At 47.7% G+C, this 72,089-nt stretch overlaps 1 long non-coding RNA gene across 3 annotated transcripts; it reads right to left on the reverse strand.

Annotated features, from left to right (window-relative positions):
* Positions 1 to 21,590: 21,590 nt before the first annotated feature.
* LOC144116040 (uncharacterized) lies at positions 21,591 to 43,101 on the reverse strand. 3 transcript variants are annotated; one of them, XR_013311690.1, is made up of 5 exons: positions 42,756 to 43,101; positions 41,611 to 41,734; positions 28,191 to 28,347; positions 26,753 to 26,910; positions 21,591 to 21,778 (listed from the first exon to the last, which is right to left on the reverse strand). It is a non-coding gene; the product is annotated as an uncharacterized LOC144116040 (long non-coding RNA). The 3 variants fall into 3 exon arrangements; XR_013311691.1 differs by lacking the exon at positions 41,611 to 41,734; XR_013311689.1 differs by lacking the exons at positions 41,611 to 41,734; positions 42,756 to 43,101 and having other exon boundaries at positions 28,191 to 28,663.
* Between the last annotated feature and the right edge of the window lie 28,988 nt (positions 43,102 to 72,089).

Consider the following 72,089-nt stretch of genomic DNA (forward strand, 5'->3'; position numbering starts at 1 on the left):
AGCTCGCAAGGGCTATGCACCGGCATATTACTCCAAGTGTAGCCGACTGCGCGAGCCATCATTTTAACGTGTTTATTTCAAGTACAGCACAAGATTAGCACGCCGTAACACGCTCGCTAGGGCCATGCACCGGCATATTTCGGCAGGTTTACCCCCCTGCGCGAGACATCCTTTATCGTGTTTATTTCAAGTATAATACACAATTAGCACGCCGTAACATTATCGCTAGGGACATGCACCGGCAGATTACGCCAGGTGTACCCGCCTGCGCGAGACTTCAATTTCTCGGGTTATTTCAAGCAGAGCACACGATTAGCACGCCGTGAAACGCTCGCTAGGGCCATCCACCGGCAGATTACATCAGGTGTACCCGCCTGCGCAAGATATCATTTTAACTTGTTTATATCAAGTATAGCACACGATTAGTACGCCGTAACACACTCGCATGGGGTATGCACCGGCAGATTACGCCAGGTGTACCCGACTGCGCGATACATATTCAGCGTTTTAATTTAAAGTATACCACACACGATTAGCACGCCATAATACGCTCGCTAGGGCCATGCGCCGGCAGATTTCGCCAGGTTTACCCCCTGCGCGAGACATCATTTTAGCGTATTTATTTCAAGTAAAGCACACGATTAGCACACCGTAACACGCTCGATAGAGCCACGCACCGGCAAATATCGCCAGGTGTAGCTGACTGCGCGAGACATAATTTTAACGTGTTTATTTCAAGTATAGCACACAATTAGCACGCCGTAACACGCTCCATAGGGACATGCACCGGCAGATTTCGCCAGGTGTAGCTGACTGCGCGAGACATTATTTTAACGTGCTTATTTCAAGTATAGCACACGATAAGCACGCCGTAACACGCTCGCTATAGGGACATGCACCGGCATATTACGCCAGGTGTACCCGCCTGCGCGAGACATCAATTTTTGGGGTTCTTTTTAAGCAGATCACACGATTAGGACGCCGTAACACACTCGCTAGGGCCATCCACCGGCAGATTACGCCAGGTGTACTCGTCTGCGCGAGACATATTTAGCGTTTAATTTCAAGTCTAACCCACGATTAGCACGCCGTAATACGCTCGCTAGGACCATGCACCGCCAGAATTCGGCAGGTGTACCCCCTGCGCGAGACATCATTTTAGCGTACTTATTTCAAGTATAGCACACGGTTAGCACGCCGTAACACGCTCGCGTGGCCCATGCACCAAAAGATTAGGCGAGGTGTGGCTGACTGTACGAAACGTCATTTTAAACGTGTTTATTTCAAGTATAGCACACGATTAGCACGCCGTAACACGCTCACTAGGGCCATGCACCTGCAGACTAAGCCAGGTGTACCCGACTGCTCCAGGCATCTTTTTAACGTGTTTTTTTCAAGTATAGCACACGATTAGCACGCCGTAACACGCTCGCCATAGGGACATGCACCGGCAGATTTCACCAGGTGTAGCTGACAGCGCGAGACATCATTTTAACGTGTTTACTTCAAGTATAGCACACGATTGGCACGCCGTAACGCGCTCGCAAGGGCCATGCACCGGCATATTACGCCAGGTGCACCCACCTGCGCGAGAAATCATTTTAACGTGTTTATTTCAAGTATAGCGCACGATTAGCACGCCGTATCACGCTCCATAGGGCCATGCACCGGCAGATTTCGCCAAGTGTAGCTGACTGCGCGAGACATCATTTTAACGTGCTTATTTCAAGTATAGCACACGATAAGCACGCCGTAACACGCCCGTGATAGGAACATGCCCCGGCACATTTCGCCACGTGTAGCTCACTGCGCGAGACATCATTTAACGTGTTTATTTCAAGTATAGCACACGATTAGCACGCCGTGACACGCTCACCATGGCCATGCACCGGCAGATTTCACCAGGTGTAGCCGACTGCTGGAGACATCATATTAACGTGTTTATTTCAAGTATAGCACACGATTAGCACGCCATAACACGCTCGCTAAGGCCAAGCACCGGTAGATTACGCCAGGTGTAGCCGACTGCGCCAGACATCTTTTTAACGTGTTTATTTCAAGTCTAACACACGATTAGCACGCCGTAATACGCTCGCTAGGGCCATGCGCCGGCAGATTTTGCCAGGTTTACTCCCTGAGCGAGACATCATTTTAGCGTATTTATTTCAAGTATAGCACACTATTAGCACGGCGTAACACGCTCGATAGGGCCATGCACCGGCAGATTTCGCCAGGTGTAGCTGACTGCGCGAGACATCAATTTAACGTGTTTTTTTTTCAAGTATAGCACACTATTAGCACGCCGTAAAACGCTCGCTATAGGGACATGCACCGGCATATTACGCCAGGTGCACCCACCTGCGCGCGACATCATTTTAACGTGTTTATTTCATGCATAGCACACGATTAACACGCCGTAAAACGCTCGCCATAGGGACATGCACCGGCAGATTTCGCCAGGTGTCGCTGACAGCGCGAGACATCATTTTAACGTGTTTATTCCAAGTAAAGCACTTTAGCACGTGTAACATTCTCGCTAGGGCCATGCACCTGCACATTACGCCAGGTGTAGCCGACTGCGCGAGACATCATTTTAACGTGTTTATTTCAAGTATAGCACACGATTAGAACGCCGTAACGCGCTCGCAAGGGAAATGCACCGGCATATTACGCCAGGTGCACCCGCCTGCAAGAGACCTCATTTTAACGTGTTTATTTCAAGTATAGCACACAATTAGCACGCCGTAACACGATCACTTGGCCCATGCACCGGCATATTACGCCAGGTGTAGCCGACTGCACAAGACATCATTTCAACGTGTTTATTTCAAGCATAGCACACGATTAATCCGCCGTAACACGCTCTCGAGGTTCATGCAACGGCATATTACTTCAGGTGTAGCCGGCTGCGCGAGACATCATTTTAACTTGTTTATTTCAAGTATAATACACGATTAGCACGCCGTAACATTGTCGCTAGTTCCATGCACCGACAGAGTACGCTAGATGTGGCCGACTGCGCAAGAAATGATTTTAACGTGTTTATTTCAAGTATAACACACGATTAGCACGCCGTAACAGGCTCGCTAGGGCCATGCACAGGCAGATTACGCCAGGTGTACCCGCTTGCGCGAGACATCATTTTATCTTGTTTATTTCAAGTACAGCACGCGAGTAGTACGCCGTAACACGCTCGCAAGGGCCATGCACCGGCAGATTACGCCAGGTGTAGCCTACTGCGCGAGACATATTTAGCGTATTTATTTCAAGTATAGCACTTGATTAGCACGCCGTGACACGTCCGCTATAGCGACATGCACCGGCATATTATGCCAGGTGTACCCGCCTGCGCGAGACTTCAATTTCTCGGGTTATTTCAAGCAGAGCACACGATTAGCACGCCGTGAAACGCTCGCTAGGGCCATCCACCGGCAGATTACATCAGGTGTACCCGCCTGCGCAAGATATCATTTTAACTTGTTTATATCAAGTATAGCACACGATTAGTACGCCGTAACACACTCGCATGGGGTATGCACCGGCAGATTACGCCAGGTGTACCCGACTGCGCGATACATATTCAGCGTTTTAATTTAAAGTATACCACACACGATTAGCACGCCATAATACGCTCGCTAGGGCCATGCGCCGGCAGATTTCGCCAGGTTTACCCCCTGCGCGAGACATCATTTTAGCGTATTTATTTCAAGTAAAGCACACGATTAGCACACCGTAACACGCTCGATAGAGCCACGCACCGGCAAATATCGCCAGGTGTAGCTGACTGCGCGAGACATAATTTTAACGTGTTTATTTCAAGTATAGCACACAATTAGCACGCCGTAACACGCTCCATAGGGACATGCACCGGCAGATTTCGCCAGGTGTAGCTGACTGCGCGAGACATTATTTTAACGTGCTTATTTCAAGTATAGCACACGATAAGCACGCCGTAACACGCTCGCTATAGGGACATGCACCGGCATATTACGCCAGGTGTACCCGCCTGCGCGAGACATCAATTTTTGGGGTTCTTTTTAAGCAGATCACACGATTAGGACGCCGTAACACACTCGCTAGGGCCATCCACCGGCAGATTACGCCAGGTGTACTCGTCTGCGCGAGACATATTTAGCGTTTAATTTCAAGTCTAACCCACGATTAGCACGCCGTAATACGATCGCTAGGACCATGCACCGCCAGAATTCGGCAGGTGTACCCCCTGCGCGAGACATCATTTTAGCGTACTTATTTCAAGTATAGCACACGGTTAGCACGCCGTAACACGCTTGCGTGGCCCATGCACCAAAAGATTAGGCGAGGTGTGGCTGACTGTACGAAACGTCATTTTAAACGTGTTTATTTCAAGTATAGCACACGATTAGCACGCCGTAACACGCTCACTAGGGCCATGCACCTGCAGACTAAGCCAGGTGTACCCGACTGCTCCAGGCATCTTTTTAACGTGTTTATTTCAAGTATAGCACACGATTAGCACGCCGTAACACGCTCGCCATAGGGACATGCACCGGCAGATTTCACCAGGTGTAGCTGACAGCGCGAGACATCATTTTAACGTGTTTACTTCAAGTATAGCACACGATTGGCACGCCGTAACGCGCTCGCAAGGGCCATGCACCGGCATATTACGCCAGGTGCACCCACCTGCGCGAGAAATTATTTTAACGTGTTTATTTCAAGTATAGCGCACGATTAGCACGCCGTATCACGCTCCATAGGGCCATGCACCGGCAGATTTCGCCAAGTGTAGCTGACTGCGCGAGACATCATTTTAACGTGCTTATTTCAAGTATAGCACACGATAAGCACGCCGTAACACGCCCGTGATAGGAACATGCCCCGGCACATTTCGCCACGTGTAGCTCACTGCGCGAGACATCATTTAACGTGTTTATTTCAAGTATAGCACACGATTAGCACGCCGTGACACGCTCACCATGGCCATGCACCGGCAGATTTCACCAGGTGTAGCCGACTGCTGGAGACATCATATTAACGTGTTTATTTCAAGTATAGCACACGATTAGCACGCCATAACACGCTCGCTAAGGCCAAGCACCGGTAGATTACGCCAGGTGTAGCCGACTGCGCCAGACATCTTTTTAACGTGTTTATTTCAAGCAAAGCACACTATTAACCCGGCGTAACACGCTCTCGAAGTTCATGCAACGGAAGACTACTTCAGATGTAGCCGACTGCGCGAGACATCATTTTAACTTGTTTATTTCAAGTATAATACACGATTAGCATGCCGTAACACGCTCGCTTGGCCCATGCACCGGAAGATTAGGCCAGGTGTTGCTGACTGCAGGAAACATCATTTTAAACGTGTTTATTTCAAGTATTGCACACGATTAGCACGGCGTAACACGCTCGCTAGCGCCATGCACCGGTACATTACGCCAGGTGCAGCCGACTGCGCCAGACATCATTTTAACATGTTCATTTCAAGTGCAGCAAAGGATTAGCACGCCGTACCACGCTCTCTATAGGAACATGCACCGGCAGATTTCGCCAGGTGTAGCCGACTGCGCGAGACATCATTTTAACGTGTTTATTCTAAGTATAGCACAATAGCACGCCTTAAAATTCTGGCTAAGGCCACGCGCCGGCAGATTACTCCAGGTGCAGCCGAATGCTCGAGAAATCTTTTTAAGTGTTTATTTCAAGTATAGCACATGATTAGCTCGCATAACTCGCTCGCTCGGCCCATGCACCGGCAGATTAAGCCAGGTGTAGCCGACTGCTCGAGACATCTTTTTAACGTGTTTATTTCATGTATAGCACACGATTAGCACGCCGTAACACGCTCGCCATAGAGACATGCACCGGCAGATTTCGCCAGGTGTAGCTGACAGCGCGAGACATCATTTTAACGTGTTTATTCCAAGTATAGCACACGATTAGCACGCCGTAACAAGATCACTTGGCCCATGCACCAGCAGATTACTCCAAGAGTAGCCGACTGCGCGAGACATCATTTTAACGTGTTTATTTCAAGTATCGCACACGATTAGCACGCCGTGACACGCTCACCTTGGCCATGTACAGGCAGATTGCGCTAGGTGTAGCCGACTGCGCGAGACATATTTAGCGTTTTAATTGCAAGTATAACACACGATTAGCACGCCGTAATACGCTCGCTAGGACCATGCACCGCCAGAATTCCTCAGCTTTACCCCCTGCGCGAGGCATCATTTTAGCGTATTTATATCAAGTATAGCACACGATTAGCACGCCGTAACACGCTCGCTAGGGCCTTGCACCGTCAGATTACGCCAGGTGTAGCCGACTGCGCGAGACATCTTTTTAACGTGTTTATTTCAAGCATAGCACACGATTAGCCCGCCGTAACACGCTCGCAAGGGCCATGTACCGGCAGATTACGCCAGGTGTAGCTGACTGCGCGAGGTATCACTTTAACGTGTTTATTTCAAGTATAGCATACGATTAGCACGGCGTAACGCGCTCGCAAGGGCCTTGCACCGGCAGATTACGCCAGGTGTAGCTGACTGCGCGAGGCATCATTTTAACGTGTTTATTTCAAGTATAGCACACGATTAGCACGGCGTAACACGCTCGCAAGGGCCATGTACCGGGAGAATACGCCAGGTGTAGCTGACTGCGCGAGGCATCATTTTAGCGTGTTATTTTTAGTATAACACACGATTAGCACGCCGTAACACGCTCGCAAGGGCCATGTACCGGCAGATTACGCCAGGTGTAGCTGACTGCGGGAGACATCATTTTAACGTGTTTATTTCAAGTATAGCACACGATTATTACGCCGTAACACGCTCGCAAGGGCCATGCACCGGCATATTACACAAGTGAAGCCGACTGCGCGAGGAATCTTTTTAACGTGTTTATTTCAAGTATAACACACGATTAGCACCCCGTAACAAGCTCGCAAGGGCTATGCACCGGCATATTACTCCAAGTGTAGCCGACTGCGCGAGCCATCATTTTAACGTGTTTATTTCAAGTACAGCACAAGATTAGCACGCCGTAACACGCTCGCTAGGGCCATGCACCGGCATATTTCGGCAGGTTTACCCCCCTGCGCGAGACATCCTTTATCGTGTTTATTTCAAGTATAATACACAATTAGCACGCCGTAACATTATCGCTAGGGACATGCACCGGCAGATTACGCCAGGTGTACCCGCCTGCGCGAGCCATCATTTTAACGTGTTTATTTCAAGTATAGCACACGATTAGTACGCCGTAACACGCTCCCAATGGCAGATTACACCAGGTGTAGCTGACTGCGCGAGACATATTTAGCGTTTTATTTTCAAGTATAACCCACGATTAGCACGCCGTAATACGCTCGCTAAGGCCATGCACCGGCAGATTTTGCCAGGTTTACTCCCCTGCGCGAGACATCAGTTTAGCGTATTTAATTCAAGTATAGCACACGATTAGCACGCCGTAACACGCTCGCAAGGGCCATGCACTGGAATATTACTCCAAGTGTAGCCGACTGCGCGAGCCATAATTTTAACGTGTTTATTTCAAGTACAGCACAAGATTAGCACGCCGTAACATGCTCGCTAGGGCCATGCACCGGCATATTTCGCCAGGTTTACCCCCCTGCGCGAGACATCATTTTAAAGTGTTTATTTCAAGTATAGCACACGATTAGCACGCCATGACACGCCCTCTAGGGTCATGCAACGGCAGATTAAACCAGGTGAAGCCGCCTGCGCGAGACATCATTTTAACGTGTTTATTTCAAGCATAGCACACGATTAGCACGGCGTAACACGCTCGCTATAGGGCCATGCGCCGGCAGATTCCGCCAGGTGTAGCTGACTGCGCGAGACATCATTTTAACGTGTTTATTTCAAGTATAGCACGCGATTAGCACACCGTAATACGCTCGCTATCGGGACATGCACCGGCATATTACGCCAGGTGCACCCGCCTGCACGAGACATCATTTTAACGTGTTTATTTCAAGTATAGCACTTGATTAGTACGCCGTGACACGCTCGCTATAGGGACATGCACCGGCATATTACGCCAGGTGCACCCGCCTGCGCGAGACATCATTTTAACGTGTTTATTTCAAGCATAGCACACGATTAGCCCGCCGTAACGCGCTCTATAGCGTCATGCACCGGCAGATTACGCCAGGTGTAGCTGACTGCGCGAGGCGTCATTTAAACGTGTTTATTTCAAGTATAACACACGATAAGAACGCCGTAACACGCTCGCTAAGGCCATCCACCGGCAGATTATGCCAGGTGTAGTCGTCTGCGCGAGACATATTTAGCGTTTATGTTCAAGCATAACACGCGATTAGCGCTCCGTAATACGCTCGCTAGGACCATGCACCGCCAGAATTCGCCGGGTTTACCCCCTGCGCGAGACATCATTTTAACGTATTTATTTCAAGTATAGCACACGATTAGCACGCCGTAACACGCTCGCTAGGGCCTTGCACCGTCAGATTACGCCAGGTGTAGCAGACTGCGCGAGGCATCATTTTAACGTGTTTATTTCAAGTATAACATACGATTAGCTCGGCGTAACACGCTCGCAAGGGCCATGTACCGGCAGATTAGGCCAGGTGTAGCTGACTGCGCGAGACATCAATTTAACTTGTTTATTTCAAGCAGAGCACACGATTAGCACGCCGTAACACGCTCGCTAAGGCCATCCACCGGCAGATTATGCCAGGTGTAGTCGTCTGCGCGAGACATATTTAGCGTTTATGTTCAAGCATAACACGCGATTAGCTCTCCGTAATACGCTCGCTAGGACCATGCACCGCCAGAATTCGCCGGGTTTACCCCCTGCGCGAGACATCATTTTAACGTATTTATTTCAAGTATAGCACACGATTAGCACGCCGTAACACGCTCGCTAGGGCCTTGCACCGTCAGATTACGCCAGGTGTAGCAGACTGCGCGAGGCATCATTTTAACGTGTTTATTTCAAGTATAACATACGATTAGCTCGGCGTAACACACTCGCAAGGGCCTTGCACCGGCAGATTACGCCAGGTGCAGCTGACTGCGCGAGGCATCATTTTAACGTGTTTATTTCAAGCATAACACAAGATAAGCACGCCGTAACACTCTCGCAGGGGTCATGTACCGGGAGAATACGCCAGGTGTAGCTGACTGCGCTAGGCATCATTTTAACGTGTTTATTTCAAGTATAATACACGATTAGCAGGCCGTAACACGCTCGCAAGGGCCATGTACCGGCAGATTACGCCAGGTGTAGCTGACTGCGCGAGACATAATTTTAACGTGTTTATTTCAAGTACAGCACACGATTAGCACGCCGTAACACGCTCGCTAAGGCCATCCACCGGCAGATTATGCCAGGTGTAGTCGTCTGCGCGAGACATATTTAGCGTTTATGTTCAAGCATAACACGCGATTAGCGCTCCGTAATACGCTCGCTAGGACCATGCACCGCCAGAATTCGCCGGGTTTACCCCCTGCGCGAGACATCATTTTAACGTATTTATTTCAAGTATAGCACACGATTAGCACGCCGTAACACGCTCGCTAGGGCCTTGCACCGTCAGATTACGCCAGGTGTAGCAGACTGCGCGAGGCATCATTTTAACGTGTTTATTTCAAGTATAACATACGATTAGCTCGGCGTAACACGCTCGCAAGGGCCTTGCACCGGCAGATTACGCCAGGTGCAGCTGACTGCGCGAGGCATCATTTTAACGTGTTTATTTCAAGCATAACACAAGATAAGCACGCCGTAACACTCTCGCAGGGGTCATGTACCGGGAGAATACGCCAGGTGTAGCTGACTGCGCGAGGCATCATTTTAACGTGTTTATTTCAAGTATAATACACGATTAGCAGGCCGTAACACGCTCGCAAGGGCCATGTACCGGCAGATTACGCCAGGTGTAGCTGACTGCGCGAGACATAATTTTAACGTGTTTATTTCAAGTACAGCACACGATTAGCACGCCGTAACACGATCGCTAGGGCCATGCACAGGCATATTTCGCCAGGTTTACCCCCTGCTGGGGACATCATATTAAAGTGTTTATTTCAAGTACAGCACACGATTAGTACGCCATAACACGCTCGCTAGGGCATGCACCGGCACATTTCGCCAAGTTTAGCCGAGTGCGCGCTACATCATTTTAACGTGTTTATTTCAAGTATAGCACACGATTAGTACGCCGTAACACGCTCACAAGGGGTACGCACCGGCAGATTACGCCAGGTGTAGCCGACTGCGCGAGGCATCATTTTAAAGTGTTTATTTCAAGTATAGCACACGATTAGCACGCCGTAACACGCTCGCAAGGGCCATGTACCGGCAGATTACGCCAGGTGTAGCTGACTGCGCGAGACATCATTTTAACTTGTTTATTTCAAGTATAGCACACGATTAGCACGCCGTAATACGCTAATAGGGACATGCACCGGCATATTACGCCAGGTGCACCCGCCTGCGCGAGACATAATTTTGACGTGTTTATTTCAAGTATAGCACTTGATTAGCACGCCTGCGCGAGACATCAATTTGTTGGGTTATTTCTAGCAGAGCACACGATTAGAACGCCGTAACACGGCAGCTAAGGCCATCCACTGGCAGATTACGCCAGGTGTAGTCCTCTGCGCGAGACATATTTAGCGTTTAATTTCAAGTATAACACACGATTAGCACTCCGTAATACGCTCGCTAGGGCCTTGCACCGTCAGATTACGCAAGGTGTTGCCGACTGCGCGAGACATCATTTTAACGTGTTTATTTCAAGCATAGCACACGATTAGCCCGCCGTAACGCGCTCTCTAGGGTCACGCACCGGCAGATTGCGCCAGGTGTAGCCGACTGCGCGAGGCATCATTTTAAAGTGTTTATTTCAAGTATAGCACACGATTAGCACGCCGTAACACGCTCACAAGGGCCATGTACCGGCAGATTACGCCAGGTGTAGCTGACTGCGCGAGGCATCATTTTAGCGTGTTTATTTCAAGTATAACTTACGATTAGCACGGCGTAACACGCTCGCAAGGGCCTTGCACCGGCAGATTACGCCAGGTGTAGCTGACTGCGCGAGGCATCATTTTAACGTGTTTATTTCAAGTATAACACACGATTAGCACGCCGTAACACGATCGCTAGGGCCTTGCACCGGCACATTTCGCCAGGTGTAGTCGTCTGCGCGAGACATATTTAGCGTTTATTTCAAGTATAACACGCGATTAGCACTCCGTATTACGCTCGCTAGGACCATGCACTGCCAGAATTCGCCAGGTTTACCCCCTGCGAGATATCATTTTAGCGTATTTATTTCAAGTATAGCACACGATTAGCACGCCGTAACACGCTCGCTAGGGCCTTGCACCGTCAGATTACGCCAGGTGTAGCCGACTGCGGGAGACATCATTTTAAAGTGTTTATTTCCAGCATAGCACACGATTAGCCCACCGTAACGCGCCTTCTACGGCCATGCACCGGCAGATTTTGCCAGGTTTACACCCCTGCGCGAGACATCATTTTAGCGTATTCATTTCAAGTAAAGCACACGATTAGCACGCCGTAACACGCTCGCAAGGGCCATGTACCGGCAGATTTCGCCAGGTGTAGCTGACTGCGCGAGGCATCATTTTAACGTGTTTATTTCAAGTATAGCACACGATTAGCACGCCGTAACACACTCGCAATTGCCATGTACCGGCATATTACGCCAGGTGTAGCTGACTGCGCGAGGCATCATTTTAACGTGTTTATTTCAAGTATAACATACGATTAGCACGGCGTAACACGCTCGTAAGGGCCTAGCACCGGCATATTACGCCAGGTGCAGCTGACTGCGCGAGGCATTATTTTAACTTGTTTGTTTGAAGTATAACACACGATTAGCACGCCGTAACACGCTCGCAAGGGCCATGTACTGGCAGAATTCGCCAGGTGTAGCTGACTGCGTGAGGCATTATTTTAACGTGTTTATTTCAAGTATAGCACACGATTAGCACGCCGTAACACGCTCGCAAGGGCCATGCACCGGTATATTACGCCAGGTGTAGCTGACTGCGCGAGGCATCATTTTAACGTGTTTATTTCAAGTATAACATACGATTAGCACGGCGTAACACGCTCGTAAGGGCCTAGCACCGGCAGATTACGCCAGGTGTAGCTGACTGTGCGAGGCATCATTTTAACTTGTTTGTTTGAAGTATAACACACGATTAGCACGCCGTAACACGCTCGCAAGGGCCATGTACTGGCAGAATTCGCCAGGTGTAGCTGACTGCGTGAGGCATCATTTTAACGTGTTTATTTCAAGTATAGCACACGATTAGCAGGCCGTAACACGCTCGCAAGGGCCATGTACCGGCAGATTTCGCCAGGTGTAGCTGACTGCGCGAGGCATCATTTTAACGTGTTTATTTCAAGTATAGCACACGATTAGCACGCCGTAACACACTCGCAATTGCCATGTACCGGCATATTACGCCAGGTGTAGCTGACTGCGCGAGGCATCATTTTAACGTGTTTATTTCAAGTATAACATACGATTAGCACGGCGTAACACGCTCGTAAGGGCCTAGCACCGGCAGATTACGCCAGGTGTAGCTGACTGCGCGAGGCATCATTTTAACTTGTTTGTTTGAAGTATAACACACGATTAGCACGCCGTAACACGCTCGCAAGGGTCATGTACCGGCAGATTTCGCCAGGTGTAGCTGACTGCGCGAGGCATCATTTTAACGTGTTTATTTCAAGTATAGCACACGATTAGCACGCCGTAATACACTCGCAATTGCCATGTACCGGCATATTACGCCAGATGTAGCTGACTGCGCGAGGCATCCTTTTAACTTGTTTATTTCAAGTATAACATACGATTAGCACGGCGTAACACGCTCGTAAGGGCCTAGCACCGGCAGATTACGCCAGGTGTAGCTGACTGCGCGAGGCATCATTTTAACTTGTTTTTTTGAAGTATAACACACGATTAGCACGCCGTAACACGCTCGCAAGGGCCATGTACTGGCAGAATTCGCCAGGTGTAGCTGACTGCGTCAGGCATCATTTTAACGTGTTTATTTCAAGTATAGCACACGATTAGCACGCCGTAACACGCTCGCAAGGGCCATGTACCGGCAGATTTTGCCAGGTGTAGCTGACTGCGCGAGGCATCATTTTAACGTGTTTATTTCAAGTACAGCACACGATTAGCACGCCGTAACACACTCGAAATTGCCATGTACCGGCATATTACGCCAGGTGTAGCTGACTGCGCGAGGCATCATTTTAACGTGTTTATTTCAAGTATAACATACGATTAGCACGGCGTAACACGCTCGTAAGGGCCTAGCACCGGCAGATTACGCCCGGTGTAGCTGACTGCGCGAGGCATCATTTTAACTTGTTTGTTTGAAGTATAACACACGATTAGCACGCCGTAACACGCTCGCAAGGGCCATGTACTGGCAGAATTCGCCAGGTGTAGCTGACTGCGTGAGGCATCATTTTAACGTGTTTATTTCAAGTATAGCACACGATTAGCACGCCGTAACACGCTCGCAAGGGCCATGTACTGGCAGAATTCGCCAGGTGTAGCTGACTGCGTGAGGCATCATTTTAACGTGTTTATTTCAAGTATAACACACCATTAGCACGCCGTAACACGCTCGCAAGGGCCATGCACCGGCATATTTCGCCAGGTTTACGCCCCTGCGCGAGACATCATTTTAACGTGTTTATTTCAAGTATAGCACACGATTAGCACGCCGTGACACGCTCACTATAGGGCCATGCGACGGCAGATTCCGCCAGGTGTAGCCGACGGCGCGAGACGTCCTTTATCGTGTTTATTTCAAGTATAATACACAATTAGCACGCCGTAACATTATCGCTAGGGACATGCACCGGCAGAGTACGCCAGGTGTAGCCGACTGCGCAAGAAATGATTTTAACGTGTTCATTTCAAGCATAACACACGATTAGTACGCCGTAACATGTTCGCTAAGGCATGCACCGGCACATTTCACCAAGTTTAGCCGAGTGCGCGCAACATCAATTTAACGTGTTTATTTCAAGTATAGCACAGGATTAGTACGCCGTTACACGCTCGCACGGGGTATGCACCGTCAGATTACGCAAGGTGTAGCCGACTGCGCGAGACATATTTTGCGTTTTAATTTCAAGTATAACACACGATTAGCACGCCGTAATACGCTCGCTAGGGTCATGCACCGGCAGATTTTGCCAGGTTTACCCCCCTGCGCGAGACATCAGTTTAGCGTATTTATTTCAAGTATAGCGCACGATTAGCACGCCGTAACACGCTCGCTAGGGCCATGCGCCGGCAGATTTCGCCAGGTGTAGCTGACTGCGTGAGACATCATTTTAACGTGTTTATTTCAAGTATAGCACATGATTAGCACGCCGTTACACGCTCTCTATAGGGACATGCACCGGCATATTACGCGAAGTGTACTCGCCTACGCGAGACGTCAATTGGTTGGGGTATTTCAAGCAGAGCACACGATTAGCATGCCGTAACACGCTCGCTAAGGCCATCCACCGGCAGATTACGCCAGGTGTAGCAGACTGCGCGAGGCATCATTTTAACGTGTTTATTTCAAGTATAACACACGATTAGCACTGCGTAATACGCTCGCTAGGACCATGCACCGCCAGAATTCGCCAGGTTTACCCCCTGCGCGAGACATCATTTTAGCGTATTTGTTTCAAGTATAGCACACGATTAGCACGCCGTAACACGCTCGCTAGGGCCTTGCACCGTCAGATTACGCCAGGTGTAGCCGACTGCGCGAGGGATCATTTTAACGTGTTTATTTCAATTATAGCACACGATTAGCACGCCGTAACACGCTCGCAAGGGCCATGTACCGGCAGATTACGCCAGGTGTAGCTGACTGCGCGCAACATCATTTTAACGTGTTTATTTCAAATATGGCACACGGTTAGCACGCCGTAACACGCTCGCAAGGGGTATGCACCGGCAGATTACGCCAGGTGTATCCGACTGCGCGATACGTATTTAGCGTTTTAATTTCAAGTATAGCACACGATTAGCACTCCGTAATACGCTCGCTAGGACCATGCAATGCCAGAATTCGCCATGTTTACCCCCTGCGCGAGACATCATTTTAACGTATTTATATCAAGTATAGCACACGATTAGCACGCCGTAACACGCTCGCTAGGGCCTTGCACCGTCAGATTACGCCAGGTGTAGCAGACTGCGCGAGACATCATTTTAACTTGTTTGTTTGAAGTATAACACACGATTAGCATGCCGTAACACGCTCGCAAGGGCCATGTACTGGCAGAATTCGCCAGGTGTAGCCGACTGCGGGAGACATCATTTTAAAGTCTTTATTTCCAGCATAGCACACGATTAGCCCGCCGTAACGCGCCTTCTAGGGCCATGCACCGGCAGATTTTGCCAGGTTTACCCCCCTGCGCGAGACATCATTTTAGCGTATTTATTTCAAGTAAAGCACACGATTAGCACGCCGTAACACGCTCGCAAGGGCCATGTACCGGCAGATTTCGCCAGGTGTAGCTGACTGCGCGAGGCATCATTTTAACGTGTTTATTTCAAGTATAGCACACGATTAGCACGCCGTAACACACTCGCAATTGCCACGTACCGGCATATTACGCCAGGTGTAGCTGACTGCGCTAGGCATCATTTTAACGTGTTTATTTCAAGTATAACATACGATTAGCACGGCGTAACACGCTCGTAAGGGCCTAGCACCGGCATATTACGCCAGGTGTAGCTGACTGCGCGAGGCATTATTTTAACTTGTTTGTTTGAAGTATAACACACGATTAGCACGCCGTAACACGCTCGCAAGGGCCATGTACTGGCAGAATTCGCCAGGTGTAGCTGACTGCGTGAGGCATTATTTTAACGTGTTTATTTCCAGCATAGCACACGATTAGCCCGCCGTAACGCGCCTTCTAGGGCCATGCACCGGCAGATTTTGCCAGGTTTACCCCCCTGCGCGAGACATCATTTTAGCGTATTTATTTCAAGTAAAGCACAGGATTAGCACGCCGTAACACGCTCGCAAGGGCCATGTACCGGCAGATTTCGCCAGGTGTAGCTGACTGCGCGAGGCATCATTTTAACGTGTTTATTTCAAGTATAGCACACGATTAGCACGCCGTAACACACTCGCAATTGCCATGTACCGGCATATTACGCCAGGTGTAGCTGACTGGGCGAGGCATCATTTTAACGTGTTTATTTCAAGTATAACATACGATTAGCACGGCGTAACACGCTCGTAAGGGCCTAGCACCGGCATATTACGCCAGGTGTAGCTGACTGCGCGAGGCATTATTTTAACTTGTTTGTTTGAAGTATAACACACGATTAGCACGCCGTAACACGCTCGCAAGGGCCATGTACTGGCAGAATTCGCCAGGTGTAGCTGACTGCGTGAGGCATTATTTTAACGTGTTTATTTCAAGTATAGCACACGATTAGCACGCCGTAACACGCTCGCAAGGGCCATGCACCGGTATATTACGCCAGGTGTAGCTGACTGCGCGAGGCATCATTTTAACGTGTTTATTTCAAGTATAACATACGATTAGCACGGCGTAACACGCTCGTAAGGGCCTAGCACCGGCAGATTACGCCAGGTGTAGCTGACTGTGCGAGGCATCATTTTAACTTGTTTGTTTGAAGTATAACACACGATTAGCACGCCGTAACACGCTCGCAAGGGCCATGTACTGGCAGAATTCGCCAGGTGTAGCTGACTGCGTGAGGCATCATTTTAACGTGTTTATTTTAAGTATAGCACACGATTAGCACGCCGTAACACGCTCGCAAGGGCCATGTACCGGCAGATTTCGCCAGGTGTAGCTGACTGCGCGAGGCATCATTTTAACGTGTTTATTTCAAGTATAGCACACGATTAGCACGCCGTAACACACTCGCAATTGCCATGTACCGGCATATTACGCCAGGTGTAGCTGACTGCGCGAGGCATCATTTTAACGTGTTTATTTCAAGTATAACATACGATTAGCACGGCGTAACACGCTCGTAAGGGCCTAGCACCGGCAGATTAGGCCAGGTGTAGCTGACTGCGCGAGGCATCATTTTAACTTGTTTGTTTGAAGTATAACACACGATTAGCACGCCGTAACACGCTCGCAAGGGTCATGTACCGGCAGATTTCGCCAGGTGTAGCTGACTGCGCGAGGCATCATTTTAACGTGTTTATTTCAAGTATAGCACACGATTAGCACGCCGTAATACACTCCCAATTGCCATGTACCGGCATATTACGCCAGGTGTAGCTGACTGCGCGAGGCATCATTTTAACTTGTTTATTTCAAGTATAACATAAGACTAGCACGGCGTAACACGCTCGTAAGGGCCTAGCACCGGCAGATTACGCCAGGTGTAGCTGACTGCGCGAGGCATCATTTTAACTTGTTTTTTTGAAGTATAACACACGATTAGCACGCCGTAACACGCTCGCAAGGGCCATGTACTGGCAGAATTCGCCAGGTGTAGCTGACTGCGTGAGGCATCATTTTAACGTGTTTATTTCAAGTATAGCACACGATTAGCACGCCGTAACACGCTCGCAAGAGCCATGTACCGGCAGATTTTGCCAGGTGTAGCTGACTGCGCGAGGCATCATTTTAACGTGTTTATTTCAAGTATAGCACACGATTAGCACGCCGTAACACACTCGCAATTGCCATGTACCGGCATATTACGCCAGGTGTAGCTGACTGCGCGAGGCATCATTTTAACGTGTTTATTTCAAGTATAACATACGATTAGCACGCCGTAACACACTCGCAATTGCCATGTACCGGCATATTACGCCAGGTGTAGCTGACGGCGCGAGGCATCATTTTAACGTGTTTATTTCAAGTATAACATACGATTAGCACGGCGTAACACGCTCGTAAGGGCCTAGCACCGGCAGATTACGCCAGGTGTAGCTGACTGCGCGAGGCATCATTTTAACTTGTTTTTTTGAAGTATAACACACGATTAGCACGCCGTAACACGCTCGCAAGGGCCATGTACTGGTAGAATTCGCCAGGTGTAGCTGACTGCGTGAGGCATCATTTTAACGTGTTTATTTCAAGTATAGCACACGATTAGCACGCCTTAACACGCTCGCAAGGGCCATGTACCGGCAGATTTTGCCAGGTGTAGCTGACTGCGCGAGGCATCATTTTAACGTGTTTATTTCAAGTATAGCACACGATTAGCACGCCGTAACACACTCGCAATTGCCATGTACCGGCATATTACGCCAGGTGTAGCTGACTGCGCGAGGCATCATTTTAACGTGTTTATTTCAAGTATAACATACGATTAGCACGGCGTAACACGCTCGTAAGGGCCTAGCACCGGCAGATTACGCCAGGTGTAGCTGACTGCGCGAGGCATCATTTTAACTTGTTTGTTTGAAGTATAACACACGATTAGCACGCCGTAACACGCTCGCAAGGGCCATGTACTGGCAGAATTCGCCAGGTGTAGCTGACTGCGTGAGGCATCATTTTAACGTGTTCATTTCAAGCATAACACACGATTAGTACGCCGTAACATGTTCGCTAAGGCATGCACCGGCACATTTCACCAAGTTTAGCCGAGTGCGCGCAACATCAATTTAACGTGTTTATTTCAAGTATAGCACAGGATTAGTACGCCGTTACACGCTCGCACGGGGTATGCACCGTCAGATTACGCAAGGTGTAGCCGACTGCGCGAGACATATTTTGCGTTTTAATTTCAAGTATAACACACGATTAGCACGCCGTAATACGCTCGCTAGGGTCATGCACCGGCAGATTTTGCCAGGTTTACCCCCCTGCGCGAGACATCAGTTTAGCGTATTTATTTCAAGTATAGCGCACGATTAGCACGCCGTAACACGCTCGCTAGGGCCATGCGCCGGCAGATTTCGCCAGGTGTAGCTGACTGCGTGAGACATCATTTTAACGTGTTTATTTCAAGTATAGCACATGATTAGCACGCCGTTACACGCTCTCTATAGGGACATGCACCGGCATATTACGCCAAGTGTACTCGCCTACGCGAGACGTCAATTGGTTGGGTTATTTCAAGCAGAGCACACGATTAGCATGCCGTAACACGCTCGCTAAGGCCATCCACCGGCAGATTACGCCAGGTGTAGCAGACTGCGCGAGGCATCATTTTAACGTGTTTATTTCAAGTATAACACACGATTAGCACTGCGTAATACGCTCGCTAGGACCATGCACCGCCAGAATTCGCCAGGTTTACCCCCTGCGCGAGACATCATTTTAGCGTATTTGTTTCAAGTATAGCACACGATTAGCACGCCGTAACACGCTCGCTAGGGCCTTGCACCGTCAGATTTCGCCAGGTTTACCCCCTGCTCGAGACATCATATTAAAGTGTTTATTTCAAGTACAGCACACGATTAGTACGCCATAACACGCTCGCTAGGGCATGCACCGGCACATTTCGCCAAGTTTAGCCGAGTGCGCGCAACATCATTTTAACGTGTTTATTTCAAGTATAGCACCCGATTAGTACGCCGTAACACGCTCACAAGGGGTACGCACCGGCAGATTACGCCAGGTGTAGCAGACTGCGCGAGACATATTTAGCGTTTTAATTTCAAGTATAGCACACGATTAGCACGCCGTAACACGCTCGCTATGGCCATGCGCCGGCAGATTTCGCCAGGTGTAGCTGACTGCGCGAGACATCAATTTGTTGGGTTATTTCTAGCAGAGCACACGATTAGATCGCCGTAACACGCTAGCTAAGGCCATCCACCGGCAGATTACGCCAGGTGTAGTCGTCTGCGCGAGACATATTTAGCGTTTAATTTCAAGTATAACACACGATTAGCACTCCGTAATACGCTCGCTAGGACCATGAACCGCCAGATTTCGCCAGGTTTACCCCCTGCGCGAGACATCATTTTAGCGTATTTATTTCAAGTATAGCACACGATTAGCACGCCGTAACACGCTCGCTAGGGCCTTGCACCGTCAGATTACGCCAGGAGTAGCCGACTGCGCGAGACATCATTTTAACGTATTTATTTCAAGTATAGCACACGATTAGCACGCCGTAACACGCTCGCTAGGGCCTTGCACCGTCAGATTACGCAAGGTGTAGCCGACTGCGCGAGACATCATTTTAACGTGTTTATTTCAAGCATAGCACACGATTAGCCCGCCGTAACGCGCTCTCTAGGGTCATGCACCGGCAGATTGCGCCAGGTGTACCCGCCTGCGCGAGTCATCAATTTGTTGGGTTATTTCTAGCAGAGCACACGATTAGATCGCCGTAACACGCTAGCTAAGGCCATCCACCGGCAGATTACGCCAGGTGTAGTCGTCTGCGCGAGACATATTTAGCGTTTAATTTCAAGTATAACACACGATTAGCACTCCGTAATACGCTGGCTAGGACCATGAACCGCCAGATTTCGCCAGGTTTACCCCCTGCGCGAGACATCATTTTAGCGTATTTATTTCAAGTATAGCACACGATTAGCACGCCGTAACACGCTCGCTAGGGCCTTGCACCGTCAGATTACGCCAGGAGTAGCCGACTGCGCGAGACATCATTTTAACGTATTTATTTCAAGTATAGCACACGATTAGCACGCCGTAACACGCTCGCTAGGGCCTTGCACCGTCAGATTACGCAAGGTGTAGCCGACTGCGCGAGACATCGTTTTAACGTGTTTATTTCAAGCATAGCACACGATTAGCCCGCCGTAACGCGCTCTCTAGGGTCATGCACCGGCAGATTGCGCCAGGTGTAGCCGACTGCGCGAGGCATCATTTTAACGTGTTTATTTCAAGCATAGCACACGATTAGCCCGCCGTAACGCGCTCTCTAGGGTCATGCACCGGCATATTACGCCAGGTGTAGCTGACTGCGCTTGCATCATTTTAACGTGTTTATTTCAAGTATCCCCAGTAGCACAAATGGGGCTCTGAACTGCGGGCCCTTGTGGGCCCGGCACGGGCTGCCCATAGGGGCCCGACGTGGGATATATGCGGGATTTGCAACTCGGCATCAGGGGGGACCCTCAAGGGCTGCAAGTTGGCTTACTGCATAGCCCCACAAGGCTCCGCGCTGGATCCCCTTGGGCAGGCCCGTGCCGGGCCTCCGTGGGCTAGCCCGTGCCGGGCGTCTGTGGGCTAGCCCGTGCCGGGCCACCGTGGGCTGGCCCGTGCCGGGCCTTTGTGGGCTGGCCCGTGTCGGGACTTTGTGGGCTGGCCCGTGTCGGGCCTTTGTGGGCTGGCCCGTGTCGGGCCTCCGTGGGCTAGCCCGTACTGGGCACCCGTGGGCAAGCCCGTACTGGGCCCCTGTGGTTTAGCCGTTCTGGTCCCAGTGGGCTTCTTGGGTGATAACTTGCGGGAAGTCAACAAAGGTAACCCATATAAAACCAATAGCTGTATGCCTTTGGGCCCACCGACCCAATTAGACTTAAGGCCCACCTTGCCAACCCAGAGAGGCTTTCTTCACTTCATCAGTATTTTTGTGTACATGTTACTACTGAAATTACAATGCAAGTAAGAATGCTTCTTATTTATTTATTTGTTTTTGCAAGACATTTTGGGCATTCTTGCATACAAAGCCCCAATTACGGGGGTGAAGGGTCCGCCCCTTCATCCGAACTTTCCGACCACCATCCAAGTCTCTCGCCCCCAGCACGAACGCAGCCACTCTGTTGTTGCCTTCCATGGTGGCTGTTGGGATTCTGCGCTGCATCGCAGATGTAAAAGTGAAAAAATAAACACACACATCAAATTGATATTCAGTATGGTGGATAAAAATCACTTTCCAAAGTATTATAGTCACATCTTTCAGGAAATGCTTCAAAGCCGTATGCAATGCTACAATGTGCAATGCTTGAAATATCAGCAAATTTCGTTTGCTGTTAATGTTCGTAACCATAATAAACATAAATATCCATAATAAGAATAACCGAAAGGTGCATGAGACATTAAAGGAATATAGACACCTAAATTTATTGCGTGCTTTCTTCTGTCCAATGATGCGTTAGATAATAAAATACATGGATTACCAGGTAGTACTTGCCTACAACCCCGCTAAATAATTTATAATCGAATTTCTTCTCTCATGCTGTTTTGGTTTCATCGACCGAACGCCGACTGTCGTCAAGTTGACGTTTTGGTCACATGATGCAACTAGAAAAACAAATACAATCACTGATATGTAGCTTTATTTGACTACGACATTTAATCCAGCCTCTTCCAAGACATGGAATGACAAAAATGACCTATCGGCAATAATATAACCAATTTTTTATGCCTCATGTGAATTAAACACCATCTACATGCCACAGTCATCGTTCGACTGATGAAACCGAAACAGCGTCAAGAAGAAATTAAATTGCAGAAAAACTGCACATTGCGCGAGTTGGCGTTGATCCATACAAAAGCGCAAACACACACGGACAATGTAAGAGACGAGACACACAAACCAGCGCTGAACTTACTACAGATTTTTTATTAGGAAGAAGCACGTCATATTTACACACACGAAAAAACAGCGCACATGCGCAGTGTCAACAAGACTACTAGTGCTAGTACAAGGAAAAAACTGCTTTAAAAGCACGTGAATATCTGTAGAACCACTACCCACTAAGTAGCATATTGATTTCTCGAAGCGATAATGTAACAGATGCATACTTACGCACCCATTACTTTTTCTGATAATATGAAACGCCTCAGCTACTTCTCTAGTGCGCTGGTCAGAATGAGCGAACAAGACATCAGTATCGTCAAAAAAATGGCGTACGTTTGCACGTGAAACAATGCTTAGCTAGGTTAGTTTCTTTCCTAATGAATTAGCGTGCTCCATGAGCCGCACGTTAACGCAGCGGCCAATTCGACCTATGTAGGTAAGGCCACAGGACTGAGGGATTTGATATGCTACGCCAGTCTTCTCTTCTACGCCATCTATTTTCATGATTTATGTTGCAAGCATTTCTTCTGCGCCCTTCATGCTTTCTTTGAACTGCCGCCCCCACTCTCTAGCTTCTTATGTGCAGGGAACAGAACCTTTGCCCCATGCTTGCTTCCCACTCTTTTTAATCCGGTGCGATAGCGTGTGGACATATGGCATAACCTACTACCTTTCTTCTCCCTTCTTCCGAACCCTTTTCCAGCCCCGAGGTACTTGCAGACGATTTCAGCTCATGGAGGACTGTCTGCACTTGAAACGAGAACTGAGTCCCAGAAACCAGCTTACCTACATCTGTCTATTTGGGCTAAGAGACAGGACATCATTTTATGATAAGATTTCTTTACTGCCATGCCTAAGCATCCCGTAACGATGCCACTTTTTGCAAGCTTTGAATGAAAGGACCTGTAATTCGAAAGGGACTTTTCACTTCTAGGGGAATACTGCCAACAGACATGGTTGGGTTCGAAAGAGAATTTTAATTAAGGAACTGCAGGACTCTTTCTTGAGGGACTTCATGTGTGAACCTCAGCTCCAACCAATTACATGCAAAACTATGAACATTTGACACAAATTCGGGATTCACGGACCTAGCCAGCACCAGGTAATCATCCACATAACAGAAAATGCATATGCAATAACCCGCTAGATCAGTCTCAACTTTCATATCAACCCTGCTTAGATAAATATTACTTAGAATGGGAGCTACCTTGGCACCTATGCACACACCCGATTTTTACATATAAACACGACCATCCCACTCAACAAACGTGTTACTCAGGTAGTAAGATAAGAGTTAAAGAAAGAATCCCATTGTGATTCCACACTCATTTTGGAACACGCATTCATCGCTCTCATCCGTATTACAATGCTGAACATACTGGATTAGTTCAAAGTTTGGAAGAGAATAAAACAAATCAACCACATCTACACTAAAACCATCACATAGTGCCCGCCTCTGATTTCAGAGGAAATCCACTACTGCCTCAGAATTACAGTGGACGCCCAATAAACGAAACTCGGTTAAATGAAACTTACGGATAAACAAAATTAAGCAGGGTTACTTGGTTGGTTTCGTATATCTGCAGCAGTAAAATTCTTCGGATAATTGGAACACCACTAACGTGTTACCCTCGGCTAAACGGCACAAAAGTTAAAAATTTGGAATCCTCCCGAGCGTATTTGTGCTCGCATATGTCAGCGGCAGTCTCGCAACCATGAACAAATTCTTCGCAGCCAACGCTATAGCCGGGACAAGCCAATCCAGTAAGTCGCTTGATAATCTTGTTTTTGTTGTCGTTCTGCGTTAGGCCAACGTGCGACCGGTGTTGTCGGTGCGTCGACGTGTTGGAAAGCGTTAAAAAGCGGCCGCACAAAGCGCTCTTGCTTGAAAAGAAGTTACAAATTCTGCAGGAGCTTGAGCAAAGTTCCCTTTCAAGAACAGAAGTTGCGAAGAAGTTCGACATCCCGAAGTCGACGCTTTCGCAGATTATGAAAAACAAAGACGTCATTCAAGGTGCTGTCAAGTCTGGGACCTTCGCTTCCAACCGGATGCGTATGAGGACGACACCGTATGAAGAACTTGAAAAGGTTCTTTTTCTGTGGTTTAAGCGTGCGCGGAGTGCCAGTTTTCCCATAAGTGGACCAATTTTGGAGCAAAAGGCGCGGGAGATAGCCCTGCAAATGGGGTTGAGAATTCCTGCGTCAGCGACGGATGGCTTAGCAGATTTAAAAAGCGCCATGGTCTAGTCTTCAAAACCATCTCAGGAGAAAGTAATGCAGTGAATAGAGAAGTCTGCGCTGACTGGCAACGCGGACGGCTGCAGGAGATTTTAAACAGCTATGAGCCACGAGACGTATTCAACGTCGACGAGAAGGGCCTCTTCTACAAGGAGCTTCCATCGAAGACTCTCGCCTACTGAGGCGAAGCCTGTACAGGTGGGAAGCGCAGCAAAGAGCGCATTACCGTGCTGGTGGGCGCTAATATGGCAGGCGATGAAAAGTTAAAGCTGCTGGTGGTAGGAAAATCGAGACACCCACGTTGCTTCAAGGGCATTTGAAATCTACCTATGGCCTACACTGCAAATGGGAGAGCGTGGATGACAACAGCAATTTTCGAAAATTGGCTGCGGGAGGAGGACGCAAGGTTTACGAGACAGGGCAGGAAAGTTGTCTTCATCGTAGATAATTGCCCTGCCCATAGCCAGGTGGAAGGGCTGAAGTCCATAAGCCTTGAATTCCTCCCTGCCAATGCAACTGCTGTCATCCAACCAATGGACAAAGGAATCATCCAGAACGTCAAGGTTCACTACCTCAGCCAACTGCTTCACCGCATGCTGCTTTGTGCTGACAGTGGAAACGATTATGTCATTGACTTGCTGTCTGCTATCCACATATTGGCCCGTGCCTGGGAACAAGTTCAGGCAACAACAGTGCAGAAGTGCTTCCACCATGCAGGCTTCGAAGCACACGATCCAATAGCCCATGAAGAGGCAGGTACTGCTGATGAAGAAGCAGACACTATACTTAATCAAATAGTGCCCTCTGCCCCTTTCTCACGACAAGACTATGAGGACATAGATGCAAATGTATGCACCTGTCGCGAGGAAAGCCTTGAAGAAATTATTGCAGAAGTGCAAGCCGAGGACCACACTTCCTCCAGTGATGAGTGCGAGGACCCTGTGCCCAGTGCGGTGCCAGACAGCGCAGCTAGGAATGCAGTTGCACTTTTGCTACAGTACTTTGAACGTGAAGGGAGCGCAGAATTTTCGCAAAGCCTTTCAAATATGCACAGTTACTTTGTTAAAAAGCAACTGAAGAATGTAAAACAGACCACAACTGATTTCTTTTTTTCTTCACGCCCAGATCAGTAAGGGCTGGTGCAGTGTAAATAAATAATTCTACATGAAATATGTGTGCTTTGCCTAAATGAAACTTCTGATAAATGGAACACTTTGAATCCCCTTCAAGTTCCCTTTAAGAGGAGTCCACTGTAGGTACGAGAAACGGATCCTTTACGCGAAGTGACGACAAATGTTTGCGAAGATAGATAGACACAAACAACTGCCAAGAATTGTGCTCAGATACGCTTGCCCAGAAACGAACTTTAAGCTGGTGCATCTTAGCACTAAAGAAAATTTCCAGCACCGATACTGATGTCTTGTTCGCTCATTCTGACCAGCCCACTAGAGAAGTAGCTGAGGCATTTCATATTATCAGAAAGAGTAATGGGTGCGTGAGTACATCATCTGTTACATTATCGCTTCGAGAAGTCAATATGCTACATAGTGGGTAGCGGTTCTGCAGATACACACATGCTTTTAAAGCGGTTTTTGCCTTTTACTAGCACTAGGATTCTTGTTGACATCGCACATGTGCGCTGTTTTTCCGTGTGTATATATATGACGTGCTTCTTCCTAATAAAAAAAATCAGTTGTAAGATCAGTGCTGATTTGTTTGTCTCGTCTCTTGGTCCGTGTGTGTTGGCACTTTTGAACCACCACTATGCAATTAAATAATAAATTATTTAGTGGTCGTACATGTTTAGAATGTCTAACGCATGGTTTGAAAGAAAAAAACGCACAAGCAAAAATTTGGTACCTATAGTCCTTTATATTTGGATGGCTACTCAGTAATTGATAACGGAAGTGCTGAAAACCACACCAGGCAGATTGAAAGTAGCTTTTTCCTGCAATTAGATGGTGTGTTCACAAAGTGTCTATAACCTTCAGAAGATTCACATGTACTCACCAAAAATTGCGCTGTACAGCCGTAGGTTCTTAAATGCTTCTTTTTCGCCCCGCCCCTTCAATGTGTACATAAGGGCCACAGGAGTCTTCACTAGTCTTCATAATAAGTTTTGTAGCCTCATCAGCTGGCTCACTCCCAATGAGTGCTAGCTTTTTGATCTGAAATAGATTATACAGATTTACAAAGTGAACTATGCCATGAAAACCATACGTTGAACCATTCATAGGACTCCCTGTTCGAGGAACCATGTGCAAGTCAACAAAAAATCAGAAAGATGTAGAACAGGATAATACAGAGGACTCAGAGACCTATGATCACAGTGGTGTGACTCAGCTTAATGATAACAGAATTCTCTGTTGTCTTCTAAATGCCCATCTTTGCATCATCATATTAACTTCCTTTTATGCACGACTCAATGGCATACACTTCCCAAACAATAAGACAAGGGGGAAAAAGTGAAGCCATTACTTTAAGGCCACCTTGAACCATGGCAAAATTGTAGTCTGGAGCTAAATGAGTGATGTAAGACATAACCATCAGCTGCCACTATGAACAGCAAGGCTAATGCTTGTGCTAATTTCTTGTAGTAGGCTAGATATTATATACAGCAAATCCTCTTTCAAATAAACTTGTACAAAATGAAGCTTTCAGGTCTACAAATCCAAATGCAACATGAGGCAATTTCGAAGTCCCAACTTAATCTGAAGTGGACTCACCATATGTAGAGGGCTCAAATTAACCTACAGCTGAACAAAACACTATGCATCAAAATTATATTGAAAGGAATCAATACGTTGCCAGTAGTTCATAGGCACAATTGAAAGAAATGCCATATACCCAGTCAAAAAAAACACCAGCCCGTTTCTGGTGTTTACACCAAACTGGCTTTTTTAGACACGGGTTCTGGTGTGACCGTGTCTGGTGTTCCGACCAGACCAGGATTTTCAGACACGGGTCTTGATGTGGCGTAGTGTGGTGTGCTTTAGTGTGTTCTGGTCTGGTTTTCTGTGCTGTGGCACGGTTGTCTAATACCGGCTCTGGTGTGGTTTCGTTTGGTGTTTCCTGGTGTGGTCGATGTACCATTCGATTTGGTGTGGTTGGTGTACCGTAGAATGTCTTGATTGAGATGCTGTGAGTTTGGACATACTATCGTGAGAAAAATTAAGAGATCCCAGCGAATGCATGCCAAATGGTGTAAAACAGCAAGCACTCCTGATGTCGAGTCAGGTGCACTAACATCCATCAATCTCGCTGCGCCGGCCTTGATGGCACGAGCATTTCATCAGATGGCACCTGCACGCAGTTAGGCATAGTATGGCACACACTCGCAGCGTCATAATTTTCCACATGATTGTACACTGGAGCATGCACATAACCACATCATTTCTGTTCTTGCCGAAGAGCAAGCACGTATCGTAAAGAAAGAAAAAATGCTCACATTTGCACAAAAGCGTCCTTAGCTTCATTGGTAGACAAAATTGGCAGTATAGTCAAGATGGAGGCCCCAAGCATCATAGCGTGCGTCTTTTCTGGCAAAGTCGAATAGGTTGAATTTCCCTGATAGCAGCTTGACTCCAGCTGTGTAGCCACAATGCCTGAAGAACAACAGAACAAAATCACGAATTTGTGTGAAATACACTATAATAATCACGGTGCAAAGACAACCAGCAAATACTGCTATTAAATTTAGCTCAGTGGTGCAATTAGACAGTACACATTCAATACGACTCGCAATGCCTCTACAGTAAATCAACTGACTTCTGCTTTATAGTAAATCAATGCTACTCACATAAAGCAGCCCACTTGCATTAATTTGCTTGAAATCAGTATCTGGATGAGCAAGTATTTCACACTTTCATTCACACAGTACAACGATGAACATGGACAAGGGGGAAGACACCGAAAAACACTTTGAGGTGCCTCCTCCCTTGCCCCTGTTCATCATCATGCTGTGTGAATGAAAATGTGAATTATTGCGTTGTGTTTGTTTGTATTCATAGCTAACCGCATATATTTACAATACAGTTGGGTACGCCTGCATTATAATCTGAATTCATCATATTTTGGCATTGCAGCTGATATTGAGCATGACAGTCCTTCCAACACAGTCAGGCTTTCTGAGACAATCAACAGCACTCTAGCATCTCCGGTAATTTGATTCATTACCAGGCTCAGAGATACTAATACTTGGTAGCCTAGAGAAATAAATTGATATGGAAATTCTACTGCTGCAGAAAACAAAAATAAGAGAAATTAAGGAATTACAGCAATGATTACAAGATGCCCATAAAGGTGGGCACAAGAAGGAGACAAGATGTAGTTCAACTAAAAAAAATATCTGATGCGGGTATATTTCAGGGTGACAAAATCCATGTATTGAGACTCTGCGCACAGGGTGCAGAACTGGAAAGCACTGCATGGCTGGCTGCATCTATTTAGAAGACCATTCCTCTTAATTTCTTCCAAAAAAGTGGCAGCAAATCATAAAAAGCCGACTGTGGAAATTTATTTTCAGCTGAATGCCACATACAAAATGACAAGGGTTTAATGTTAATGATTCGAAAGGAAATCTTAAACAAGATGCGATGAACTCTGGCACTGGTAAAACCCCAACAGAAGCGCAAAAAAAAGCTGCCAGATTATTTTTCCTGCTGAATGTATTAAAACCAAAGCTGCCTGAGCGCACGAGTTTTGTTTAGGTATAGCTTGCTATGCACATCCTGAGCCTCTGGTGCAGTTGACTGCAGAGTACCTGCAGACACTTGCACACACACAAAACCCACACTAGATTCTGCGTACTGTGCATTGCCCACTATAGTGCCTAGCACGCCCTGTCTTCCAGTGAGATGCACTTCTTTTGGTGCATCCAAGCGTTAAGGTTCCAGTTATAAAAAATGTCTGAGTTGATTATGAGTTAAGTGAATAAGCTTAACAAGTTGACTGGTTCTAAGCAGGCAGATCATTTGCAAGATCCGCTTCTCACAGCAAGGCAGAAAACAATAATGGCTTCAGGACACTGTAGTGCAGGGCTCCAAATTAGTTTAGACCAAGTGGGGTTCGTTAAGCTTCGCTGACATTGTATGGCAGACCGGCACCTTTTCCAAAGTAGCAATGTTTACTGCCACACATATACGTAACTCACTAGTCGCATGATTCCTCCCAACATGTATGCAACAAAATATTGCAACCGCTTCGAGCCATCTCTACAGGCCCCGCTGGGCCGTCCCTGCTAAGTGTGAAAAAAAGTGGCTAAGATATGCTTTGTCATATTCAATGCTACAAACTATTTTTACAAAGCATGTAGCAAAGCTAGCAAAAGAGTGCTCAAGCACACCTATGCTTGAGTAAAAAGTAGCCAAAACCTTTTTACATGTAAAATGAGGTAGCTGAAGTTAGAACATGACTTGTAAAACTGTATGCATAACAGCTGGACAAGAGAGCAGAGAAGGTAAGGGCAAACAGGGGTTCATTATGGGCTACATGATGGGCTACATGCAACTTTATGGGCTACATGCAACTTTAACTGCACAATTATTGAAAAGGAATTGACTTCATCCTTGAAAATCGCAGATTAGTATGTGTGGTAGCAAATACTGAAAATAAAAATAGTAGGAGCACTGCCAGTGTTTAAATCAACACGCAGTGACTGGTTTGGTTTATATGGGTTTAACGTCCCAAAGCGACTCAGGCTATGAGAGACACCGTAATGAAGGGCTCCAGAAGTATCGACCACCTGGGGTTCTTTAGAGTGCTCTGACACCGCACAGTACACGGGCCTCAAGAATTTCGCCTTCATCGAAACTTGACCGCTGCGGCCGGGATTGAATTCGCGTCTTTCGGGCCAGCAGCCGAGTGCCATAACCGCTCAGCCACCGCGGCGGCTTCGCAGTGACTGCTAAGAGCAATTTTCTAATTGAAGTTCTTGCCCATGCCCTTGTCAAGCAAGGCACTAATGCCGTTTGACCTGCAGTAAATCTAATGTATCCTCAACATGCTGCCTAGTTAGCAAAGTTATTGTAGTCAAAATTGAACGAAACATTACCTATTTTTTCAGCTAGAAGCGCATGAACTATTGAGTCCAAGGCAAACAACTTAGTGCCTTAGAATAGTGTTCAACGAGGGGCCCACACGCAGACACTTGACTTGCCACTGTTTCCTTATACAAAGTAATACAGGAGTGCATGGCCTGTGCTGTTCATGGTAAGAAATACAAAATATAAATAGAAACAAAACTGAAGTGCAAAGAAAAATTAGAGACAAGTTCTGTCATTACACCTTATGTGACACTAGAGAGTACATATTCATAAAGAAGTAGTAAAATGGTCATTTTGAAATTTTGCACAATCATGAAACTGTCATGTGCACAGTCATTATGCCTTTTCTTCACACAAAAGGTTTCCAGCGGCTACAGTGCACTTCAGTTTCTTTTTAGTACAGTGCCTTTAAAAGACAGAAATTGGTCAAGGGCCACAAAATGGTAATAACTGTGTATCACCATTTTCATATCTATGCTTCATTACTTTTTAACACAACCTCCAATATGACCCACATGATTTGCTGCAGGAGCAGGATTCCAGTGTGCACCACTCACATTCAATGAAGGACCTGGCTGCCTTTTCCAAGTTGGTTGGTTATATTGATTTTAATGGCGCAAAAGCAACTATGGCTATGATGCGCCAAACGCAAGGTTAGGTTCTTGTTAAATGTTACACTTTTTATACCTAGAGTTTGTTTAAAACATTGGCTTCATTAAGAAACTTAAAAATGCTTGAAAGATCAACCAGTGCTTGATCACCTAAAAGCAACTTGGGGTGTAATGGGGTGTATTCATTGTAGAGTGTTGTAAAATATTTTTTTCTTAGTTGTTCCAGTTTTCTACATGAAATTAAAATGTGGTTTACAGTGAGTACATCGCCGCACATTTCGCAAAGAGGTTTGTCTTGTTTTGTCAGTAAAAAGTTGTGTGTAAGGTGTGTGTGCCCAATGCGTAGCCGACATAAAATAACTTCGGTAAAACGTTCTTGATGTCTACATGATTTCCATTCTCCTAAAACGGGTTTTATAGAATGCAGTTTGTTGTTTGCCTGTTCTTCCCATGCAGCCTGCCACTTAATTGTGAGTTTACTGTGCACTAATTTCAAAAAATCCCTGTGTGGTATGTTATCTTGTTTTATTTGATCAATTCGAGCTTGTGCTGCGCATGCATCTGCTCTCTCATTACCTACAATTCCAACATGGCTGGGCACCCAGCAGAATATAATGTTATGATTTTGTTTTTTTATTTTAATTATGTTATGTATGATGTTTCCTATAATGGGTTCAGCGGCGTTTCTACAGTGCAGCGCTTCGAGCATACTCAGTGAATCGGTGTAAATGACGCTATTTTTAATGTTTTCTTTTAATATTTGGTCTACGGCTACAAAGACTGCATAACTCTCAGCAGTAAAAACCGATGCATACTGTGGCAGTCGTATCATTTTTTCATTTTTGTCTTGAATTACTGCACATCCAACATGACTCTGTTTTTGACCCATCAGTGTAGAATTCAGTGAAGGTGTCATATTTTTCTTGCAGTTCAAAGAATTCTTGTAGTATGAGCTGATGTGGCATTTCCTTTTTATGTAAGTGTGTCAGTGTGAAGTCGCACACTGAAGGCAGGTTGTACCATGGTGGTAAATTTTCATATTTTTGTGCAATATTCGGCAGGGCATCCAGTACTCCTAACTCTTCACATTTATCTTCAAAGCGCATTATTAGTGGCCGGATGGATTGTGGTTTATTGTTAAATAATCTTTTGGATGGGCACTTGGTAACAATGGGATAGCAGAGATGTTTAGGGAGAGAACGGGTTTTTAGGATGTACGTGCATGTTAGTGCGACTCTTCTATCCTCTAGTGTGGGCTCATTAGCTTCAACGTAAAGACTCTTTACCGGGGATGTTCTATAAGCTCCAGTTGATAGGCGCAAACCAAGATTATGAACAGGGTCCAGTCGTTTTAAGTAGGATGCTCTTGCCGAACCATATACCACACACCCGTAGTCTAGCTTGGAGCGCACCAAAGAGCGATATATTTGCAATAGGCATGCTCTATCGGACCCCCACCGTTTTCGCGAGAGTACCTTTAATACATTGAGGGCTTGGGATGCTTTCTTTTTCAGGTTGTTAATGTGTGACAGAAATGTAAGTTTCTTGTCAAAAGTGACGCCTAAAAATTTATGTTCCTGTTTGACTGGCAGTGTGGTTTGATTCAAGCACAGATTGGGATCGACCTGTAGGCCTCTTCGTAATGAGAATAAAACAGCTACTGTTTTTTGAGGGGAGAACTTGAATCCATTTTTCTCTGCCCAAGCAGCCAGTTTATTGAGTGTGATTTGTATTTGTCTCTCGCAGGACAGTATGTTGGAAGAAGTGTATGCTATCTGTATGTCGTCTACATAAACTGAATACATTACGGACTTAGGTATTACTTTGGCCAAAGAATTCATTTTTACTATAAAGAGTGTCGTACTTAAAATGCATCCCTGGGGTACGCCGTTCTCTTGGGTGAATGTCGTTGATAGAGTTGCTCCCAGACGGACTCTGAATGTGCGGTTAGTCAGGAAATCGTTCAAGCAGTTCAGCATCCTGCCGCGGATCCCTAGGTCTGCTAGGTCATGGAGGATGCCGAACTTCCACGCGGTATCATATGCCTTCTCCAAATCGAAGAAGACACCGATACAGTGCTGTTTGTGGATGAACGCCTCTCGGATGGTGTTTTCTAGGCGGACAAGGTGATCAGTGGTCGAGCATGCTTTCTTAAATCCACATTGATGTAAATCTAAGAGTCGGCGAGATGCAAGTGTGAAGGTCAGTCTAGTGTTTATTATGCTTTCGAAAGATTTAGCGATGCAGCTGGTGAGGGCTATCGGTCTGTAATTGTTAGGACTTGTTGGTTGTTTTCCGGGTTTCAGAAAAGGTACTATTATTGCTTTCTTCCACTCCTCAGGTATATTTCCAGTTGTCCATATTTTGTTAAAGAATTTCAACAATGCCTGCACGGCAGCCTCAGAGAGATGGGCAAGCATTGCGTAATGCACATTATCTGGGCCTGGTGCTGTCTTTTTACCAGAAGATAATGCCCTAATCAATTCCTGGAGTGTGATGGGTTGATTGTAGTCCTCGTGTATACCTGCTGTAAATGGAAGTTTTTGTTTTTCTGCTATTGCTTTGTGCTTCTGGAACGTGTTTGTGTAATTGGACGAACTGGAAACTTCAGAAAAATGCTCACCTAGTATGTTGGCCTGTTCTTCTAATGATGTTTGTGTCCCGGGTGTAGTCAATAGAGGAAGTGTGAAAGGGGTATGGTCACTACTGAATCTTCGAACTTTTTCCCACATTTTTTTTTAGGTTACTGAGCTGTTTATAGAGGACACATATTTCTGCCACGAGGATTTCTCGGCAGTTCTCCGAACGAATCGCGCTCTGGCCTTGGCCCTCTTAAAGGCAATCAAGTTCTCCGCTGTGGGATACCGACGCAGAGAGCCCCAAGCTTTATTTTGTTGTTTTTTTGCCAATGGGCATTCTTGTGTCCACCATACTTTATGTTTTTTGTGTACGAGTCCTGTTGTTTGTGGTATGGCTAGTGTAGCGGCCGATATTATGCATGTATTAAATTTTCCATTAATTTCGTCTATGCTGAGATCTTCACAAAATTCTTTTTCTAGTGTGGCACTTGCTGTAAAAAGTGACCAGTCGGCGAGGTGAAGTTTCCAGCGCCGTGGTCTTGTGGGGATGACTGCAGTAGACGATGAGAGGCTGATGATAATAGGTAGGTGATCACTTCCCAGGGGGTCATTGAAAACATCCCATTTAAAATCTGTAAAAAGCGATGGTGATGCGAAAGCTAAATCGAGAAAGCTCATTTTTGCCGAGCTTGGGCAACAATAAGTTGCTTTTCCTGTATTTAAAAGACAGACGTTATTTGAGAGGATAAAATCTTCGATTGTTTGCCCCCTGGAGTCGCAGCGCTCGCTTCCCCAAAAAGGGGAGTGAGCGTTAAAATCCCCAACTACCAGATATGGCTCTGGAAGTTCATCTATCAATTCTTCTAGATCATGGACTGTTAGTGTAAAATGTGGAGGAATGTATACGGAACAGATTGTTAGTGTTTTATAACTGACGATGCTGACTGCAACCGCCTCAAGTTTTGTATTGAGCTTGATTTCTCGAGCAGGGACGCCGCTTTGGACGACAATTGCGACGCCTCCTGAAAGTCGATTTGCCTGCTCGCGATCGCGTCTAAAAGTTTGATAATGTTTCAGGATATGTACATGTTGTGGACCAAGATTGGTCTCCTGAAGACATAAAACTATGGGTAACATTGACCCTAAAATATGTGTTATGTCACTATAATTCCGCATAAGTCCTCTGCAATTCCATTGAATTAAAAAAGCCATGCTTATGTTTTTGAGTGAAAATAAAAGGAGATTTACTTATGAGGTGGGCCCGTTATGAGGGCCCTGTCTTTTTTCCGCTCAAGAGAGCTGTTCCGCCTCTGTAGTGGAGGCGGAGTGGGTGCTGTATCCATCACTTCAAACGAGGTGCTGGAGAACCGCGGAGGGCCCGCGGTTGTGTTAGTTTCAGGCCTCTCCCGACGGGGGGAGGTCCTGCGGGATGCCGACCCATGGACCGGCGCTCCCTGCTTTGAGGGTGGCAGAGCAGCCTTCGCTGTCCCTGCCTGGGGCGTGGATGGCCCTGCCACTGGCTCTGTGAAAGCAGCCTCGGCAGGTGCCGTAGAGCTGTGTGGTGCTACGCCCCCGCGCACCACATCAGCGAAGTTGGGTTTTGCTGTGAAAGAGAAGGTGTTCGTAAGCGCAAAACGCCTCCTTGCTTCTTTGAATGAAATGTTTTCTTTTGTCTTTATGGTAATTATTTCCTTTTCTTTTTTCCAGGACGGACATGCCCTGGAGTACGCTGCATGGTCACCTTCGCAGTTTGCGCAGCGCAGTGCTGCGTCACATTCTTCAGAATGCTGGTCTTTCGAAGCGCATTTCGCGCAGGTTTTGCGGCCGCGGCAACTTTGTGAGCCGTGGCCAAACTTTTGACAGTTGAAACATCGGCGGGGATTGGGTATATAATGTCTGACGTTGACTTTCAAGTATCCAACTTCGATCGTTTCGGGCAAGGTACTGGTATTAAATGTGAGGACCATGTGTTTGGTATCTATTTCTTTGTTATCCCTGCGGATCTTGATTCGGTGAACATCGATTACTTTCTGGTCGGTAAGCCCTTCAAGCATTTCAGCTTCTGTGATATGGATAAAGTCTGATTCCGAGATTACACCTCGGACTGTGTTTAGAGATCGGTGGGGGGTTACAGAGACAGAGATGTCCCCTATAGACGCAATGTTGGAGAGTTTTGAACACTGGATGCTGTCGCGCAGCTCAAGAAGTAAGTCACCGCTGGACATTTTTGAGACCTTGTAGCCAGGGCCCAAGGTATCGGTTAAGCATTTTGACACAAGGAATGGGGATATTATTCTTGCCTGTATTCTGTCACTTTCACTGTGGATTACGTGGAACTTTGAAAATGTTTGTCTCTTTTTTGAGAAAAAATCAGCTGCTTCGTTCCGCCCTCTCTTGAGAGAGCGATCGGGTTTTGAAAGGGGGGGAGCCATAAAAAATGAAGTTTTTCAGTCATGGTGCCAGCCACCCACCATGGAGTCCAACAAGGGGACGGGACAGGAACTTGAAAGCAAGTCCTGCCCACGCCAGCTGTACACCTTAACTATAACCAAATATGACTCAACTCAGGGTAGTTGGTCACACAAGGTTAACCCTCGCCGCCAGGAAAACTGGAAAAACCAGGAAGTGAGTAGGATATAGAAGAGTTGTGAGACGGAAATAGGAAAGTGAAAGATGGAGAGGAGAATAGGAAAAGGCGACTGCCGGAGGTGCCGTCTGCAGGAAGCTGGGGCCAAAGTGGTGTGTTGCCTCCTCCAAGGGGCCTTAAGGGTCCAAACGCTCGGCATCGGCTCAACCACCAGGATCCCCTTTTCCCCGGACACGGCGATGCCACGCACGGCGAGGCGCGGGTGCTCGGGTCCGTGGTGATGCACAGTTCACCATCATCCCCTTGCGGGGATGTCCCTGCGGATGCTCGGGAACCCGCGGTGTCGCCACTCACCGTCGCGACGCCTGCAAGCTGCAGGCGCCCCCCTGCGGGGCCCTTTTCCAAGTGTTATACTAATTATCACAATGAAAGTGCCGTTGAGCGAGTTTGACAGCAAGCAAAAACATGATTTGAACCTAATAGCATAAGGAAATTTTAAAGTGGTCCGTAACATTATGCTTGTAACAAGACAACTTCAGGTGTAAATACTCATCAAAGTTGCCATCAGATCTCAGCTTTGGTGTGCTCATAAAGGGAAGGTGGGGTGCTTAGTTATAATGACCAATTGTCACGGCTGGTACATTGTGCTACCTACTTCAATGATGAAGGATGTGACAAACTATCCTCCAAAATCTGACATCTGGCATAAAGGCTGAAAAGCAAATAAAAATGAAGGACCACTAAGACCTGAAATTATTTCCTACTTGAACAGTTATGCACATCATAAAGAAAGCTGACAAACAGCACGAAGTTATACTAGTATTTTGGTCTCAGATGCTCGCTCATTTGAGCCTCAGTATCCTAACTAAAGCAATAAAAAAGACATGACTGTTGAAGGCATCATAAGCTCCTGTAAAGCTCATCAGCAGTGAGAAAAACAAATTCTAACCTTCATAATAATATAAAAGCCAACCAATGAGGCCTCTGTGTCAGTCACCAACTAAGAGACAATGTACAAGCTATACACTGTAAATGCACAAACTCTACATGAGTGCAAAGCATGCCCTGCACTTGTGAAACAAATTTGTGTCAATGTAAGATTCTTGGCAACAGTAGGCATCACCATTAATGGCATGTGCTAAAAAGGAAGAGGGCACCTTAATGATGTTGTACAACTTAGAATTCAGCCTTTCAGTAAACTATATTTTGTCTAGTACCATGAGCACCGTCAGAGGAGAAGGCAAAAATGAAAGGAAAGCTGCCAGCTGTCATGAGGCCTGCCACAAAAAAAAACAAAAAAAAACTGAACAGAAGTGGTGCACAAACAAAAAAGAAGGGATGCACTATGCGATTACAGAACACAGAATAACACAGGAAAACAGGGCCCAACCAATGAATGAAAAGAGAACAACAAAAAGAAGGTAAGCAGTACTGAACACTGCTACCTCTGCAAATTGAGAACAGTGAAATAGAAAACATCTAAAAAATAGGTTTCAAGGACTATAAAAATGCAACTTTGGTCACATATTTTTTTAAACGCTGCATTAAACATTAGAATACACGAATCCCCAAATGGTATTTGCCTATCAATAAATAATTTATAATTCCATTTCCTTCTCTGATGTTGTTTAGGCTTGATCAGCCAAATGATGGCTGTGATGCCTAGTTGGCCTTTAGGTCTGCTGAGGCATAGAAAAGGCTACAATATAAATGTTGATATGCAGTTTTAATTTACTACAACACCTAAAACAGCCTGTTTCAAAAGCTGGAATGACAACAAATGCCATAGCAGCAGTTATATTACCAGTTTTCTTGCTTTTGCCATGACCTGAAAACCAACTACACGTCGCAGCCATCGTTCGGTTGATAATACTGAAACAACAAAGAGAAAGACAATTATAAATTATTTACCAGTCATTGAGCAAATATCACTGGGTGGTCCATGTAGAGGTGCGGACAGAAGTAAACAGAGCGTGCCACACAAGAACTGCGTGTCAGCGCCGCCTAGCCAAACCAGACGAGAGCTGGAAATCGCCACGCGCATGTGCAGGCCCGCTTCCGGCGCGACCCTCTCAATGCTCCGCTTGCCCCGCATTCGTCCGGCGTCTGTGTCGTGCTGATGATGATCATGATTGGATGGTCGTGCTCTGTGTAGCTAGCGAACATTTCGGAAAACAAAGACCGCTGTCTTGATAAGGCAAATTGCGCGGGGACAGCTCTACCATTAAGCCGCTTCGTTTGAGACAGCTGGAGGCATGTTTGCGCCGCAAACAACCCGCATGTTTCGAACTTTTGCTGCCGCTGGGACTCTGCTGCGTCTCACTCGCAAGCAAACGCGCTCGAAACACTCGGCATACTGCCGCAGTTTTGTGTTAATTTTCTACAGTTATCACTGATGATTCGCCTTGTTCCTACCAGGCGCTGACGCAGCGCTTGTGTATGCACCCTGCCTGTCTCCCCCGAAACAAACTGCCCCTATAATGGATCCTGCTCTTATAACCACTGAGACATTGCGCTGCGTATCGCGCTGTCATGTGCGGAGCAGAGCTCATGGTAATCACTTTGCATGCACCTTTGGATCTGAGGATGACTACAAGCACCCGCTGTCTCACCCACATGAATGCCGCGGCAGCAGTGCGTCACTGTTGCGTGCCCCGCGTGCGAAATTCGGCATGTAAGTATCCGTGATCGCCCACTAATCAGAGTATGAGCTACGACAGAACCCAGCAAGTGATCCAAACTCTTCTGTACGAGCTGTATTACTTCACAGCTACCGGTTACATGTAGACATTGGTCTCTTTGAGAATATAGGTGTGAAAACCCAACAGCTGCATCCAGCACATTTGGAAGCAGTCACTATCCATGAGACGCTGGATCGCGCTGCAAAAAGCGCCAAGAGCGGCGGTTTCATCTCCTTTTAAGCTGACCTCCTAGGCGAGGTTCCAATGCAGGAGCACTGTGGTGCAGTACAGGCACACAGGGCGCATGCTTTGCCGCTCCGTCGGTTCCTCGTAGGAGCAAGCCGAAAATGAACGGTAACTGTATAAAAGATCCCGAAACTGCGGTGTTGGATCGAGTGCTTTTGAGTTTATTTGGTCTATAGCGAGGTGGAAATGAATCCCAGAAGCAACTAAAGTTCGAAGGACGCGCGCTATTTGCAATGGAAACGCGCCACAGCTGTCACAGGTGAAACGACATAATGATAGCATCGCCCCCGCGGGATTTTTGGCTTCAAGGCAGCGGTCTGTGCGCTCCGAAATGCCCGCTCGCTACTAAGGGCGCAACCATCTGATCATAACCATCATCAGCGTGACCCTGACTACGGCCGAATGAGAGGCGAGCGGAGCAATGAGAGTTGCGCTGGTAGGGGGCCTGCATATGCGTGTCGCGATTTTGAGCTTACGTGTGGTTTTGCTAGGCGGCGCTGAAAAGCAGTTCTTTCTTGTGCGGCGCGCTTCGTTTACTTCTGTCCGCGCCTGCACATTAATGTCTATGGCATTTGAAAAAAGACGCAAGCAAACATCTGGTGTCCATAGTATATGCAGTTTCTTTCAAGCTTTGTTGAACTATGATATCAGGTAGCATGCCGAAAGGCTGAGTCAAACAGGTCACTACAAGCTCTTAATTTCCTGTAAGTGTAACAGAGCAAGTATATTCACTGAACTTGCACAGTGTCATCACCAAGCAAGTGAAATGGCAAAAAAAAAATCAGAACTGACCAAGATAATCACAGAGGTAACAATTTATGGTGAACATTCACCTTTTTTCATTTAGCACTTTTAGCTTTTTTGTGCACAGGCTATTATTTAACAGACCTTGAAGTAGTTTGCAGTAGACGGTGCTTATTTTCCACTCAGATCTAGAGGCAGTAAAAATATTGCAACTACAGTGGAAAGTTCATTTAACAGTACCTCTTGCTGGACTAGTTGGTGTAACATTGTGTAACAAAAGTAGAAACAGCGCTAATGTTTACATAAACAACACAGAAAGAACAGACAGGACGGGCGCTGTCCTGTCTGTTCTTTCTGTGTGGTTTGTGTAAAAATTAGCGCTGTTTTTACTTTCGTTATACAGTGAGAGGCCACAGAAGAGAAGCTGCCAAGCTTCAAGTCCAATTAATGTTTCTCATCTTTGAGGTGCATTCATAGCTGCACTATATAACACCATTCATATTCTTTTCATCAAGTGAAATAAAACGTATTTGCTGGACCAGTCTCTGAGGAGTGCCATGTGACACCGGCATTACTGCAGAAGCTTGACATGGCTATCCTTCGACTATGAGTGTCTATGAGGAGTGCCATGGGAGATGGATACTAGAGGAAAAAGAATAAAAGCATTGTTCTCATGCTGTAATATCACCTTAGAATGCTGCCCTGTAGCCCATTACTTCATATTGGCATTTCTTAAAGCCTGGCTGCATTGAAGGGGGTCTCTAGTGACTCGAGAACGGGTGGGGAGGGAACTAGAGAGGGAGAGAGAGAAAGCGGCTGAGCTGAGGCTATGCCATTGTGCTCGCTGTTGCTTTGTAGCCTTGGAGTTGAGCGGCCAGCTCTGGACTCAATCGTGGTATGAGGGTGCGGGTTTCCCTTTTTCTTCCACCCTGTGTGTTGTGCTGTCAACGTTGCATTTTTTGCGTTTTGGTTATAAGAAAACGTGTTAATGATTCTTGCTAAAAATCACCACGAAATTTTAGAAATGACAGGAGAAATGTTCCAACCACCACTAACAAGAAAAAGAAAATTGGTTGATTGCTTCGGATTCATACGCTCCTTATAAGCATTCTAGTACAGGAAGTCTCAGATTCCTCGCTAGTTCTGTAAGGGTTCCGAGGCCAGCCGAGACACCCCTATATATAAGCACTGGTTCTTTCTGAGCATGAAACTGGCACTATCTGATGATGGCCTATTGAGAAGAGACACACACGTTATTTTGAATAGGGGAATGCCAATACATGCCATCAACGTTCTGGTCCAAAGCAGACATTGCAACACACTGATCTCAATGCAGAGGTGAAAAAAAAACAGATCTGAGAAAACTCGACACATACTTGTGCTCTGCAATGTATGCTGAACAGGCACAGACAAGAACAGCCCCAAATCTCGACAGTGGAGATATCTTCTCCGATGACGCTCTTTTCAGACCTCTTCATTACTGAAGAGAAGGCACTTCACCTGCATAACATAATTTCCAGCTGTGTATTTTGCACCCACAATGCCTGGCACTTCCTGATAATTATTTGTATTGCTGGCATTTCACACAACCACAAGAAAATGTTTAAACAGCCAAACTTCAAATACATAACGCCACTTGCCCACACTAGTTTTTATGATCAGCTCTGTACTACTTAGGTTATTCAAAACCACTTAATTTGAAAGGGTTACAAAGCGCTATTTTTCTATGGCTACTTCTTCGTCATCATTTAGCAATGACTTTTATTCACGGCCGCCAGCAACTAAAAGAACTTTACAGCTGCAGGCAACGGTACCAATGTTACAAAAGTGATCGAGCAGGCAGCTACCTGTTGTGGTATCGCAGTGACACGTCGCTTCAATTCACTCAGTCGCTTGCATGCCTTGACGCGTCACACCCCTCCCACTCTGAGCTTGACAGCTGGTGTAATCGGCTCGTAGAGGTGTGTTCTAACCTTAAGACGCCACATCAGATTACTATAAAGACGCACATACGCGTAGCGAATAACAGAACGCTAAACAGACCGAGCGGCGCACGCTATCGGCAGTTCGCAACGGGCCGATACTGGCGTCAAAAACACGCGTGCAGGCAGTGCACGATCACGCCCCACGTCGAATAACGAACAGGAAGTCGGGCAACCACCTTACCGAAATCCCAAAACATAGTCACGCGCCTTGCTGGGCGGTATACAATTGCCACATTTACATTTAGGACTCCTACGCGCGCCTGCCATTCAGCAAACGCATCTATGCATACACCTCGGCGCTCGCGTCGCAACGCATACACTGTGAACACTGACGGACCAGCAGTTTAATGATTTGATGTGGAATGCACTTTGCTGCCGCGGAAACAACCAGTGACTCACGCGCAATGCCGAAGGGAAACGAACAGGACAGAGCTGACAGAGCCTCGTCCCTTCCGCTTCTTCTCGCCTTTGCGCTCGCTCGTTTATTTTCGCGGTCACAAATTGCACGCACTCTTGCGCTACAATATGGGTCTCACCTGGAAACGAAGACTCTACGAATTCCAGTAACCGCTTTCTTCTCTTGCTTTGCGGCTGCTATGGTTGAAGTCGAACGTGTTGTGGACACGAGGACTCGACGCATTCCAGTAACTGCTTTCTTCTCTTGCTTCGCGGTTGCTACGGTTGAAGCCGAACGTGTTGTCTATATGAAACGGCTCCATGCTTCTCGGCGTGGTCACTTTTCACAAAGTACGCGAACGGCTGCATTGCTGACACGCGGCGCAAGCTACTATAAGCAAAAAATCCAAACGGAAGTTTGAAGGAACGATTTTGAAATCAGACACAAACAGCACACGAACAGCAGCAGCACGGAGCACGTCACGGCGCGGCGTAAGGCCTAGCCGGATTTCATTCCGGAAATGCACCGAAGGAGAGGAGGGGAGGAGGGTGTGCTGCGTCCTGCCACGTGACCTGGCAGCAGCGCGCTGGATTTGAACGGCGTTGGGAAGAACGCTAGGCGCTGGCGCGTGGCTATTAGCGTGGCGTCATGGTGAATATATACTGCAAACTGCTACAAAATTGCAGCTAGACTAAGGCGCTCCGCGCCTCCGTGCATCATTGCCGTGCAGTTTTCATGTCAAAAGCAGGCGACAATGTTTCAGCTCCTTGCAGAACAACTTTGCAAATTGTTTTCTTAGCTTTTCTCTTTTCTTTCTGGTCTTTTGCCGAACGGATTAAAGAGCTTTCACTGCATATTTTTTAGCATAGCACTAAGTTTCTCGTAAACCACATTTCGCCTTATGCTAAAAAGATATGATCTGCAGAACAAGTCTGCTTTACTCAACTTCAAAAAAAAAGGTTAATCTCAAAGGTGCTATTGTAGATCTCAACAAAATGTGTATTACTGCAAAATCTCATTAAATCGAACACCAAGGGACCATAAAAAGTTCAAATTATCAAATGACCTCCAACAAAACTGACAAGAACCATTTGTACCAGGGTATAGGTCGGAAGAGGGCACCGCCTCAGTTATTGCTGGCAGCCGGAATTCGTCTACCTATATGCTTTGCTATTTTGAAGCGCATATAACTTAAATTACATGCTTAATTGCATATTCTATGCAGAATATATTTAGCTTGAAGGCGGGAATGCAAGCTATTTGCCCACGTTCGTCTGGCTTCATCAACGTGCTGAGTGGCAGCCCATATACTGAGCATATATATTTATATATATATATATATATATATATATATATATATATATATATATATATATATATATATATATATATATATATATATATATATATATATATATATATATATGCCTGCACTTCACCCATGCGCCCATGCTCCATCGCTGTGGTACCCATGCAGCCCTTTTACATGTAATCTAGGATATGCAGCCAGGCTATTGTAAGTGGAACTACATGTCCATAGGTGTCGCCGGGCAACGATCGGTAACATTACGCGTGATGTTTCTGCACCGCAAACACCAGAATAATCGACGCAGGACTTACGAAGGCTACAGGCTGAAATATACTCCTGCTTCCACACACAGTGTCGTCAGAGTGATGCACGGCAAGCCCCCATCGCGGTTGCCCGCAATTCACCGTCGTATAGCCCAGGTTCACGCACACACATTTTGCCACTGCCTAGTCCACACATAGCCCTTTTCTACCAGATATGTAGGGAATGTGTGGGAATGGCTGATATATGCCCATGCGCCGTCCACGTATTTTCTACGCAGTGCCTTTGTAGGCTGTAGGCGGGAATATTGTATGTTTGCCCACACGCAGCTAGCCTCCTTGGATCCTTGAGGGTGCTGCAGGGGCCGCCTCTATTGGGTTTGCCCGGACTTCACCATTATGTAACCCCATATTTTATGCACACGAACTGCATGCAGCCCATGCTTAGCCCTTCCATACCCTGGTTAGGATATAGGCAATAATAATAATAATAATAATTGGTTTTTGGTGGAAAGGAAATGGCGCAGTATCTGTCTCATATATCGTTGGACACCTGAACCGCGCCGTAAGGAAAGGGATAAAGGAGGGAGTGAAAGAAAGGCAGGGAAGATGCGGAAATGACAAACGTGCCCACGCCTAGCCCATGCGGGACCAACGTAGGCGTTGCTCAGACAGCCCAAACTGCATGCCTACAACGCTTCGCCGCTGTGCAGCCCAAAGTTTAGCCCCTGTATTTTCCACACAGGACCCATGTAGGGCGAAGGCGGGAATACTATCTCTCTGCCCCCACAAAACCACCGTGGCTCCCTCAAGGCGCTGCACGGGCAGCCCCAAGAGGGGCTGCCCACACTGAACCATGATAGAGCCCGCACTGTTGCCCGCATGTATCTGTGGTGGCATGCATACAGCCCATACTTAGCCCTTTCATACCCTGTTTAGGATAGAGGCGCGGGGAATATGCGGAAATGACAAATGTGCCCCCGCCTAGCCCATGCGGGACCAATGTAGGCATTGCTCAGACAGCCCAAAGTGCATGCCTACAACGCTTCGCCGCTGTGCAGCCCAAAGTTTAGCCCCTGTATTTTCCACACAGGACCCATGTAGGGCGAAGGCGGGAATACTATCTCTCTGCCCACACAAAACCACCGTGGCTCCCTCCAGGCGCTGCACGGGCAGCCCCAAGAGGGGCTGCCCACACTTCGCCATGATAGAGCCCGCACTGTTGCCCGCATGTTTCTGTGGTAGGACCCAGGTGGGCTGGCCGCTCTTTTTAAGCCCATGCGTAGCTGACGAGGGGCCCACTCAGGCATAAAATGGGCAACCCAAAACTTTTTTGCCAGCATTGAGCCCACGAGGGACCCATGTAGGTTTATTGCGGGCAGCCACCAGCCCTCATTGCCCATGTCGGGCCCGCATGGGCCCGCCACCTTGTGCTACTGGGGATAACACACGATTAGCACGCCGTAACACGATCGCTAGGGCCTTGCACCGGCAAATTTCGCCAAGTTTAGCCGAGGGCGCGCAACATCATTTTAACGTGTTTATTTCAAGTATAGCACACGATTAGCACGCCGTAACACGCTCGCAAGGGGTATGCAACGGCAGAATACGCCAGGTGTACCCTCCTGCGCGAGACATCTTTTTAACGTTTTTTTTTCAAGTATAACACTCGATTAGTACGCCGTAACACGCTCGCAAGGGGTATGTACCGGCAGATTCCGCCAGGTGTAGCCGACGGCGCGAGACATCTTTTTAACGTGTTCATTTCAAGTATAACACACGATTAGTACGCCGTAACACGCTCGCTAGGGCATGCACCGGCACATTTCGCCAAGTTTAGCCGAGTGCGCGCAACATCATTTTAACGTGTTTATTTCAAGTATAGCACACGATTAGCTCGCCGTAACACGCTCGCAAGGGGTATGCACCGGCAGATTACGCCAGGTGTACCCTCCTGCGCGAGACATGTTTTTAACGTGTTTATTTCAAGTATAGCACACGATTAGTACGCCGTAACACGCTCGCTAGGGCATGCACCGGCACATTTCGCCAAGTTTAGCCGAGTGCGCGCAACATCATTTTAACGTGTTTATTTCAAGTATAGCACACGATTAGCCCGCCGTAACGCGCCTTCTAGGGCCATGCACCGGCAGATTTTGCCAGGTTTACCCCCCTGCGCGAGACATCATTTTAGCGTATTTATTTCAAGTAAATCCCACGATTAGCACGCCGTAACACGCTCGCAAGGGCCATGTACCGGCAGATTTCGCCAGGTGTAGCTGACTGCGCGAGGCATCATTTTAACGTGTTTATTTCAAGTATAGCACACAATTAGCTCGCCGTAACACACTCGCAATTGCCATGTACCGGCATATTACGCCAGGTGTAGCTGACTGCGCGAGGCATCATTTTAACTTGTTTATTTGAAGTATAACACACGATTAGCACGCCGTAACACGCTCGCAAGGACCATGTACTGGCAGAATTCGCCAGGTGTAGCTGACTGCGTGAGGCATCATTTTAACGTGTTTATTTCAAGTATAGCACACGATTAGCACGCCGTAACAGGCTGGCAAGGGCCATGCACCGGCATATTACTCCAAGTGTAGCCGACTGCGCGAGCCATCATTCTAACATGTTTATTTCAAGTACAGCACAAGATTATAACGCCGTAACACGCTCGCTAGGGTCATGCACCGGCATATTACGCCAGGTGTAGCTGACTGCGCGCAACATCATTTTAACGTGTTTATTTCAAGTATAGCACACGATTAGCACGCCGTAACACGCTCGCAAGGGGTATGCACCGGCAGATTACGCCAGGTGTAGCCGAGTGCGCGAGACATCCTTTATCGTGTTTATTTCAAGTATAATACACAATAAGCACGCCGTAAGATTATCGCTAGGGACATGCACCGGCAGAGTACGCCAGGTGTAGCCGACTGCGCAAGAAATGATTTTAGCGTGTTCATTTCAAGTATAACACACGATTAGCACGCCGTAACACGATCGCTAGGGCTTTGCACCGGCTCATTTCGCCAACTTTAGCCGAGTGCGCGCAACATCAGTTTAACGTGTTTATTTGAAGTATAGCACACGATCAGCTCGCCGCAACACGCTCGCAAGGGGTATGCACCGGCAGATTACGCCAGGTGTACCCTCCTGCGCGAGACATCTTTTTAACGTGTTTATTTCAAGTATAACACACGATTAGTACGCCGTAACACGCTCGCAAGGGGTATGCACCGGCAGATTACGCCAGGTGTACCCTCCTGCACGAGACATTTTTTAACGTGTTTATTTCAAGTATAGCACACGATTAGCACGCCGTAACACGCTCGCAAGGGGTATGCACCGGCAGATTACGCCAGGTGTACCCTCCTGCGCGAGACATCTTTTTAACGTATTTATTTCAAGTATAACACACGATTAGTACGCCGTAACACGCTCGCAAGGGGTATGCACCGGCAGATTACGCCAGGTGTAGCCGACTGCGCGAGATATCTTTTTAACGTGTTCATTTCAAGTATAACACACGATTAGTACGCCGTAACACGCTCGCAAGGGGTATGCACCGGCAGATTACGGTAGGTGTAGCCGACTGCGCGAGGCATCTTTTTAACGTGTTTATTTCAAGTATAGCACACGATTAGCACGCCGTGACACGCGCTCTAGGGTCATGCAACGGCATATTAAACCAGGTGAACCGGCCTGCGCGAGACGTCATTTTAACTTGTTTATTTCAATCATAGCACACGATTAGCCCGCCGTAACGCGCTCTCTAGGGTCATGCACCGGCAGATTGCGCCAGGTGTAGCCGACTGCGCGAGACATCCTTTATCGGGTTTATTTCAAGTATAATACACAATATGCAGGCCGTAAGATTATCGCTAGGGACATGCACCGGCAGAGTACGCCAGGTGTAGCCGACTGCGCAAGAAATGATTTTAACGTGTTCATTTCAAGTATAACACACGATTAGCACGCCGTAACACGATCGCTAGGGCCTTTCACCGGCACATTTCGCCAACTTTAGCCGAGTGCGCGCAACATCATTTTGACGTGTTTATTTCAAGTATAGCACACGATTAGCTCGCCGTAACACGCTCGCAATGGGTATGCACTTGCAGATTACGCCAGGTGTAGCCGACTGCGGAGAAATCTTTTTAACGTGTTTATTTCAAGTATAACACCCGATTAGCACGCCGTAACACGCTCGCAAGGGGTATGCACCGGCAGATTACGCCAGGTGTAGCCGACTGCGCGAAACATCTTTTTAACGTGTTCATTTCAAGTATAACACACGATTAGTACGCCGTAACACGCTCGCTAGGGCATGCACCGGCACATATCGCCAACTTTAGCCGAGTGTGCGCAACATCATTTTAACGTGTTTATTTCAAGTATAGCACACGATTAGTACGCCGTAACACGCTCGCATGGGGTATGCACCGGCAGATTACGCCAGGTGTACCCTCCTGCGCGAGACATCTTTTTAACGTGTTTATTTCAAGTGTAACACACGATTAGTACGCCGTAACATGCTCGCAAGGGCTATGCACCGGCAGATTACGCCAGGTTTAGCCGACTGCGCGAGACATCTTTTTAACCTGTTCATTTCAAGTATAACACACGATTAGGACGCCGTAACACGCTCGCTAGGGCATGCACCGGCACATTTCGCCAACTTTAGCCGAGTGCGCGCAACATCATTTTAACGTGTTTATTTCAAGTATAGCACACGATTTGCACGCCGTAACACGCTCGCAAGGGGTATGCACCGGCAGATTACGCCAGGTGTACCCGACAGCGCGAGACATCTTTTTAACGTGTTCATATCAAGTATAACACACGATTAGTACGCCGTAACACGCTCGCTAGGGCGTGCACCAGCACATTTCGCCAACTTTAGCCGAGTGCGGGCAACATCATTTTAACGTGTCTATTTCAAGTATAGCACACTATTAGCACGACGTAACACGCTCGCAAGTGCCATGCACCGGCATATTACTCAAGTGTAGCCGACTGCGCCAGCCATCATTTTAACTTGTTTATTTCAAGTGCAGCACAAGATTAGCACGCCGTAACACGCTCGCTAGGGCCATGCACCGGCATATTTCGCCAGGTTTACCCCCCTGCGCGAGACATCATTTTAAAGTGTTTATTTCAAGTATAGCACACGATTAGCACGCCGTGACACGCTCTCTAGGGTCATGCATCGGCAGATTAAACCAGGTGAACCCGCCTGCGCGAGACATCATTTTAACGTGTTTATTTCAAGCATAGCACACGATTAGCTCTGCGTAACACGCTCGCTAGGGCCATGCACCGGCAGATATTGTCAGGTGTAGCCGACTGCGCGAGATATCATTTTAACGTGTTCATTTCAAGTATAGCACATGATTAGTACGCGATAACACGGTCGGTAGGGCCATGCACCGGCATATTTCGCCAGGTTTACCCCCTGCGCGAGACATCATTTTAAAGTGTTTATTTCAAGTATAGCACACGACTAGCACACCGTGACACGCTCTCTAGGGTCATGCAACGGCAGATTAAACCAGGTGAACCGGCCAGCGCGAGACGTCATTTTAACGTCTTTATTTCAAGCATAGCACACGATTAGCACGGCGTAACACGCTCGCTATAGGGCCATGCGCCGGCAGATTCCGCCAGGTGTAGCCGACTGCGCAAGACATCCTTTATCGTGTTTATTTCAAGTATAATACACCATTAGCACGCCGTAACATTATCACTAGGGACATGCACCGGCAGAGTACGCTAGGTGTAGCCGACTGCGCAAGAAATGATTTTAACGTGTTCATTAGTACGCCGTAAAGCGATTAGTACGCCGTAACACGCTAGCTAGGGCATGCACTGGCACATTTCGCCAAGTTTAGCCGAGTGCGCGCAACATCATTTTAACGTGTTTATTTCAAGTATAGCACACGATTAGCACGTCGTAACACGCTCGCAAGGGGTATGCACCGGCAGATTACGCCAGGTATACCCTCCTGCGCGAGACATCTTTTTAACGTGTTCATTTCAAGTATAACACACGATTAGTACGCGGTAACACGTTCGCAAGGGGTATGCACCGGCAGATTACGCCAGGTGTACCCTCCTGCGCGAGACATCTTTTTAACGTGTTTATTTCAAGTATAACACACGATTAGTACGCCGTAACACGTTCGCAAGGGGTATGCACCGGCAGATTACGCCAGGTGTACCCTCCTGCGCGAGACATCTTTTTAACGTGTTCATTTCAAGTATAACACACGATTAGTACGCCGTAACACGTTCGCAAGGGGTATGCACCGGCAGATTACGCCAGGTGTACCCTCCTGCGCGAGACATCTTTTTAACGTGTTCATTTCAAGTATAACACACGATTAGTACGCCGTAACACGTTCGCAAGGGGTATGCACCGGCAGATTACGCCAGGTATACCCTCCTGCGCGAGACATCTTTTTAACGTGTTCATTTCAAGTATAACACACGATTAGTACGCGGTAACACGTTCGCAAGGGGTATGCACCGGCAGATTACGCCAGGTGTACCCTCCTGCGCGAGACATCTTTTTAACGTGTTTATTTCAAGTATAACACACGATTAGTACGCCGTAACACGTTCGCAAGGGGTATGCACCGGCAGATTACGCCAGGTGTACCCTCCTGCGCGAGACATCTTTTTAACGTGTTCATTTCAAGTATAACACACGATTAGTACGCCGTAACACGTTCGCAAGGGGTATGCACCGGCAGATTACGCCAGGTGTACCCTCCTGCGCGAGACATCTTTTTAACGTGTTCATTTCAAGTATAACACACGATTAGTACGCCGTAACACGTTCGCAAGGGGTATGCACCGGCAGATTACGCCAGGTGTACCCTCCTGCGCGAGACATCTTTTTAACGTGTTCATTTCAAGTATAACACACGATTAGTACGCCGTAACACGTTCACAAGGGGTATGCACCGGCAGATTACGCCAGGTGTACCCTCCTGCGCGAGACATCTTTTTAACGTGTTTATTTCAAGTATAACACACGATTAGTACGCCGTAACACGTTCGCAAGGGGTATGCACCGGCAGATTACGCCAGGTGTACCCTCCTGCGCGAGACATCTTTTTAACGTGTTCATTTCAAGTATAACACACGATTAGTACGCCGTAACACGTTCGCAAGGGGTATGCACCGGCAGATTACGCCAGGTGTACCCTCCTGCGCGAGACATCTTTTTAACGTGTTCATTTCAAGTATAACACACGATTAGTACGCCGTAACACGTTCGCAAGGGGTATGCGCCGGCAGATTACGCCAGGTGTACCCTCCTGCGCGAGACATCTTTTTAACGTGTTCATTTCAAGTATAACACACGATTAGTACGCCGTAACACGTTCGCAAGGGGTATGCACCGGCAGATTACGCCAGGTGTACCCTCCTGCGCGAGACATCTTTTTAACGTGTTCATTTCAAGTATAACACACGATTAGTACGCCGTAACACGTTCGCAAGGGGTATGCACCGGCAGATTACGCCAGGTGTACCCTCCTGCGCGAGACATCTTTTTAACGTGTTTATTTCAAGTATAACACACGATTAGTACGCCGTAACACGTTCGCAAGGGGTATGCACCGGCAGATTACGCCAGGTGTACCCTCCTGCGCGAGACATCTTTTTAACGTGTTCATTTCAAGTATAACACACGATTAGTACGCCGTAACACGTTCGCAAGGGGTATGCACCGGCAGATTACGCCAGGTGTACCCTCCTGCGCGAGACATCTTTTTAACGTGTTCATTTCAAGTATAACACACGATTAGTACGCCGTAACACGTTCGCAAGGGGTATGCACCGGCAGATTACGCCAGGTGTACCCTCCTGCGCGAGACATCTTTTTAACGTGTTCATTTCAAGTATAACACACGATTAGTACGCCGTAACACGTTCGCAAGGGGTATGCACCGGCAGATTACGCCAGGTGTACCCTCCTGCGCGAGACATCTTTTTAACGTGTTCATTTCAAGTATAACACACGATTAGTACGCCGTAACACGTTCGCAAGGGGTATGCACCGGCAGATTACGCCAGGTGTACCCTCCTGCGCGAGACATCTTTTTAACGTGTTCATTTCAAGTATAACACACGATTAGTACGCCGTAACACGTTCGCAAGGGGTATGCACCGGCAGATTACGCCAGGTGTACCCTCCTGCGCGAGACATCTTTTTAACGTGTTTATTTCAAGTATAACACACGATTAGTACGCCGTAACATGCTCGCAAGGGCTATGCACCGGCAGATTACGCCAGGTTTAGCCGACTGCGCGAGACATCTTTTTAACGTGTTCATTTCAAGTATAACACACGATTAGTACGCCGTAACACGCTCCCTAGGGCATGCACCGGCACATTTCGCCAACTTTAGCCGAGTGCGGGCAACATCATTTTAACGTGTCTATTTCAAGTATAGCACACTATTAGCACGACGTAACACGCTCGCATGGGGTATGCACCGGGAGATTACGCCAGGTGTACCCTCCTGCGCGAGACATCTTTTTAACGTGTTTATTTCAAGTGTAACACACGATTAGTACGCCGTAACATGCTCGCAAGGGCTATGCACCGGCAGATTACGCCAGGTTTAGCCGACTGCGCGAGACATCTTTTTAACGTGTTCATTTCAAGTATAACACACGATTAGTACGCCGTAACACGCTCCCTAGGGCATGCACCGGCACATTTCGCCAACTTTAGCCGAGTGCGCGCAACATCATTTTAACGTGTTTATTTCAAGTATAGCACACGATTTGCACGCCGTAACACGCTCGCAAGGGGTATGCACCGGCAGATTACGCCAGGTGTACCCTCCTGCGCGAGACATCTTTTTAACGTGTTTATTTCAAGTATAACACACGATTAGTACGCGGTAACACGCTCGCAAGCGGTATGCACCGGCAGATTTCGCCAGGTGTACCCGACTGCGCGAGACATCTTTTTAACGTGTTCATATCAAGTATAAGACACGATTAGTACGCCGTAACACGCTCGCTAGGGCGTGCAACAGCACATTTCGCCAACTTTAGCCGAGTGCGGGCAACATCATTTTAACGTGTCTATTTCAAGTATAGCACACTATTAGCACGACGTAACACGCTCGGAAGTGCCATGCACCGGCATATTACTCAAGTGTAGCCGACTGTGCGAGGAATCATTTTAACGTGTTTATTTCAAGTATAACACACGATTAGCACGCCGTAACAAGCTCGCAAGGGCGACGCACCGGCATATTGCTCCAAGTGTAGCGGACTGCGCCAGCCATCATTTTAACTTGTTTATTTCAAGTGCAGCACAAGATTAGCACGCCGTAACACGCTCGCTAGGGCCATGCACCGGCATATTTCGCCAGGTTTACCCCCCTGCGCGAGACATCATTTTAAAGTGTTTATTTCAAGTATAGCACACGATTAGCAGGCCGTGACACGCTCTCTAGGGTCATGCAACGGCAGATTAAACCAGGTGAACCCGCCTGCGCGAGACATCATTTTAACGTGTTTATTTCAAGCATAGCACACGATTAGCTCTGCGTAACACGCTCGCTAGGGCCATGCACCGGCAGATATTGTCAGGTGTAGCCGACTGCGCGATATATCATTTTAACGTGTTCATTTCAAGTATAGCACATGATTAGTACGCCATAACACGGTCGGTAGGGCCATGCACCGGCATATTTCGCCAGGTTTACCCCCTGCGCGAGACATCATTTTAAAGAGTTTATTTCAAGTATAGCACACGATTAGCACGCCGTGACACGCTCTCTAAGGTCATGCAACGGCAGATTAAACCAGGTGAACCGGCCTGCGCGAGACGTCATTTTAACGTCTTTATTTCAAGCATAGCACACGATTAGCACGACGTAACACGTTCGCTATAGGGCCATGCGCCGGCAGATTCCGCCAGGTGTAGCCGACTGCGCGAGACATCCTTTATCGTGTTTATTTCAAGTATAATACACAGTAAGCACGCCGTAAGATTATCGCTAGGGACATGCACCGGCAGAGTACGCCAGGTGTAGCCGACTGCGCAAGAAATGATTTTAACGTGTTCATTTCAAGTATAACACACGATTAGCACGCCGTAACACGATCGCTAGGGCCTTGCACCGGCAGACTATGCCAGGTGTACCCGCCTGCGCGAGACATCATTTTAACGTGTTTATTTCAAGCATAACACACGATTAGTACGCCGTAACACGTTCGCAAGGGGTATGCACCGCCAGATTACGCCAGGTGTAGCCGACTGCGCGAGACATCTTTTTAACGTGTTTATTTCAAGTATAACACACGATTAGTACGCCGTAACACGCTAGCTAGGGCATGCACTGGCACATTTCGCCAAGTTTAGCCGAGTGCGCGCAACATCATTTTAACGTGTTTATTTCAAGTATAGCACACGATTAGCACGCCGTAACACGCTCGCAAGGGGTATGCACCGCCAGATTACGCCAGGTGTAGCCGACTGCGCGAGACATCTTTTTAACGTGTTCATTTCAAGTATAACACACGATTAGTACGCCGTAACACGCTAGCTAGGGCATGCACTGGCACATTTCGCCAAGTTTAGCCGAGTGCGCGCAACATCATTTTAACGTGTTTATCTCAAGTATAGCACACGATTAGCACGCAGTAACACGCTCGCAAGGGGTATGCACCGCCAGATTACGCCAGGTGTAGCCGACTGCGCGAGACATCTTTTTAACGTGTTTATTTCAAGTATAACACACGATTAGTACGCCGTAACACGCTAGCTAGGGCATGCACTGGCACATTTCGCCAAGTTTAGCCGAGTGCGCGCAACATCATTTTAACGTGTTTATCTCAAGTATAGCACACGATTAGCACGCAGTAACACGCTCGCAAGGGGTATGCACCGGCAGATTACGCCAGTTGTACCCTCCTGCGCGAGACATCTTTTTAACGAGTTTATTTCAAGTATAACACACGATTAGTACGCCGTAACGCGCTCGCAAGGGGTATGCACCGGCAGATTACGCCAGGTGTAGCCGACTGCGTGAGACATCTGTTTAACGTGTTCATTTCAAGTATAACACACGATTAGTACGCCGTAACACGCTCGCAAGGGGCATGCACCGGCAGAATACGCCAGGTGTACCCCCTGCGCGAGACATCTTTTTAACCTGTATATTTCAAGTATAACACACGATTAGTACGCCGTAACACGCTCGCAAGGGGTATGCACCGGCAGATTACGCCAGGTGTAGCCGACTGCGCGAGACATCTTTTTAACGTGTTCATTTCAAGTATAACACACGATTAGTACGCCGTAACACGCTCGCATGGGGTATGCACCGGCAGATTACGCCAGGTGTACCCTCCTGCGCGAGACATCTTTTTAACGTGTTTATTTCAAGTGTAACACACGATTAGTACGCCGTAACATGCTCGCAAGGGCTATGCACCGGCACATTTCGCCAAGTTTAGCCGAGTGCGCGCAACATCATTTTAACGTGTTTATTTCAAGTATAGCACACGATTAGCACGCCGTAACACGCTCGCAAGGGGTTTGCACCGGCAGATTACGCCAGGTGTACCCTCCTGCGCGAGACATCTTTTTAACGTGTTTATTTCAAGTGTAACACACGATTAGTACGCCGTAACATGCTCGCAAGGGCTATGCACCGGCAGATTACGCCAGGTTTAGCCGACTGCGCGAGACATCTTTTTAACGTGTTCATTTCAAGTATAACACACGATTAGTACGCCGTAACACGCTCCCTAGGGCATGCACCGGCACATTTCGCCAACTTTAGCCGAGTGCGCGCAACATCATTTTAACGTGTTTATTTCAAGTATAGCACACGATTAGTACGCCGTAACACGCTCGCATGGGGTATGCACCGGGAGATTACGCCAGGTGTACCCTCCTGCGCGAGACATCTTTTTAACGTGTTTATTTCAAGTGTAACACACGATTAGTACGCCGTAACATGCTCGCAAGGGCTATGCACCGGCAGATTACGCCAGGTTTAGCCGACTGCGCGAGACATCTTTTTAACGTGTTCATTTCAAGTATAACACACGATTAGTACGCCGTAACACGCTCCCTAGGGCATGCACCGGCACATTTCGCCAACTTTAGCCGAGTGCGCGCAACATCATTTTAACGTGTTTATTTCAAGTATAGCACACGATTTGCACGCCGTAACACGCTCGCAAGGGGTATGCACCGGCAGATTACGCCAGGTGTACCCTCCTGCGCGAGACATCTTTTTAACGTGTTTATTTCAAGTATAACACACGATTAGTACGCGGTAACACGCTCGCAAGCGGTATGCACCGGCAGATTTCGCCAGGTGTACCCGACTGCGCGAGACATCTTTTTAACGTGTTCATATCAAGTATAAGACACGATTAGTACGCCGTAACACGCTCGCTAGGGCGTGCAACAGCACATTTCGCCAACTTTAGCCGAGTGCGGGCAACATCATTTTAACGTGTCTATTTCAAGTATAGCACACTATTAGCACGACGTAACACACTCGGAAGTGCCATGCACCGGCATATTACTCAAGTGTAGCCGACTGTGCGAGGAATCATTTTAACGTGTTTATTTCAAGTATAACACACGATTAGCACGCCGTAACAAGCTCGCAAGGGCGACGCACCGGCATATTGCTCCAAGTGTAGCGGACTGCGCCAGCCATCATTTTAACTTGTTTATTTCAAGTGCAGCACAAGATTAGCACGCCGTAACACGCTCGCTAGGGCCATGCACCGGCATATTTCGCCAGGTTTACCCCCCTGCGCGAGACATCATTTTAAAGTGTTTATTTCAAGTATAGCACACGATTAGCAGGCCGTGACACGCTCTCTAGGGTCATGCAACGGCAGATTAAACCAGGTGAACCCGCCTGCGCGAGACATCATTTTAACGTGTTTATTTCAAGCATAGCACACGATTAGCTCTGCGTAACACGCTCGCTAGGGCAATGCACCGGCAGATATTGTCAGGTGTAGCCGACTGCGCGATATATCATTTTAACGTGTTCATTTCAAGTATAGCACATGATTAGTACGCCATAACACGGTCGGAAGGGCCATGCACCGGCATATTTCGCCAGGTTTACCCCCTGCGCGAGACATCATTTTAAAGAGTTTATTTCAAGTATAGCACACGATTAGCACGCCGTGACACGCTCTCTAAGGTCATGCAACGGCAGATTAAACCAGGTGAACCGGCCTGCGCGAGACGTCATTTTAACGTCTTTATTTCAAGCATAGCACACGATTAGCACGACGTAACACGTTCGCTATAGGGCCATGCGCCGGCAGATTCCGCCAGGTGTAGCCGACTGCGCGGGACATCCTTTATCGTGTTTATTTCAAGTATAATACACAGTAAGCACGCCGTAAGATTATCGCTAGGGACATGCGCCGGCAGAGTACGCAAGGTGTAGCCGACTGCGCATGAAATGATTTTAACGTGTTCATTTCAAGTATAACACACGATTAGCACGCCGTAAAACGATCGCTAGGGCCTTGCACCTGGACATTTCGCCAAGTTTAGCCGAGTGCGCGCAACATCATTTTAACGTGTTTATTTCAAGTATAGCACACGATTAGCACGCCGTAACGCGCTCGCAAGGGGTATGCACCGGCAGATTACGCCAGGTGTACCCTCGTGCGCGAGACATCTCTTTAACGTGTTTATTTCAAGTATAGCACACGATTAGTACGCCGTAACACGCTCGCTGGGGCATGCACCGGCACATTTCGCCAAGTTTAGCCGAGTGCGCGCAACATGATTTTAACGTGGTTACTTCAAGTATAGCACACGATTAGGACGCCGTAACACGCTCGCATGGGGTATGCACCGGCAGATTACGCCAGGTATACCCTCCTGCGCGAGACATCTTTTTAACGTGTTTATTTCAAGTATAACACATGATTAGTACGCCGTAACACGCTCGCAAGGGGTCTGCACCGGCAGATTACGCCAGGTGTAGCCGACTGCGCGAGACATCTTTTTAACGTGTTCATTTCAAGTATAACACACGATTAGTACGCCGTAACACGTTCGCAAGGGGTATGCACCGGCAGATTACGCCAGGTGTACCCTCCTGCGCGAGACATCTTTTTAACGTGTTCATTTCAAGTATAACACACGATTAGTACGCCGTAACACGCTCGTTAGGGCCTTGCACCGGCACATTTCGCCAAGTTTAGCCGAGTGCGCGCAACATCATTTTAACGTGTTTATTTCAAGTATAGCACACGATTAGCACGCCGTAACACGCTCGCAAGGGGTATGCAACGGCAGATTACGCCAGGTGTACCCTCCTGCGCGAGACATCTGTTTAACGTGTTCATTTCAAGTATAACACACGATTAGTACGCCGTAACACGCTCGTTAGGGCCTTGCACCGGCACATTTCGCCAAGTTTAGCCGAGTGCGCGCAACATAATTTTAACGTGTTTATTTCAAGTATAGCACACGTTAGCACGCCGTAACACGCTCGCAAGGGGTATGCACCGGCAGATTACGCCAGGTGTACCCTCCTGCGCGAGACATCTTTTTAACGTGTTCATTTCAAGTATAACACACGATTAGTACGCCGTAACACGCTCGTTAGGGCCTTGCACCGGCACATTTCGCCAAGTTTAGCCGAGTGCGCGCAACATCATTTTAACGTGTTTATTTCAAGTATAGCACACGATTAGCACGCCGTAACACGCTCGCAAGGGGTATGCAACGGCAGATTACGCCAGGTGTACCCTCCTGCGCGAGACATCTGTTTAACGTGTTCATTTCAAGTATAACACACGATTAGTACGCCGTAACACGCTCGTTAGGGCCTTGCACCGGCACATTTCGCCAAGTTTAGCCGAGTGCGCGCAACATCATTTTAACGTGTTTATTTCAAGTATAGCACACGTTAGCACGCCGTAACACGCTCGCAAGGGGTATGCACCGGCAGATTACGCCAGGTGTACCCTCCTGCGCGAGTCATCTGTTTAACGTGTTCATTTCAAGTATAACACACGATTAGCACGCCGTAACACGATCTCTAGGGCCTTGCACCGGCACATTTCGCCAAGTTTAGCCGAGTGCGCGCAACATCATTTTAACGTTTTTATTTCAAGTATAACACACGATTCGTACGCCGTAACACGCTCGCAAGGGGTATGCAACGGCAGATTACGCCAGGTGTACCCTCCTGCGCGAGGCATCTTTTTAACGTGTTTATTTCAAGTATAACACACGATTAGTACGCCGTAACACGCTCGCAACGGGTATGCACCGGCAGATTACGCCAGGTGTAGCCGATTGCGCGAGACATGTTTTTAACTAGTTCATTTCAAGTATAACACACGATTAGTACGCCGTAACACGCTCGCTAGGACATGCACCGGCACATTTCGTCAACTTTAGCCGAGTGCGCGCAACATAATTTTAACGTGTTTATTTCAAGTATAGCACACGATTAGCACGCCGTAACACGCTCGCAAGGGGTATGCACCGGCAGATTACGCCAGGTGTAGCCGACTGCGCGAGACATCTTTTTAACGTGTTCATATCAAGTATAACACACGATTAGTACGCCGTAATACGCTCGCTAGGGCATGCACCGGCACATTTCGCCAAGTTTAGCCGACTGCGCGGAACATCATTTTAACGTGTTTATTTCAAGTATAGCACACGATTAGCACGCCGTAACACGCTCGCAAGGGGTATGCACCGGCAGATTACGCCAGGTATACCCTCCTGCGCGAGACATCTTTTTAACGTGTTTATTTCAAGTATAACACACGATTAGCACGCCGTAACACGATCTCTAGGGCCTTGCACCGGCACATTTCGCCAAGTTTAGCCGAGTGCGCGCAAAATCATTTTAACGTGTTTATTTCAAGTATAGCACACGATTTGCACGCCGTAACACGCTCGCTATAAGGCCATGCGCCGGCAGGTTCCGCCAGGTGTAGCCGACTGCGCGAGACATCCTTTATCGTGTTTATTTCAAGTATAATACACAGTAAGCACGCCGTAAGATTATCGCTAGGGACATGCGCCGGCAGAGTACTCAAGGTGTAGCCGACTGCGCATGAAATGATTTTAACGTGTTCATTTCAAGTATAACACACGATTAGCACGCCGTAAAACGATCGCTAGGGCCTTGCACCTGGACATTTCGCAAAGTTTAGCCGAGTGCGCGCAAAATCATTTTAACGTGTTTATTTCAAGTATAGCACACGATTAGCACGCCGTAACGCGCTCGCAAGGGGTATGCACCGGCAGATTACGCCAGGTGTAGCCGACTGCGCGAGACGTCTTCTTAACGTGTTCATTTCAAGTATAACAAACGATTAGTACGCCGTAACACATTCGCTAGGGCATGCACCGGCACATTTCGCCAACTTTAGCCGAGTGCGCGCAACATCATTTTAACGTGTTAATTTCAAGTATAGCACACTATTAGCACGCCGTAACACGCTCGCAAGGGGTATGCACCGGCAGAATACGCCAGGTGTACCCCCTGCGCGAGACATCTTTTTAACCTGTATATTTCAAGTATAACACACGATTAGTACGCCGTAACACGCTCGCAAGGGGTATGCACCGGCAGATTACGCCAGGTGTAGCCGACTGCGCGATACATCTTTTTAACGTGTTCATTTCAAGTATAACACACGATTAGTACGCCGTAACACGCTCGCATGGGGTATGCACCGGCAGATTACGCCAGGTGTACCCTCCTGCGCGAGACATCTTTTTAACGTGTTTATTTCAAGTATAACACACGATTAGTACGCCGTAACGCGCTCGATAGGGCATGCACCAGCACATTTCGCCAAGTTTAGCCGAGTGCGCGCAACATCATTTTAACGTGTTCATTTCAAGTATAGCACACGATTAGCACGCCGTAACACGCTCGCAAGGGGTTTGCACCGGCAGATTACGCCAGGTGTACCCTCCTGCGCGAGACATCTTTTTAACGTGTTTATTTCAAGTATAACACACGGTTAGTACGCCGTAACACGCTCGCATGGGTTATGCACCGGGAGATTACGCCAGGTTTAGCCGACTGCGCGAGACATCTTTTTAACGTGTTCATTTCAAGTATAACACACGATTAGTACGCCGTAACACGCTCCCTAGGGCATGCACCGGCACATTTCGCCAACTTTAGCCGAGTGCGCGCAACATCATTTTAACGTGTTTATTTCAAGTATAGCACACGATTTGCACGCCGTAACACGCTCGCAAGGGGTATGCACCGGCAGATTACGCCAGGTGTACCCTCCTGCGCGAGACATCTTTTTAACGTGTTTATTTCAAGTATAACACACGATTAGTACGCGGTAACACGCTCGCAAGGGGTATGCACCGGCAGATTACGCCAGGTGTACCCTCCTGCGCGAGACATCTTTTTAACGTGTTTATTTCAAGTATAACACACGATTAGTACGCCGTAACACACTCGCATGGGGTATGCACCGGCAGATTACGCCAGGTGTACCCTCCTGCGCGAGACATCTTTTTAACGTGTTTATTTCAAGTGTAACACACGATTAGTACGCCGTAACGCGCTCGATAGGGCATGCACCAGCACATTTCGCCAACTTTAGCCGAGTGCGCGCAACATCATTTTAACGTGTTCATTTCAAGTATAGCACACGATTAGCACGCCGTAACACGCTCGCAAGGGGTTTGCACCGGCAGATTACGCCAGGTGTGCCCTCCTGCGCGAGACATCTTTTTAACGTGTTTATTTCAAGTATAACACACGGTTAGTACGCCGTAACATGCTCGCAAGGGCTATGCACCGGCAGATTACGCCAGGTTTAGCCGACTGCGCGAGACATCTTTTTAACGTGTTCATTTCAAGTATAACACACGATTAGTACGCCGTAACACGCTCCCTAGGGCATGCACCGGCACATTTCGCCAACTTTAGCCGAGTGCGCGCAACATCATTTTAACGTGTTTATTTCAAGTATAGCACACGATTTGCACGCCGTAACACGCTCGCAAGGGGTATGCACCGGCAGATTACGCCAGGTGTACTCTCCTGCGCGAGACATCTTTTTAACGTGTTTATTTCAAGTATAACACACGATTAGTACGCCGTAACACACTCGCATGGGGTATGCACCGGCAGATTACGCCAGGTGTACCCTCCTGCGCGAGACATCTTTTTAACGTGTTTATTTCAAGTATAACACACGATTAGTACGCCGTAACACACTCGCATGGGGTATGCACCGGCAGATTACGCCAGGTGTACCCTCCTTTGCGAGACATCTTTTTAACGTGTTTATTTCAAGTATAACACACGATTAGTACGCCGTAACACACTCGCATGGGGTATGCACCGGCAGATTACGCCAGGTGTACCCTCCTGCGCGAGACATCTTTTTAACGTGTTTATTTCAAGTATAACACACGATTAGTACGCGGTAACACGCTCGCAAGGGGTATGCACCGGCAGATTACGCCAGGTGTACCCTCCTGCGCGAGACATCTTTTTAACGTGTTTATTTCAAGTATAACACACGATTAGTACGCCGTAACACACTCGCATGGGGTATGCACCGGCAGATTACGCCAGGTGTACCCTCCTGCGCGAGACATCTTTTTAACGTGTTTATTTCAAGTATAACACACGATTAGTACGCCGTAACACACTCGCATGGGGTATGCACCGGCAGATTACGCCAGGTGTACCCTCCTGCGCGAGACATCTTTTTAACGTGTTTATTTCAAGTATAACACACGATTAGTACGCCGTAACACACTCGCATGGGGTATGCACCGGCAGATTACGCCAGGTGTACCCTCCTGCGCGAGACATCTTTTTAACGTGTTTATTTCAAGTATAACACACGATTAGTACGCCGTAACACACTCGCATGGGTTATGCACCGGCAGATTACGCCAGGTGTACCCTCCTGCGCGAGACATCTTTTTAACGTGTTTATTTCAAGTATAACACACGATTAGTACGCCGTAACACACTCGCATGGGGTATGCACCGGCAGATTACGCCAGGTGTACCCTCCTGCGCGAGACATCTTTTTAACGTGTTTATTTCAAGTATAACACACGATTAGTACGCCGTAACACACTCGCATGGGGTATGCACCGGCAGATTACGCCAGGTGTACCCTCCTGCGCGAGACATCTTTTTAACGTGTTTATTTCAAGTATAACACACGATTAGTACGCCGTAACACACTCGCATGGGGTATGCACCGGCAGATTACGCCAGGTGTACCCTCCTGCGCGAGACATCTTTTTAACGTGTTTATTTCAAGTATAACACACGATTAGTACGCGGTAACACGCTCGCAAGGGGTATGCACCGGCAGATTACGCCAGGTGTACCCTCCTGCGCGAGACATCTTTTTAACGTGTTTATTTCAAGTATAACACACGATTAGTACGCCGTAACACACTCGCATGGGGTATGCACCGGCAGATTACGCCAGGTGTACCCTCCTGCGCGAGACATCTTTTTAACGTGTTTATTTCAAGTATAACACACGATTAGTACGCGGTAACACGCTCGCAAGGGGTATGCACCGGCAGATTACGCCAGGTGTACCCTCCTGCGCGAGACATCTTTTTAACGTGTTTATTTCAAGTATAACACACGATTAGTACGCCGTAACGCGCTCGATAGGGCATGCACCAGCACATTTCGCCAACTTTAGCCGAGTGCGCGCAACATCATTTTAACGTGTTCATTTCATGTATAGCACACGATTAGCACGCCGTAACACGCTCGCTAGGGCATGCACCGGCACATTTCGCCAACTTTAGCCGAGTGCGCGCAACATCATTTTAACGTGTTTATTTCAAGTATAGCACACGATTTGCACGCCGTAACACGCTCGCAAGGGGTATGCACCGGCAGATTACGCCAGGTGTACCCTCCTGCGCGAGACAACTTTTTAACGTGTTTATTTCAAGTATAACACACGATTAGTACGCGGTAACACGCTCGCAAGCGGTATGCACCGGCAGATTTCGCCAGGTGTACCCGACTGCGCGAGACATCTTTTTAACGTGTTCATATCAATTATAACACACGATTAGTACGCCGTAACACGCTCGCTAGGGCGTGCACCAGCACATTTCGCCAACTTTAGCCGAGTGCGGGCAACATCATTTTAACGTGTCTATTTCAAGTATAGCACACTATTAGCACGACGTAACACGCTCGCAAGTGCCATGCACCGGCATATTACTCAAGTGTAGCCGACTGTGCGAGGAATCATTTTAACGTGTTTATTTCAGGTATAACACACGATTAGCACGCCGTAACAAGCTCGCAAGGGCGATGCACCGGCATATTACTCCAAGTGTAGCGGACTGCGCCAGCCATCATTTTAACTTGTTTATTTCAAGTGCAGCACAAGATTAGCACGCCGTAACACGCTCGCTAGGGCCATGCACCGGCATATTTCGCCAGGTTTACCCCCCTGCGCGAGACATCATTTTAAAGTGTTTATTTCAAGTATAGCACACGATTAGCACGCCGTGACACGCTCTCTAGGGTCATGCAACGGCAGATTAAACCAGGTGAACCCGCCTGCGCGAGACATCATTTTAACGTGTTTATTTCAAGCATAGCACACGATTAGCTCTGCGTAACACGCTCGCTAGGGCCATGCACCGGCAGATATTGTCAGGTGTAGCCGACTGCGCGAGATATCATTTTAACGTGTTCATTTCAAGTATAGCACATGATTAGTACGCCATAACACGGTCGGTAGGGCCATGCACCGGCATATTTCGCCAGGATTACCCCCTGCGCGAGACATCATTTTAAAGAGTTTATTTCAAGTATAGCACACGATTAGCACGCCGTGACACGCTCTCTAAGGTCATGCAACGGCAGATTAAACCAGGTGAACCGGCCTGCGCGAGACGTCATTTTAACGTCTTTATTTCAAGCATAGCACACGATTAGCACGGCGTAACACGTTCGCTATAGGGCCATGCGCCGGCAGATTCCGCCAGGTGTAACCGACTGCGCAAGACATCCTTTATCGTGTTTATTTCAAGTATAATACACCATTAGCACTCCGTAACATTATCACTAGGGACATGCACCGGCAGAGTACGCCAGGTGTAGCCGACTGCGCAAGAAATGATTTTAACGTGTTCATTTCAAGTATAACACACGATTAGTACGCCGTAACACGCTAGCTAGGGCATGCACTGGCACATTTCGCCAAGTTTAGCCGAGTGCGCGCAACATCATTTTAACGTGTTTATTTCAAGTATAGCACACGATTAGCACGCCGTAACACGCTCGCAAGGGGTATGCACCGGCAGATTACGCCAGGTGTACCCTCCTGCGCGAGACATCTTTTTAACGTGTTTATTTCAAGTATAGCACACGATTAGCACGCCGTAACGCGCTCGCAAGGGGTATGCACCGGCAGATTACGCCAGGTGTAGCCGACTGCGCGAGACATCTTTTTAACGTGTTTATTTCAAGTATAGCACACGATTAGTACGCCGTAACACGCACGCAAGGGGTATGCACCGGTAGATTACGCCAGGTTTACCCTCCTGCGCGAGACATCTTTTTAACGTGTTTATTTCAAGTATAACACACGATTAGTACGCCGTAACACGCTCGTAAGGGGTATGCACCGGCAGATTACGCCAGGTGTAGCCGACTGCGTGAGACATCTTTTTAACGTGTTCATTTCAAGTATAACAAACGATTAGTACGCCGTAACACCTTCGCTAGGGCATGCACCGGCACATTTCGCCAACTTTAGCCGAGTGCGCGCAAAATCATTTTAACGTGTTTATTTTAAGTATAGCGCACGATTAGCACGCCGTAACACGCTCGCAAGGGGTATGCACCGGCAGATTACGCCAGGTATACCCTCCTGCGCGAGACATCTTTTTAACGTGTTTATTTCAAGTATAGCACACGATTAGCACGCCGTAACGCGCTCGCAATGGGTATGCACCGGCAGATTACGCCAGGTGTAGCCGACTGCGCGAGACATCCTTTTAACGTGTTTATTTCAAGTATAGCACACGATTAGTACGCCGTAACACGCTCGCTAGGGCATGCACCGGCACATTTCACCAAGTTTAGCCGAGTGCGCGCAACATCATTTTAACGTGTTTATTTTAAGTATAGCGCATGATTAGCACGCCGTAACACGCTCGCAAGGGGTATGCACCGGCAGATTACGCCAGGTATACCCTCCTGCGCGAGACTTCTTTTTAACGTGTTTATTTCAAGTATAACACATGATTAGTACGCCGTAACACGCTCGCAAGGGGTCTGCACCGGCAGATTACGCCAGGTGTAGCCGACTGCGCGAGACATCTTTTTAACGTGTTCATTTGAAGTATAACACACGATTAGTACGCCGTAACACGCTCGCTAGGGCATGTACCGGCACATTTCACCAAGTTTAGCCGAGTGCGCGCAACATCATTTTAACGTGTTTATTTTAAGTATAGCGCACGATTAGCACGCCGTAACACGCTCGCAAGGGGTATGCACCGGCAGATTACGCCAGGTATACCCTCCTGCGCGAGACTTCTTTTTAACGTGTTTATTCAAGTATAGCACACGATTAGCACGCCGTAACGCGCTCGCAAGGGGTATGCACCGGCAGATTACGCCAGGTGTAGCCGACTGCGCGAGACGTCTTCTTAACGTGTTCATTTCAAGTATAACAAACGATTAGTACGCCGTAACACATTCGCTAGGGCATGCACCGGCACATTTCGCCAACTTTAGCCGAGTGCGCGCAACATCATTTTAACGTGTTAATTTCAAGTATAGCACACTATTAGCACGCCGTAACACGCTCGCAAGGGGCATGCACCGGCAGAATACGCCAGGGGTACCCCCTGCGCGAGACATCTTTTTAACCTGTATATTTCAAGTATAACACACGATTAGTACGCCGTAACACGCTAGCTAGGGCATGCACTGGCACATTTCGCCAAGTTTAGCCGAGTGCGCGCAACATCATTTTAACGTGTTTATTTCAAGTATAGCACACGATTAGCACGCCGTAACACGCTCGCAAGGGGTATGCACCGGCAGATTACGCCAGGTGTACCCTCCTGCGCGAGACATCTTTTTAACGTGTTTATTTCAAGTATAGCACACGATTAGCACGCCGTAACGCGCTCGCAAGGGGTATGCACCGGCAGATTACGCCAGGTGTAGCCGACTGCGCGAGACATCTTTTTAACGTGTTTATTTCAAGTATAGCACACGATTAGTACGCCGTAACACGCACGCAAGGGGTATGCACCGGTAGATTACGCCAGGTTTACCCTCCTGCGCGAGACATCTTTTTAACGTGTTTATTTCAAGTATAACACACGATTAGTACGCCGTAACACGCTCGTAAGGGGTATGCACCGGCAGATTACGCCAGGTGTAGCCGACTGCGTGAGACATCTTTTTAACGTGTTCATTTCAAGTATAACAAACGATTAGTACGCCGTAACACCTTCGCTAGGGCATGCACCGGCACATTTCGCCAACTTTAGCCGAGTGCGCGCAAAATCATTTTAACGTGTTTATTTTAAGTATAGCGCACGATTAGCACGCCGTAACACGCTCGCAAGGGGTATGCACCGGCAGATTACGCCAGGTATACCCTCCTGCGCGAGACATCTTTTTAACGTGTTTATTTCAAGTATAGCACACGATTAGCACGCCGTAACGCGCTCGCAATGGGTATGCACCGGCAGATTACGCCAGGTGTAGCCGACTGCGCGAGACATCCTTTTAACGTGTTTATTTCAAGTATAGCACACGATTAGTACGCCGTAACACGCTCGCTAGGGCATGCACCGGCACATTTCACCAAGTTTAGCCGAGTGCGCGCAACATCATTTTAACGTGTTTATTTTAAGTATAGCGCATGATTAGCACGCCGTAACACGCTCGCAAGGGGTATGCACCGGCAGATTACGCCAGGTATACCCTCCTGCGCGAGACTTCTTTTTAACGTGTTTATTTCAAGTATAACACATGATTAGTACGCCGTAACACGCTCGCAAGGGGTCTGCACCGGCAGATTACGCCAGGTGTAGCCGACTGCGCGAGACATCTTTTTAACGTGTTCATTTGAAGTATAACACACGATTAGTACGCCGTAACACGCTCGCTAGGGCATGCACCGGCACATTTCACCAAGTTTAGCCGAGTGCGCGCAACATCATTTTAACGTGTTTATTTTAAGTATAGCGCACGATTAGCACGCCGTAACACGCTCGCAAGGGGTATGCACCGGCAGATTACGCCAGGTATACCCTCCTGCGCGAGACTTCTTTTTAACGTGTTTATTTCAAGTATAGCACACGATTAGCACGCCGTAACGCGCTCGCAAGGGGTATGCACCGGCAGATTACGCCAGGTGTAGCCGACTGCGCGAGACGTCTTCTTAACGTGTTCATTTCAAGTATAACAAACGATTAGTACGCCGTAACACATTCGCTAGGGCATGCACCGGCACATTTCGCCAACTTTAGCCGAGTGCGCGCAACATCATTTTAACGTGTTAATTTCAAGTATAGCACACTATTAGCACGCCGTAACACGCTCGCAAGGGGCATGCACCGGCAGAATACGCCAGGGGTACCCCCTGCGCGAGACATCTTTTTAACCTGTATATTTCAAGTATAACACACGATTAGTACGCCGTAACACGCTAGCTAGGGCATGCACTGGCACATTTCGCCAAGTTTAGCCGAGTGCGCGCAACATCATTTTAACGTGTTTATTTCAAGTATAGCACACGATTAGCACGCCGTAACACGCTCGCAAGGGGTATGCACCGGCAGATTACGCCAGGTGTACCCTCCTGCGCGAGACATCTTTTTAACGTGTTTATTTCAAGTATAGCACACGATTAGCACGCCGTAACGCGCTCGCAAGGGGTATGCACCGGCAGATTACGCCAGGTGTAGCCGACTGCGCGAGACATCTTTTTAACGTGTTTATTTCAAGTATAGCACACGATTAGTACGCCGTAACACGCACGCAAGGGGTATGCACCGGTAGATTACGCCAGGTTTACCCTCCTGCGCGAGACATCTTTTTAACGTGTTTATTTCAAGTATAACACACGATTAGTACGCCGTAACACGCTCGTAAGGGGTATGCACCGGCAGATTACGCCAGGTGTAGCCGACTGCGTGAGACATCTTTTTAACGTGTTCATTTCAAGTATAACAAACGATTAGTACGCCGTAACACCTTCGCTAGGGCATGCACCGGCACATTTCGCCAACTTTAGCCGAGTGCGCGCAAAATCATTTTAACGTGTTTATTTTAAGTATAGCGCACGATTAGCACGCCGTAACACGCTCGCAAGGGGTATGCACCGGCAGATTACGCCAGGTATACCCTCCTGCGCGAGACATCTTTTTAACGTGTTTATTTCAAGTATAGCACACGATTAGCACGCCGTAACGCGCTCGCAATGGGTATGCACCGGCAGATTACGCCAGGTGTAGCCGACTGCGCGAGACATCCTTTTAACGTGTTTATTTCAAGTATAGCACACGATTAGTACGCCGTAACACGCTCGCTAGGGCATGCACCGGCACATTTCACCAAGTTTAGCCGAGTGCGCGCAACATCATTTTAACGTGTTTATTTTAAGTATAGCGCATGATTAGCACGCCGTAACACGCTCGCAAGGGGTATGCACCGGCAGATTACGCCAGGTATACCCTCCTGCGCGAGACTTCTTTTTAACGTGTTTATTTCAAGTATAGCACACGATTAGCACGCCGTAACGCGCTCGCAAGGGGTATGCACCGGCAGATTACGCCAGGTGTAGCCGACTGCGCGAGACATCTTTTTAACGTGTTCATTTGAAGTATAACACACGATTAGTACGCCGTAACACGCTCGCTAGGGCATACACCGGCACATTTCACCAAGTTTAGCCGAGTGCGCGCAACATCATTTTAACGTGTTTATTTTAAGTATAGCGCACGATTAGCACGCCGTAACACGCTCGCAAGGGGTATGCACCGGCAGATTACGCCAGGTATACCCTCCTGCGCGAGACTTCTTTTTAACGTGTTTATTTCAAGTATAGCACACGATTAGCACGCCGTAACGCGCTCGCAAGGGGTATGCACCGGCAGATTACGCCAGGTGTAGCCGACTGCGCGAGACGTCTTCTTAACGTGTTCATTTCAAGTATAACAAACGATTAGTACGCCGTAACACATTCGCTAGGGCATGCACCGGCACATTTCGCCAACTTTAGCCGAGTGCGCGCAACATCATTTTAACGTGTTAATTTCAAGTATAGCACACTATTAGCACGCCGTAACACGCTCGCAAGGGGCATGCACCGGCAGAATACGCCAGGGGTACCCCCTGCGCGAGACATCTTTTTAACCTGTATATTTCAAGTATAACACACGATTAGTACGCCGTAACACGCTCGCAAGGGGTATGCACCGGCAGATTACGCCAGGTGTAGCCGACTGCGCGAGACATCTTTTTAACTTGTTCATTTCAAGTATAACACACGATTAGTACGCCGTAACACGCTCGCATGGGGTATGCACCGGCAGATTACGCCAGGTGTACCCTCCTGCGCGAGACATCTTTTTAACGTGTTTATTTCAAGTGTAACACACGATTAGTACGCCGTAACATGCTCGCAAGGGCTATGCACCGGCACATTTCGCCAAGTTTAGCCGAGTGCGCGCAACATCATTTTAACGTGTTTATTTCAAGTATAGCACACGATTAGCACGCCGTAACACGCTCGCAAGGGGTTTGCACCGGCAGATTACGCCAGGTGTACCCTCCTGCGCGAGACATCTTTTTAACGTGTTTATTTCAAGTATAACACACGATTAGTACGCCGTAACATGCTCGCAAGGGCTATGCACCGGCACATTTCGCCAAGTTTAGCCGAGTGCGCGCAACATCATTTTAACGTGTTTATTTCAAGTATAGCACACGATTAGCACGCCGTAACACGCTCGCATGGGGTATGCACCGGGAGATTACGCCAGGTGTACCCTCCTGCGCGAGACATCTTTTTAACGTGTTTATTTCAAGTGTAACACACGATTAGTACGCCGTAACATGCTCGCAAGGGCTATGCACCGGCACATTTCGCCAAGTTTAGCCGAGTGCGCGCAACATCATTTTAACGTGTTTATTTCAAGTATAGCACACGATTAGCACGCCGTAACACGCTCGCATGGGGTATGCACCGGGAGATTACGCCAGGTGTACCCTCCTGCGCGAGACATCTTTTTAACGTGTTTATTTCAAGTGTAACACACGATTAGTACGCCGTAACATGCTCGCAAGGGCTATGCACCGGCACATTTCGCCAAGTTTAGCCGAGTGCGCGCAACATCATTTTAACGTGTTTATTTCAAGTATAGCACACGATTAGCACGCCGTAACACGCTCGCATGGGGTATGCACCGGGAGATTACGCCAGGTGTACCCTCCTGCGCGAGACATCTTTTTAACGTGTTTATTTCAAGTGTAACACACGATTAGTACGCCGTAACATGCTCGCAAGGGCTATGCACCGGCACATTTCGCCAAGTTTAGCCGAGTGCGCGCAACATCATTTTAACGTGTTTATTTCAAGTATAGCACACGATTAGCACGCCGTAACACGCTCGCATGGGGTATGCACCGGGAGATTACGCCAGGTGTACCCTCCTGCGCGAGACATCTTTTTAACGTGTTTATTTCAAGTGTAACACACGATTAGTACGCCGTAACATGCTCGCAAGGGCTATGCACCGGCAGATTACGCCAGGTTTAGCCGACTGCGCGAGACATCTTTTTAACGTGTTCATTTCAAGTATAACACA

The sequence above is a fragment of the Amblyomma americanum genome, chromosome 1, assembly GCF_052857255.1.
Source record: "Amblyomma americanum isolate KBUSLIRL-KWMA chromosome 1, ASM5285725v1, whole genome shotgun sequence".
NCBI lineage: Eukaryota > Metazoa > Arthropoda > Arachnida > Ixodida > Ixodidae > Amblyomma > Amblyomma americanum.